At 44.0% G+C, this 72,089-nt stretch overlaps 1 protein-coding gene across 2 annotated transcripts; it reads left to right on the plus strand.

The window, feature by feature from the left end:
- On the plus strand, positions 24,095-50,474 carry SLC34A2 (solute carrier family 34 member 2). 2 transcript variants are annotated; one of them, XM_005681484.3, is made up of 13 exons: positions 24,095-24,193; positions 35,463-35,577; positions 35,683-35,817; positions 36,776-36,904; positions 38,295-38,438; positions 39,610-39,721; positions 41,606-41,801; positions 42,693-42,788; positions 43,197-43,317; positions 44,470-44,637; positions 46,161-46,277; positions 46,374-46,498; positions 48,108-50,474. In XM_005681484.3, the coding sequence occupies exons 2-13, from the start codon at positions 35,466-35,468 to the stop codon at positions 48,732-48,734; spliced, it is 2,082 nt and encodes a 693-aa protein (XP_005681541.2). In that variant the 5' UTR covers positions 24,095-24,193; positions 35,463-35,465; the 3' UTR covers positions 48,735-50,474. The 2 variants fall into 2 exon arrangements, with proteins under 2 accessions (XP_005681541.2, XP_013820023.2); XM_013964569.2 differs by lacking the exon at positions 24,095-24,193 and adding an exon at positions 24,675-24,873.

A 72,089-nucleotide genomic window follows, 5' to 3' on the forward strand; every position in this document is an offset into this window, starting at 1 on the left:
TCTGTGGAATCAGCCCGGCATGGATGGAAGTCTGTGCAGCTCTAACACAGGCCCAGTCCTGCCTCCCCCGTCCATATGAAAGAGGAAGGTGTCTTCATTGGTGGCACACAGACCCAGGCAAAAATTAAAAACCAACAAAAAACCTCTGGGTGTGAGAAAACAAAACAACTAGAGTGAAATGCACCCAAACTTGTCATAGTGACTATTCATTGACAGTAACTTCCCTTCTGTTTTGGAAATGTCACAATTTTCACAACAGCCATAGATTCCTTTTATAATAGAAATCTTCAATAAATGTATTTTTCTTCTTTTTTTTCTGAGTATGAGGACTGATTCAGTTTTGCAGGCCGCAACTCAGAAATCCCAGGGGTTTCACAGAGCTCCCTCCCAATCTGCACCCCTATCCCCACCCCACCCCCAGAGCCCCGACCCAGGTTATAAAGGCTGGAAGGGAGATTGGGAGGTGGAAAGAGCATGGGAGGCTGGGGGATCAGATCATTCAATTCTGCTTTTATCTGTTTTATCTGTTTGCACAGAAAGAAAAAAAAATCACTGGAACGGATGATTTCTAAGGTTTGTTCCAGCTTAAACATTCTGTGTTCTGTGTTACCTGTAAATTGTTGAGATGATTGCAGTACTGCAATTTTATCTGAGCAAAGGTTTCCACAGAGTGATACACAGGATGATGCCTTAGACCCTGGCAGAGTGGAAAGTGCTTTGACAGGTTTCCTGTGTAAGAGCCCAGCGGGTACCACAGTGCCTAGATCAGAAGGGTTACTCTGGAGGTTTCTGGAAAGAATTGAAATTTGGTCAAACTTACCATTCAGGGCAAAGACTGTGTAACTTGCGCAGTGACCCCAAATCAGAAGAGGCTCATTTCCTGAAACAAGGTGAGACTAGGTTGTGCTTGCTGCACTGTTTCTACCCACTGCTTTTTTCTGAGTCACATTCAAGGGTCCCCCCCTCCTATCCCCCACAGATCAGAAAGAAAGAAATAACAGCTAACAGTAGTAGTTAAAAATGGCAAACCTCTTGCCCTTTCTCAGGAGTTACAAAGCTTCTAGCAAGAGGGGGGAAGGATTTTCATTTTGTTGAGTTTCTATAAGGACAAAGAGGCTTCATTGTTCTTGGTACGTAGCAGCTGCTCCCAGGATGAAATCCTCTGGACACCTGCCCAGTGCAAACATGGACACCTCACAGGGACAAGGAGGCCCTCTTCACCTTCTTCATTCTGTGATGGGAGAGAGCCAAAGGGGCAACCACATCAACATTAGCGATGGCAGAGCACTGGCGTTTTAAAGAGTTGGGACAGGAATGCGATGCCTGCAATCAGGTGGTTTCTTAGGAGCCTTCTTTCCTGAGATGAGGCTGATTCTGATAAACGGAGAACTGACACAGAGGCAGGCCACGATGCTGATGACATAGGCCTGTTCTCTGTGACACTCATTCACTCCACAAATGTCAGTTGAGTTCTACTCTGAGCCAGGTGCCCCTCCAGGTTTGGGGATCACAGCAATGAGTAAGAGATAAATCCCTGCCTCCAAGCAGGGTATATTCTATTGTCATCTAGAACTTAGTTCTAGAAAGAACTAAACAGTGATGCCATTCAGAGGTAGTGAGCTAGCCAGCAGCTAGTATGCTGCATTTGGCCTGAGATATATTTTCTTCAGCTCCCCGAGATAGGTTTTTGAAGGTTTTTATGATTTAAAAATTTTGAGCCAACCTCAAAAATTCTGAAATTTTATTCTTTTAACTTATTTTTTTTAATCTTATTTATTTATTTGGCTGCGCTGGGTCTTAGTTGTGGCATGTGGGATCTAGTTCCCTGACCGGAGATGGAACCTAGGCCCCCTGCATTGGGTGCATAGAGTCTTAGCCACTGGACCCTCAGGGAAGTGCCCAAATTCTGAAGTTTTTGCTAAAGGCCTTAATTTTTTGAGCTGTGAGAGACGTAGCGACAGAGGTCCTCATGCCAAATAGCAACAATCAACTGAAGGTGAGTATTGGCCGCTGCTGCTTTTTTATTTTTATTTTATTTTATTTTTTTTGTTACTCAGCTGGCGGGATCTTAGCTTCCTCACCAGGAGTGGAACCTGTGCCCCCTGCAGTAGAAGCACAGAGTCCTAACCACTGGAGGTCAGGGAGCTCTGGGACCTTCTGTTACACTGGGCTATTTCACTGAAGACTCGCTTGACTGTGGCACTGGCCACTGGCCAGAGGTCCAGCTCACGGAGGTGTTGCACTTCAGTGGAAACTACCCTGAGCCCCCCTTTCTCATGTCTGCTTTGATTTTATTACTATTCAACAAATACTCACTGGGAACCAGATTCTGTGCTGGGAGCCAGGGACACAAAGATTAAGAAGTTACAGTGTTGGCTCTTCCTTGGGAAGGCTTCCTGGAGGAGGTGACACAAGGGAAGAAAAGAGATGAGGGTAGATGTATAGGCAGAGCCATGGAGAGACTGCCAGAGCAGACTTTGGGTTCTATCTTATCAGTTTTTAAAATTAGGTGCACACCAGGATCACCCATGTGACTGCTGGGCCACATCTCCAGGCTTCCCCATCAGAAACTCTGGGTTGGAGATAAGAAACTACATTGCCAAAAAGGCCCCAGTGCTGCTGGTCTGGGAACCACACTTGAGGATCTAGTGTTTAGAGGATGAGGAGCTGTTGTGAGTTCTCGGGCCTCTCTTGCCAGCTGGCTGACTCTTGCTTTAACGCCTTGAAGACTATAAAACATCCTTGGCCTTTGGAGTTGCATCTGTTCCGGCTGTTAGACCACCACCCTGTAATTCAGAATTAAGTGAGCCCAGTGCATGGAGCCGGAGAAGGCAATGGCACCCCACCCCAGTACTCTTGCCTGGGAAATCCCATGGGTGGAGGAGCCTGGTAGGCTGCGGTCCATGGGGTCACAAGAGTCAGACACAACTGAGCGACTTCACTTTCACTTTTCACTTTCATGCACTGGAGAAGGAAATGGCAACCCACTCCAGTGTTCTTGCCTGGAGAATCCCAGGGACAGAGGAGCCTGGTGGGCTTCCGTCTGTGGGGTCGCACAGAGTCGGACATGACTGACGCGACTTAGCAGCAGCAGCAGCAGTGCATGGAGCAGCCTTTCTCCTTAGAAACCACTGGTCCTGAGATTTGTGCTTCTGGAAAACCAGGGATGGAGAGGCCGGCCTACTTGCTATGGTTTTAGAGCAGAACAGAGGTCAACTCTGAGTTGGGTCAGACAAAAGAAAGGGTGGGGGGATGGAGGGAAGAAAGAAGGAGGAAAGGAAGAAAGGAAAGAATGGAGGAAGGAGAAGGGAAAAGGAGGGGAGGAAGAGAAAGGGAGGGAAGAAGTCTACATGCAGAGAAAGAACATGTTAATTTCACTGTGATTCAAACCACAGAGATGTGAATCTCACCAGGTGTGAGGTGATGCAAACATTAGTAAATTTTGGGGTCTTGAAGGGAATGGAAATGCCTGCACTTGAACCTGAGCGTGAGTCCGTCCTTGAGTTCTGTGCTTGAAGTGCCTCTTGCCTCTCATGTGCCAGGTCCTGGACAGACGTATACGCTTTGGAGTTAGGCAGACGTGACTGAATCTCAACAGATGGGAAAGTAATGAACCTCTTGGTCTGGATTTCTCATCTCTAGCATGTAAATAATTAATAATTCAGTCACTCAATGGGCTTCCCTGGTGGCTCAGTGACAAAGAATCTGCCTCCACTGTGAGAGACCTGGGTTTGATCCCTGGGTCAGGAAGATCCCCTGGAGAAGGGAATGACAACCCACTCCAGTATTCTTGCGTGGAGATTCCCATGGACAGAGGAGCCTGGTGGGCTATAGTCTATGGGGTCACAAAGAGTTGGACATGACTGAGCGACTAACACACAACTGAGGATGTGAGATAATGCATGAGGAGCTAGATTTGGGGTTTGGAACATAGAGGCTCCCCATATAGAATTAAGACAAAAATCACAGTGGAGTCCTACTGTGTGCCAAGCTGTATATTTGGTATTGTACATGCCTCTGTTAAACTAGTCTTGATGACAACCTGCTTCTGTAAGCACTATATGTGCAGGGACCAGGCCTCCACATAGAGCCTGACACATAGTAGGTGCTCCATAAAGGCTTCCTGACTAACTGCTGTGGAAGGGTCAGGGGAGACCTCAGATTCCAGAGGAAAAGAAATGTAAGAATGGTGTATCCCCATAGGAAAGATGAGAGAAGAAACTGGTTATGATAAATTCAGTAGCAGTGAGACAAAAGAGGGTAGCAGAGGAACCATTTATAAGGAACCATTTATAATAAATAATAATAATGATTCAAGGTAAAAAAAAAAAGCTCAAGGTACTGAAGCCTTCTCATTAAATTGATCATTATACATCATACCTTCTATATGTTCAAACTGTGTGATAAGAAGGATTTGAGAACCAGAGAGACCAAGGTTTGAGAGCCTAACTTTGCTTCTAGTTGTTACAGACCTTCAGCAAGAAATAAATGGAATAATAGCTTTTTCCTGAGTCCCTGCTGTGTACTAGGCACTAAAAAAATACTTGATATTCATTAATTTACTAAACAACTTATGAAATATGGAAAGTTCTATAAACTTTTAGGACCTATTAGTTATGACTAAGACAGAACATTCCTATCTCTTAGAAGTACCAACAGTCATTACTGGGGTTGATCTCCTGTGTGTCAGACATCATGCAAGGCACTTTGCGGACAAACATCTACATTTATCAGTTTCATAGGCATGACTTTGTTACATCTGTGACTATAACTCTCCAGGACTTATTTGTCACTAGACACCAGCACAGTACCTGACTATAGCAAGCACTTAATAAATGGTGCCATTACTATTCTCTGCAAGGCCTCTAGATGAACTCTACATCTTATTGAACATCATCTTGTTTGAATACTCAAAAGTGAGTGTGTATTTGGAGTGAGTTGAGTAGATACAATCTTACTGGGAAATGGAGTGACTGCTTCAAATCTGAGAATTCAGGAATGGACAGCTCAGGTCCAGCACCGATTTCTTTAAAAAGCATTTACCTTAAGAATTTCTGGTTAAGAAAGGAAAATATGGTCTTGAAAAATATTTTAGTAGAAGGAAAGTCTTGAGCATCTAGTTTTTGTTTTTTTTTAATCTAATGGACACCATAGGTTTTTAACTAGCGTTATTTCCCCCTTCCAGTTGGTGACTAGAAAACTGAGAGCCAAAGTTGCCTGACCTGCAGCGAGTATAGATCTGCATTTTATATTAAGTTAGGCCACATGAGATTGGGGAAGATTTTTGATCTGCAAAAAATGGCAATTTCATTTGGTTCCACTTAACATATAGCACCTGCCTCTTTCCTGCCCCAATCTTACTTCCCCATCTTTCTCTTTGCCTCTTGTTTCTCACTTACTTTTGAATCAATTTATTTTGTGTCTTTGTAGATTTCCTAAAATCCTCGTTGGTGGTTTAGTTGCTAAGTCGTGTCTGACTCTTGTGACCACATGGACTGTAGCCTGCCAAGCTCCTCTGTCCATGGGATTCTCTAGGCAAGAATACTGGAGTGGGTTTCCATTTCCTTCTCCAAGGGATCTTCCCGACCCAGGAATCGAACCTGAGTCTCCTGAACTGTAGGAAGGTTTTTTATTGACTGAGCTACAACAGAAGTAGCAGTACGCAAATAGGAAAAAAAAAAAAAAAAAACACCTCACACATTTCCACTACCAGATATAGCCACTGTGAACCTTTCTGTGCATTGCTTTCCAGAATTTTTCTCTGCATATTTATACACATATTTAAGCAAAGTGGAAAACAGCCTATAGTTATGTCAGTCTGTCTTCCATTTCTTTAAACTTTCCCCATTTAAACCTGATTCTTTGAAGTCTAGTGCTGTCTGACAACTGTGCAGCATACTCTTTGACATTTCCTGAATTCTGGCTGCACTGAAGAGTGGGCCTGGCTGAACAGTCTGAAATTATCAATGCTGCCACAGCCCCTGAAGAAGCTCCTAATGGATGCAAAAGGTTCTAAGTGGTTTTGTTCAGGTGTTATTTTTGGAGCCATTTCCTCAGGCTATTATGGTACAATCCACTTTATGCCTTTTATTACAGGGGCTGTGGCCTTGACAGCACCAAGCTGCTTGCCCACTGCCCTCCAGGATGGGTGCCTGAGCAGACAAGTGCTCTGGGCCCAGTTCTCATGGCTGAGACCTAAACAGGAATATTTGCCATCCCCTTCTTTTCTTGTTTCAGTCACTGGCAGCTTCGCACTGCTGAGGAACTGGGGATGAACTGGGCAAGGCCAAGGGTTGGTTCTCCTGTCTGTCTGAATGCCTTGGTTTTCTCAGGCCTGGTGACTCAGAAGGCAGGGCACTGAGCTGAGGAAGAGAAATGAAAGTGTCTGGCTCCTGGGTGCCCATCTCTCAGGGCACAACCATCTCCCAGGCAAGAGAGCCATCATCTCCTTTTGAGAGCTTCTCACTACCACTTTAAAGAACACCAGCCCCACTGAGTGGGTTAGGAGACCAGCAGGAAGAAGCACCCGGCCCCAGAGGACAAGCCATATATTAATACACAGCTGGAGGAAAGGGCCAGGGTCTGAACACTTGAGGACAGATTCTGGCATCGCATGAACACTGAACTGGTGGTCCACAGACCTGCTTTGGGGCTTTCTCAGTGTTCCAGAGGTAAAGAATCCACCTGCAAATCGGGAGACATAGTTGACACGGGTGTGATCCCTGGGTCAGGAAGATTCCCTGGAGGAGGAAATGGCTACCCAATCCAGTATTCTTGCCTGGAGAGTCCCATGGACAGATGAGCCTGGTGGGCTACATGGGTCTCAAAGGGTCAGACACAGCTGAGCATGCGTACAGACCTGCTTTGTTTGGTCTGCCATTTTTTTTTTCCTAGTGGTAAATTTTACATGAAAAACTGACTTCTTCAGAAAAGTCCAAATATCTGGCAGCATCCCGTCCTGTCTGTCCTGCAACATCTGGAGCTAAGCCCTGGCCTGGGCGTTGCCTGTTCAGATTAGCACAGAACACACCTGTCTTCTCTTGCCTGGGGCCTGCCCCTGAGGGAGTAATTCCTGCCTCAATCTGTGCTCAGGCACTTTATCTGTGTCATCAGCTAAGGCTGATGAGTTTAAAGATAAGATATCTGATTCCAGCCTTCTCCAAAGTCTTCCTTCTCCAAAGGCAGGAACATTGGGGTGGGAGGGGCTTGCTGGAAAGCAGGGACATTTGGGGAGTCTCAGCCTGCTTGATTTCCCCAGGTGGCCCTAGTGGTAAAGATCCCGCCTGCCAATTCAGGAGACAAAAGAGACATGGGTTTAATCCCTGGGTTAGGAAGATCCTCTGGAGGAGGAAATGGCAGCCCATTCCAGTATCCTTGCCCATGGACAGAGAAGCCTGATGGGCTTTGGTCCATATGGTTGCAAAGAGTCAGACAGAAGTAACTTAGCAGCAGTAGTAGCAAAGCTTTCAAGAAGGAACAGTGGGAGAGGACACTCAGTTCAGTTCAGTTCAGTGGCTCAGTCGTGTCCGACTCTTTGCCACCCCATGAACCGCAGCACGCCAGGCCTCCCTGTCTATCACCAACTCTCAGAGTTCACTAAGACTCACGTTGAGTCAGTGATGCCATCCAGCCAAAAGTCCGAAAGCCTTCCCCTGTTGACTGGTAAACAGTGTAAAGCAGATAACAGGGTGGGTGAGAGCAGGATGCGTTTCAGGAGGAAGAGATAGGACAGGAGTGTCCTGACACAGGCCAGGCCTCCCCTCCACCTAATCCTGGGTTGGGTTGTTACATGCATGAGTGTAGGTGTCCCAAAGAGCTAGAATTTGTGTTATAACTTATTATGCATTTCATCAGCTTTTCAGGTAAAACCAAGGACAAATAAGTGATATAAATATTCTAAATGGAATTCCAATCCTTGTCAATGCACAAATGCACATTTGGTAGAGGTTATTGGGAATGTGGAAGGACTACCCTGCTTCTCCCTACTGAACACAACAATATTTGTGTATGTGTATATAGATTGTTGAAACTATCCAACTATCAGACATTTGTGTAACTCTTTAGAGTTACAAAGCCCTTTTCTTGTGCTGTCTTAATCATCTGTGAGATTGTTGTTTTTCAGTCGCTAAGTCATTTCTGACCGTTTGTGATCCCAGGGAGTGCAGTGTATCAGGCTTCCTGTCCTTTACCATCTCCCAGAGTTTGCTCAAACTCATGTCCATGGAGTGAGTTGGTGATGCCATCCAACCATCTCATCCTCCCTGTTGCCCTCTTCTCCTCCTGGTCTCAATCTTCCCCAGCATCAAGGTCTTTTATAATGAGTTGGCTCTTCCTGCTTGACCACCTCCAATTTGCCTTGATTCATGGACCTATATTCCAGGTTCCTAGGCAATATTGTTCTTTACAGGACTTTACTTTCTCCACCAGATACAACTGAGCGTTATTTCTGCTCAGACCCAGACTCTTCATTCTCTTTGGAGCTATTTCTCTAGTCTTCTCCAGTAGCATATTGGACACATTCTGACCTGGGGGATTCATCTTCCATATCTTTTTGCATTTACATACTGTTTATGGGGTTCTCAAGGAAAGAATACTGGAGTCGTTTGCCATTCCTTGCTCCAGGGGACCATGCTTTGCCAGAACTCTTCACTATGACCTGTCCTGTCCATCTTGAGTGGACTTGCACAGTATGGCTCATAGCTTCACTGAGTTATGCAAACCCCTTCCCCACACCAAGGCTGTGATCCATGAAGGCGATGAGTTAGGTAAAGCAGGTCTAAACATTGCCCCCATATAACAAGTAAGAAAACTGAGGTTCAATTAGATGACTTGTCCATGTCAGTCAGTGACAGAATAAATCATTATTCTTTTCAGATCCACTGTCCACCCTTCTTTCCAAGCTCTCTGCTCCATGAGACCTGTATGAACTCTATCGAAGGGCTCGCATTTTGCCGGCCTCTAGGTTGGGAACCCAGGAATGGTTGGTCAGTCGTGTCTGATTTTTAGTGATCCCATGGACCATAACCAGCATGGACTGTAGCCCAACAGGTTCCTCTGTCCATGAAATTTTCCAGGCAAGAATACTGGAATAGGTTGCCATTGCCTCCTTCAGAGGATCCTCCCAACCCAGGGATGGAAACTGTGCCTCTTGCATCCCTTGAATTGGCAGGCAGAGTCTTTACCTCTGTGCCACCTGGGCTTTTAGCAATAAAGGGATGGAAAATGGATAAAAATTAAATTTTTATTTCTTGAGAACTTCCTGGCAGTCCAGTAGTTAGGACTTGGTGCTTTCACTGCCAAGGACCTGGGTTTAATCCCTGGTCAGGGAACTAAGATCCCGCAGCTGTGTGACATCACCAGTAAATAAATAAATGAATTTCTGTTTCTGATTCCAAAATAAGTGTATATAGATACATACATGTATATGTAAGAATAAATCCTCAGATTGTCCCTGTTAAGACTAGTATATACCTTCTAATCTTTTTCTCTCTGTATCTATGCTGTGCCATCTCAGTGGTACCCCAGTGGCTCAATGGTTGTCTGGATGTAAGGATTTTGTTATGTATATATGAAACAGTAATCATTGTGTCTAGCCTCTACTATAGCATCACATAAAATTGATGTCAATGTGGGAAAGATTGTGAGGTTTGAAGTTGTTATACACTCATTTAAGTGATTTCCAATTGTTTGGCACCATAAGTATTACCGCTGCTGCTGCTGCTGCTGCTGCTGCTGCTGCTGCTGCTGCTGCTGCTGCGTCGCTTCAGTCGTGTCCGGCTCTGTGCGATCCCATAGCCGGCAGCCCTTAGGAACATCTAAATACATAATGCTTTGAGAGGGAGAGTAGAAGCTGAGGCTGAAGCAGAATAGGTGCTGAAGCAAAGTAGAAGACTTTTTATTTGGAGGTGGGGGATGGTGGGTTGTGGGATTTTAGTGTCCTGACCAGGGATTTAACCTAGACCCTTGGCAGCAAGAGGCCTGAGTCCTAACCACTGGACTGCCAGGGAGGTCCCCAGAAGATCATAGTTAAGCCCTGCTGTCACTGCCAGCATTGCCTCCTGAGAGAATACACACACCCTCTTCTTTTCCCACCTTGGGTTCTAAAACTTCCATTTGTGGGGGAGGTGTGATTGCACATGATAGGAATATGAGATGCCCTAAAAGGCTGTTAGGAGATCTTTCTGTGTGGGTGTGGTGCTTGGGAATCACTCACATCTCTTTGGTGTCTTCAACCAGGCCTGCTGGACCCAGAGACACCAGAGAGTAGAAGGGTGATGCGGGCCTCCTGGATGGCATTCAGACTGAAGTTCAGAGCTGTGAGTTCCTCTTGAACTTCAAGTTAGTATTAAAATCTTTTTATTTTAATTAATAATTAATTTAAAATAATATGATAAAAAATTGTATGTTCTAAACTCTAAATCCCCTTGGTTAAGAAATGCTAAAGTCAATTGGAAAACAAACTTATGGTTGCCAGGGGTAAGTTTGGGATGGTCATGTACACACTGCTATATTTTAAATGGACAATCAACAAGGACAGGAAACTATGCTCCATGGTATATGGCAACCTGGATGAGGCGGGTGGTGTAGGGGAGAATGGATACATGTGTATATGGCTCAGTCCTGTCACTGTTCACCTGAAACTGTCATAACATTGCTAATTAGCTATAGTAGTAGAAGTGAAGTCGCTCAGTCGTGTCCGACTCTTTGTGACCCCATGGATTGTAGCCTACCAGGCTCCTCTGTCCATGGGATTTTCCAGGCAAGAGCACTGGAGGGGGTTGCCATTTCCTTCTCCAAGGGATCTTCCTGACCCAGGGATTGAACCTGGGTCTCCAGCATTGCAGACAGACACTTTACCGTCTGAGCCACCAGGGAAGCCCCGATGGGGGCTATACCCTAATATAAAAAATTAACTATACCCTAATACAAAATTAAAAGTTTAAAAGAAAAAGTCTTGAGTTGAAAGTGAAATATTTATGGTGCAATCGAAGCCTCAAACCCCAATCCCTCAGCCCAGGAAGAAGTCATCTCTTTGGAGGTCTGTTGTTGAAAAATACAAAACAAAAAAAGCCATACAACAATCTGTGAAGGAGATAAAAATAGGGTGAGGATGGTGGGCCAGGAAAATGCACAGCGAGGGTCTGAGATCTGAATGATATGGAGGTGTGTCCTCGTGAAGGCCCGGGCGAATGTTTCCTTCAGAGAATGGCAAGAGCAAAGGCCCTGGGGTGGGAATGAGGGTCTCCACACAGGACCCCTGGCTGCCACCCAGACTGTGTATCTGAGGCTCAGATACACACATATACACATATACACACATACATACTGGTCCACATTGAACCCAGCTTGTTAGGCTTATTCCTATGATGGTATGTCCTTTTAAAATAGATATTTAGTGGCAATGGCCTCAAATATTTAGAATCTAGCCTAGTAAGTAAGGAAACATTTTCTGATTATCCTAAGTAAATGTCATTAAGTCTAGGTAGCACAAGATGCATATAAACAGATTCAGGCTTACTTCCTCTTGCTTGACACACAGTTTCAATGACTGTTAATTGAACAGATAAATGAATGAGATGGGCAATTTTCTTAATCCACAACTGGTTAGAAATAACAATATAATAATAATAATGAATGATGATGATAAAGTATATACACATGGGGAAAATTTAAAGGTGTGTTAGTAATCTGGACCTACTTAGATTATTAAAAACAGCTCTGAAGTGCTTAAGGAACTTTGGGATTGTCTTTGGATTTTGTAAAATGATCCAAGTCAATAAGCCATCGGGAGGTGGTTATATTCAGTTTACTCCCACTAGGAAAGTCTGTATGTTCTATTTAAAAAATTTATCATGAGGTTGGAGGGAAAGATGGCGGAGGAATAGGACGGGAAGACCACTTTCTCCCTCACAAATTCCTCAAAAGAACATTTCAACGCCGAGCAAACTCCACAAAACAACTTCTGTAGGCTGGCAGAGGACATCAGGCAACCAGAAAAGCAGACCATTGTCTTCAAAAACAGATTTTTAATCTTTGCTCTTAGGTTTTTGTTGTCAATTTTGTACATTTAAAAACCCAAACTTCACTACCCAAGTTTACCTGAGAGCGAGATTACTGGCTTGACCACTCTCTCCTCCTCTGGACTCTCCTTTTTCTCCACCAGGTGGCCTCTGTCTCTTTTCTCCCCCATCTCTTCTCTATCCAACTCTGTGAATCTCTGTGTGTTCCAGACGGTGGAGAACACCTAAGGAACTGGTTACTGGCAGGATTTGTCTCTCTCCTATTCATTCCTCTCTCTTATCCTCCTGGTCACCTCTGTCTACTTCCTCCCTCTCCTCTTCCCCGTATAACTCTGTAAATACCTCTGAGCGGTCCAGACTATAGAGCGCACATAAGGAAGTGACTACTGGCTAGCTTGCTCTCTCCTCTTTTGATCTCACTGCATCTCATTCCAGTTACCTCTAACTACCCCCTCCCTCTTCTCTTCTCCTTGTAACTCAGTGAACCTCTCTGAGTGTCCCTCAATGTGGAGAAACTTTTCATCTTTAACCTAGATGTTTTATCATCGGTGCTGTATAGATGGAGAAGTCTAGAGGCTACCGTAAAAATAAAACTGAAAACCAGAAGCAGGAGGCTTAAATCCAAAGCCTGAAAACATTAGAGAACTCTTGAATTCAGGGAACATTAAGCAATAGGAGCTCATCAAATGCCTTCATACCTACACTGAAACCAAGCTCCACCCAAGGGCCAACAAGTTCCAAAACAAGACATACCATGCAAATTCTCCAGCAACGCAGGAACACTCCCCTGAGCTTCAACATACAGGCAGCTCAAAATTATCCCAAAACCTTTGATGTCTCATAACCCATTACGGGTCACTCCACTGCACTCCAGAGAGAAGAAACCCAGCTCCACCCACCAAAACTCCAACACAAGCCTCCCTAACCAGGAAACCTTGACAAGCCACTGATAGAACCCCACCCAAAGTGAGGAAGCTCCATAATAAAGAGAACTCCACAAATTACCAGAATATAAAAAGGCCACCCCAAACGCAGCAATATAACCAAGATGAAGAGACAGAGGAATACTCAGCAGGTAAAGGAACAGGAGAGTTGCCCACCAAACCAAACAAAAGAGGAAGAAGTAGGGAATCTACCGGAGAAGGAATTCCGAATATTGATAGTGAAAATGATCCAAAATCTTGAAATCAAAATGGAATCACAGATAAATAGGCTAGAGACAAGGATTGAGAAGATGCAAGAAAGGTTTAACAAGGACCTAGAAGAAATAAAAAAGAGCCAAAATATAATGAATAACGCAATAAATGAGATCAGAAACACTCTGGAGGCAACAAATAGTAGAATAATGGACGCAGAAGATAGGATTAGTGAAATAGAAGATAGAATGGTAGAAATAAATGAATCAGAGAGGAAACAAGAAAAACGAATTAAAAGAAACGAGGACAATCTCAGAGACCTCCAGGACAATATGAAACGCTCCAACATTCGAATTATAGGAATCCCAGAAGAAGAAGACAGAAAGAAAGATCATGAGAAAATCCTTGAGGAGATAATAGTTGAAAACTTCCCTAAAATGGGGAAGGAAATAATCACCCAAGTCCAAGAAACACAGAGAGTTCCAAATAGGATAAACCCAAGGCGAAACACCCCAAGACACATATTAATCAAATTAACAAAGATCAAACACAAAGAACAAATATTAAAAGCAGCAAGGGAAAAACAACAAATAACACACAAGGGGATTCCCATAAGGATAACAGCTGATCTTTCAATAGAAACTCTTCAGGCCAGGAGGGAATGGCAAGACATACTTAAAGTGATGAAAGACAATAACCTACAGCCCAGATTACTGTACCCAGCAAGGATCTCATTCAAATACGAAGGAGAAACCAAAAGCTTTACAGACAAGCAAAAGCTGAGAGAATTCAGCACCACCAAACCAGCTCTCCAACAAATTCTAAAGGATATTCTCTAGACAGGAAACACGAAAAGGGTGTATAAACCCGAACCCAAAACAATAAAGTAAATGGTAATGGGATCATACTTATCAATAATTACCTTAAACGTAAATGGGTTGAACGCCCCAACCAAAAGACAAAGACTGGCCGAATGGATACAAAAACAAGACCCCTCTATATGCTGCTTACAAGAGACCCACCTCAAAACAAGGGACACATACAGACTGAAAGTGAAGGGCTGGAAAAAGATATACCACGCAAATAGAGACCAAAAGAAAGCAGGAGTGGCAATACTCATATCCGATAAAATAGACTTTAAAACAAAGGCTGTGAAAAGAGACAAAGAAGGCCACTACATAATGATCAAAGGAACAATCCAAGAAGAAGAGATAACAATTATAAATATATATGCACCCAATATAGGAGCACCACAATATGTAAGACAAATGCTAACAAGTATGAAAGGGGAAATCAACAATAACACAATAATAGTGGGAGACTTTAATACCCCACTCACACCTATGGACAGATCAACTAAACAGAAAATTAACAAAGAAACGCAAACTTTAAATGATACATTAGATCAGTTAGACCTAATTGATATCTATAGGACATTTCACCCCAAAACAATGAATTTCACCTTTTTTTCAAGTGCTCATGGAACCTTCTCCAGGATAGATCACATCCTGGGCCATAAATCTAAACTTGATAAATTCAAAAAAATCGAAATCATTCCAAGCATCTTTTCTGACCATAATGCATTAAGATTAGATCTCAATTACAGGAGAAAAACTATTAAAAATTCCAACATATGGAGGTTGAACAACACACTTCTGAATAACCAACAAATCACAGAAGAAATCAAAAAAGAAATCAAAATATGCATAGAAACTAATGAAAATGAAAACACAACAACCCAAAACCTGTGGGACACTATAAAAGCAGTGCTAAGAGGAAAGTTCATAGCAATACAGGCATACCTCAAGAAACAAGAAAAAAGTCAAATAAATAACCTAACTCTACAACTAAAGCAACTAGAAAAGGAAGAATTGGAGAACCCCAGAGTTAGTAGAAGGAAAGAAATCTTAAAAATTAGGGCAGAAATAAATGCAAAAGAAACAAAAGAGACCATAGCAAAAATCAACAAAGCCAAAAGCTGGTTCTTTGAAAGGATAAATAAAATTGACAAACCATTAGCCAGACTCATCAAGAAGCAAAGAGAGAAAAATCAAATCAACAAAATTAGAAATGAAAATGGAGAGATCACAACAGACAACACAGAAATACAAAGGATCATAAGAGACTACTATCAGCAGTTGTATGCCAATAAAATGGACAACGTGGAAGAAACGGACAAATTCTTAGAGAAGTACAATTTTCCAAAACTGAACCAGGAAGAAATAGAAAATCTTAACAGACCCATCACAAGCACGGAAATTGAAACTGTAATCAGAAATCTTCCAGCAAACAAAAGCCCAGGTCCAGACGGCTTCACAGCTGAATTCTACCAAAAAATTTCGAGAAGAGCTAACACCTATCCTCCTCAAACTCTTCCAGAAAATTGCAGAGGAAGGTAAACTTCCAAACTCATTCTATGAGGCCACCATCACCCTAATACCAAAACCTGACAAAGATGTCACAGAAAAAGAAAACTACAGGCCAACGTCACTGATGAACATAGATGCAAAAATCCTCAACAAAATTCTAGCAATCAGAATCCAACAACACATTAAAAAGATCATACACCATGACCAAGTGGGCTTTATCCCAGGGATGCAAGGATTCTTCAATATCCGCAAATCAATCAATGTAATTCACCACATTAACAAATTGAAAAATAAAAACCATATGATTATCTCAATAGATGCAGAGAAGGCCTTTGACAAAATTCAACATCCATTTATGATAAAAACTCTCCAGAAAGCAGGAATAGAAGGAACATACCTCAACATAATAAAAGCTATATATGACCAACCCACAGCAAACATTATCCTCAATGGTGAAAAATTGAAAGCATTTCCCCTAAAGTCAGGAACAAGACAAGGGTGTCCACTTTCACCGCTACTATTCAACATAGTTCTGGAAGTTTTGGCCACAGCAATCAGAGAAGAAAAAGAAATAAAAGGAATCCAAGTTGGAAAAGAAGAAGTAAAACTCTCACTCTTTGCAGATGACATGATCCTCTACATGGAAAACCCTAAAGACTCCACCAGAAAATTACTAGAGCTAATCAATGAATATAGTAAAGTTGCAGGATATAAAATCAACACACAGAAATCCCTTGCATTCCTATACACGAATAATGAGAAAGTAGAAAAAGAAATTAAGGAAACAATCCCATTCACCATTGCAACGAAAAGAATAAAATACTTAGGAATATATCTACCTAAAGAAACTAAAGACCTATATATAGAAAACTATAAAACACTGATGAAAGAAATCAAAGAGGACACTAATAGATGGAGAAATATACCATGTTCATGGATCGGAAGAATCAATATAGTGAAAATGAGTATACTACCCAAAGCAATCCACCTCCCAGAATTCTGGAAATAAAAGCAAAAATAAACAAATGGGATCTAATTAAAATTAAAAGCTGCACAACAAAGGAAAATATAAGCAAGGTGAAAAGACAGCCTTCTGAATGGGAGAAAATAGTAGCAAGTGAAGCAACTGACAAACAACTAATCTCAAAAATATACAAGCAACTTCTTCAGCTCAATTCCAGAAAAATAAATGACCCAATCAAAAAATGGGCCAAAGAACTAAATAGACATTTCTCCAAAGAAGACATACAGATGGCTAACAAACACATGAAAAGATGCTCAACATCACTCATTATTAGAGAAATGCAAATCAAAACCACAATGAGGTACCACTTCACACCAGTCAGAATGTCTGCGATCCAAAAATCTGCAAGCAATAAATGCTGGAGAGGGTGTGGAGAAAAGGGAACCCTCCTACACTGTTGGTGGGAATGCAAACTAGTACAGCCACTATGGAGAACAGTGTGGAGATTCCTTAAAAAATTGCAAATAGAACTACCTTATGACCCAGCAATCCCACTGCTGGGCATACACACCGAGGAAACCAGAATTGAAAGAGACACGTGTACCCCAATGTTCATCGCAGCACTGTTTATAATAGCCAGGACATGGAAACAACCTAGATGTCCATCAGCAGATGAATGGATAAGAAAGCTGTGGTACATATACACAATGGAGTATTACTCAGCCGTTAAAAAGAATTCATTTGAATCAGTTCTGATGAGATGGATTAAACTGGAGCCGATTATACAGAGTGAAGTAAGCCAGAAAGAAAAACACCAATACAGTATACTAACACATATATATGGAATTTAGGAAGATGGCAATGACGACCCTGTATGCAAGACAGGAAAAAAGACACAGATGTGTATAACGGACTTTTGGACTTAGAGGGAGAGGGAGTGGGTGGGATGATTTGGGAGAATGGCATTCTAACATGTATATTATCATGTAAGAATTGAATCGCCAGTCTATGTCTTACGCAGGGTGCAGCATGCTTGGGGCTGGTGCATGGGGATGACCCAGAGAGATGTTGTGGGGAGGGAGGTGGGAGGGGGGTTCATGTTTGGGAACGCATGTAAGAATTAAAGATTTTAAAATTTTAAAAATGAAAAACTAAAAAAAAAACAAATTTATCACATAATTGGTGTTGGAGGAGGTAACAGAGAGGATGTGATCGCTGGCTGACCCTGGAGCTAGACCCAGGCAATTGTAGGTTCCTCACTCCCTCCCCTGTTCTTGGAATGTACATTCTCCCAGCTGTTTCAAGGACACAGCCTTGGGAGAGTATGGTGTTGTTGAGACCATCTGGGTGATATGTGTGACTGAGCCCAGTTAAGGCTTCCATAGAAACTTTAAAAATTCTGGCAGGCAGGTGCACAAATCTACTTGTTTTGCGGCTGCCCAAGACAAGCCTCATATGTGAGTTTCCCAGCTTACTAAACCTGCCACCTTCCAATCTAAAGTGGTTGCCTCTTTCTAGGGTCTCTGCCTGCCTTCTGTGTGTGGGGCCAATTAATGAACGAACAATTGATTAAGCATCCTAGACAGAGCAAGACATATAGAAGGGCGAGCTCTGCTACTGATGGAACATTCGTGTGACAAAGCTAGTAAGTGGCTCAAACTTACTGGCTTTAAAAGAATTCCAACTCAGTGAAATAAACCCAGAACCTATCTTCTTCCCTGAATTCTTGCCTAACACTGATAAAGTTTTAAAAAAATCTTTTAACTGTGAGACATTCATAGAAAGAAAAAATACAGAGGATTAGTGTAACTCAAAGATTTGTCACAAGTCAAACAGTCACGACCAAGAAGGAGACTGCCACCACCTCGGAGATCTCCTCATGTTCCCTCAATCTTACTCCCTCCTTCCCACCAAAGTGACCTGCACCAGACTTTTCCTTTTTTTTTTTTTTGGCCATACTGCATGGCTTGTGGGACCAGGAATGGAACCCAGTCCCTCTGCAGTGGAAGCACGGAGTCCTAACGCTGAACTGCCAGGAAGTCAGACTTTGCTTCTTTTCTTCAGTTACCACTTAAGTGCACATTCCTGATGACTAAAATTTCATTTTGGCTGGCTTGGAACTTTTCTACAAGTATTAGAATCAAACAGTATGAAAGTTTCGGTCTGGCTTCTTTAACTTAAATTATGTTTGTGAAATGAGGCTTATCCATTTTGTTCCATGGGATAATAAATAAATTGTTCATTATCATTAATGCATATTATTTGACAAATTTTTACTACAAAAATGGCAATTGTATAGTAGTATTTCATTGTAGGAGTGTTTCACAGTTAATATTCCATTCTATGAATGGAAATGGACATACAAGCCATTTTGTGGGCATTTTTGTGTATGCTTTTTGGTGAACATAGGGGTGCATTTCTCTTGGGTGGTGGCGTGAGAGTGGACCTACATACACTGGGTTTAAATCTCACTGTGGTTTAAACTGCATTCCCCTCAACTGTGATAAATAAACCTTTCAATGTGTTTATTAACTACTTCCATTTGTGAAGTCCCTGTTCTGGTCTCAAGCATGTTTCTTCTTTTGGCTGTGCCCCTCAGCACGTGGGGTCCTCGTTCTCCAACCAGGGATTGAACCGTGCCCCCTGCGGTGGAAGCGTGGAGTCCTAGCCACTGGCCTGCAAGGGAATTCACAAACATTTTTCAATTGGATTCTTTCTTCTTTATGTACAGACATTCTCTACAAATTCTGGAATAAGCTCTTAGTCAATTATATGTGCTCCAGATCTTTCCCTTGATTCTGGTTGTCCTTTTCTCCCTGTCAAAAGCATCTTTTTCTTTATGGTTAATGTATCTTGTATCCTATTGAAGAAGTCTTTCCTACCTTGAGTTCATTAATATTTGTCTATTTTGTCTTCTAGAAGTCCTATTGTTTTGCCTTTTGCCTCTAGATAAATTCTCAGGGCCGGGGAGGGGGGTGGCGAGGGAATAGGTGGAGCGTGAAGTTTCATTTGTTTCCATCTGGATATCCTTTATTGCAGATTTTCTGTACCTACTGTCTGCAGTGATATTGTTGTAAAGCAAGTGTCCATATGTGTTTCTGGGTTGTCCATTTTATTTCATCCTCCTCATCATACAAGTCCTCTGGGCAACAAATATCCTTATAAGGAAAAGGAGGTAAGAAAGTAGCAGAAAACTGCTGATTATGTGGTTGAAATTCTGCCACCTACTAGTCTTGTAACATTGGGGGACATTGTTTGACTTCTCTGGGGCCCCATTTCCCAATCTTTATATTTAGCTCATTGTGTTACAAGGATTAATGACTATATATATATATATATATAATGTTTACAACAGTACTTGTACACAGTAAGCACTCAATAAAGGACCTTAAAAGTCTTTATTACAAGAAAAACATTTTTGTAACTATGTATGGGGACAGGTGTTAACTAGACATACTGTAGTGATCCTTTTAACTGTATATGCAAATAGTGAACAATTATGTTGTACACCTGAAACTAATATAATATTATATGTCAATGATACCTCAATTAAAAAAGTAAAAATGCTACTGATATACACCACATTAGTTTAAGTGAATCACATCTGTCACAAGAGAGCACATACTATACATTTCCCTTTATATGGAGTTTGAGAACAGGAAAAGCTAATCTTTGGTGGAAAACAATTGTGTAAAAGTCATGCCTTTGAGGGAAGGTGAGTTTAGAGTTATTGGGAAGAGGTATGAAGGAATTTCTTAGGGTGATAGAAATATTCTGTATTTTAATAAAGAGTTTGAGTTTCACAAGCTTACATATTTGTCAAAATGTGTCAAAAGATACATTTACAATTTGCATTCACTTTTGTAAATATTACTTAGAAAATAAACCAGAAAAAAATATTGAACTCTGGTTACCAATATGCATGCTGAAGAATTTATAGCTGAAGTGAACTGACGTAAAAATTAGGCAAAATAGTGGATTAACAGGAGAATTGATAGAAGGATAGATACATAATAAAAGCAAGTAGTATAGTAAAATGTTTATTACAAAATCTAGGTAGAATGTATACACATATGCAGTGTAAAAATATTTCCACTTTTCTGCATGTTTAAAAATGTTTATAGGGTGCTTGCTTCGGCAGTACACATACTAAAACTGGAACAATACAGAGAAGATTAACATGGTCCCTGTGCAAGGATGACATGCAAATTCATGAAGCGTTTAAAAAATGTTTATAGGGAATTCTCTGGTGGTCCAGTGGTTAGGACTCCAAGCTGCAGGGGGCATGGGTTTGACCCCTGGTCTACTGAGCGTGCGTGTGCGCACACACACGAAGAACTAAGATCCTGCACAGCCAAAATCAAACAAAAAATTAATAAAAATAAAAATGTTTATAGTAAAAGTATAGATAAATGGAAAACATGTATATATAATGTAAAATACCCTACACAAGTAAAATATTATAAATAAATATAAAATACTTGGCTGTGGCAAAAAAAAAAAGTAGTCATGATCTCTAATCTGCCATTTAAAAACTCATTCCATGCCCTAGCCTGATGTATAAAATCAAATTTATTCCACTTAATACCAATATGTATACATTTTTACAGTAAAAATATCAATGAGTTTGATCACAGGGTACTGCCCAAGTCCCATTGGAGTATCTGCATCTTACTTTCTAAAAATATAAATTTTTATATTCTGATCTACATCTGGCCCCAGGGACTCAATAAGGAATGTGGACATGGATTAGCACAGAGACTGTAACTTTGGACAAGATATTGTGTGGCCTCTAGGCAGGCCTATCTAAATCAGTCAGTTCTACCTTGTAGGACAATAGTATGCAGATCAAGTTTGCTGAAGGAAAGCAGTTTAGAAGTTTATGGGTAAGCATAGACTGTGCTTTATAGGGCTGAGTGATGATAGCCTTCTGTATTAGGACTGGAATGAAGATAGGAAAGTATGTTCCCCTAAAGGGACAGATTATAGACTTTATATGCACACACCCTCTCCACCCTCTCCACCCTTTTGCTAGTGGTAAAGAACTCACCTGCCAATGCAGGAGACATAAGAGATTCAGGTTTGATCCCTGGATCAGGAAGATCCCCTGGAGGAGGGCATGGCAACACACTCCAGGATTTTTGCCTGGAGAGTCCCATGGACACAGGAGCCTGGCGGGCTACAGTTCATGAGGTTGCAAAGAGTTGGATAAGACTAAAGTGACTTAGCACACACAAAGTAATACAAAACCCTACAATCCAAAAGCAGAATCAAACAGATATCATCTCTGACCTGTAAATGAAACCCATTTCCATTAAAAAAAAAAAAAAAGCCTCCTGACTGAACCAGTATTTTTCCTTTTTCATTGGACCGTAAAAGGGAGACGTGAGACTTTCACTAGGTTTTCTGAAATGTCCATTTGTCAGCTCCTTTTTAAGAGTTTTAGCTTCCCTTGTGGCTCAGACAGTAAAGCGTCTGCCTACAGTGCAGGAGACCCGGGTTCAATCCCTGGGTCAGGAAGTTCCCCTGGAGAAGGAAATGGCAACCCACTCCAGTATTCTTGCCTGGAAAATCCCATGGATGGAGGAGCCCGGTAGGCTACAGTCCATGGGGTTGCAAAGAGTCGGACACAACTGAGTGCAGTTCACTTCACTTCGTTAGGAGTTTTAGGAAGGCATCGTGAATACAGTTAGATCCATATCTCGTACAGAGTCCATACCTACTGCGGGAGGCTCAGCAGGACCAATGTGCAATTAAGGCCCGCCCTGGGAGTCCCTGAGATGAATCTGCCGCCTGCCCAGGGCCAGAGATAGAGCTGAGCTCAGTGAACGCATGCCAGCAGATCCTTATCACTGGTGGACTCTGCTGTAGAAGTCGCTCCCAGGAGAGGTGCTGCTTGTTCTCTGTCTCCAGGGACTGGATTTTAAGACCAGCACCCACTGGCAAAATCGTTCTCTCTCTAATGATAAGAACAGGCCCACTGGATTTGATTTCTTGTGCCCACTCTCAAGCAATATGTGTCAGCCCTTGGACTAAAATGACCAGCATTTGAAACTGTGGAGTAAAGACCTCAGACTCCCGAGGTTCCAGATGAGTCTAATCAAATCTTCCCACTCATCTCGCAACACCAGAGGCTTCCAGTGAAGCTCTAACAGTTAACATGTACTCCTAATGTGCCAGGTACTGCGTTATATATATTTTAGCTCACTTTAACAGACAGAGACTATTATTCCCATTTTACACACAGCAGACAAAGGCAGGGGAAAAGCAAGGGGCAAGACAGGACACTGGTCTCAGGCAGTTGGACCCAGGAGTTAGTGTGAGTGACCAACTAACTTTTCAGCCCCAGAGAGCCTGGCTCTGGTTTCCTGGAAGCAGCACTCCTGAGTTTTTCCCCCTATGGCCAGAAAAGGAAACCACCCTAGTTTCAATGGGGCACTTCCACTATTAGTCGCTGGCAGCTGAGCAACAAATTAATTTGCTAAGCCTTTTCCTCAGCTGTAAAACCAGGGCCATCTGACTGAGGGAAAGGGCCTGTGTATTGGAATAAAACCCAAGTTTGGTCCCAGCTCAGCAACTCTAAGGAATCTTATGTCCGCTAACCTCTCTAACCTCCACTGGAAAGGGAGCTTGCTCTTTCCCCAAGGAAATGAAAGTGTTAGTGGCTCAGCTGTGATCAACTTTTTGCAGCCCCAATGGATTGTAGCCTGCCAGGCTCCTCTGGCCATGGGATTCTCCAGGGAAGAATACTGGAATGGGTTGCCATTTCCTCCTTCAGGGGCTCTTCCCCATTAGGATGGAACCCAGGTCTTCTGCATTGCAGTCAGATTCTCTATGGTCTGAGCCACCAGGGATGCCCTTCTGGAGGAAACGTTTGCTCCACACATAACTGGACTGTTACTTCCATCAGCGTCATGATGGGGTCTCCCTGGGACAGGTCTTCTCAAAGCCAGGATGGAAAAACATGTGGCCACACCTGGAATACAGGGCAGAGCAAAAGAAATAAGGTCAAGTTTTGCCCAAGCCGGGACAGGCAAGTGGGAGGTTCTGGTGGTGAGCAGCTAAGCGTTTTTCTCAGCCTGTCGCAGATCCAGGGCTCCAGCTGGCCAAGTGTCTGACTGTCCAAGCTACCAGGACAGAAGGCATCTCCGAGCCTGATAGGACCAAACAATCCTGGCTTTGTTTTGGAAGGATTTGTCCCTGAGTTTCCAGTTGGCTTCTACTTAAGTCTCAGCGTCACTGACCTTTTCGGTCTCAGAGGAGCTAAACTAGACGATTCAGGTTCTTGGGGAGGAGAAAGCTGGGGAAGACGAGGAGCCCCGCTAGGCCGCCCTGGCTGGGATCTTGGGGCCGGTGATAAGGCGGGGCGGGCGCGCGGCGGCACGGCCGGGGCTCAGGGCGCAAGGGCCTCTTGCCTACCGGGCGCGGGGGCATTCGCCGCGGATCCCGCGCAGGGGGCGCCGTCTGAGATCTCGCCCCCAAGCCCGGCCGCTTCTTTCCTCGGTGTAGCCGGCTAGGTCACGATGGGCTCATTAAGCCGGCAGGTAGGCAGTGCCCCGGCGGCGGCAGCAGGCGGTCCTGGAATGTGCGAGGGGCGTGATGACTGCCGCCGGCCTTTTTGCGCAATACCTTCCCTATATATACCAGAGCGCCGGGCTCCACCTGGGTGCCTGCTCCGGTTCATTACCTGCGTAGAGAGCGCCAGTGAGTACCGCCGCTGGGGTCTGGGCGCTTCTTCCTCTCTCCTGCCTCTTGAAAGAAACTTAATTCACTTTTAATTTACTTAATTCTTTTAGATCTCCCTCGATCCTGATCTCAAGGAACTTGGCTGTCTGTGGGCTACAGAAGAGGGAAAAAAGTAACTTTCTCCACACTTTCAGATTTTTCTTTTTCTTCTTAATGTCATTACTGTTGCTGTTATTTCAATTCCAGTGACTACACTATTAGTGGTGGCATACTTGGGGATTCTAAAATTAAAGATGTGGGGGGATTCCTGCCACATAGGAATCAGGACAGCTAGGCTATCTTTTTGGTCACTAACTAGCTGTGTGATCTGAGGCAGGTCCCTGTGAGCCTCGAGGCCTCAGTCCCCCCACCCCCACCCCACCCCCCCTCCCCCGCCCCGTCCCACCTCTTTCCAAGAAGGGAAACAAAAAAGTCTGTCTTTTCTGCAAAAATTCCAGGTTTCGGTGGCTGTCCAGTGATGTAGTGTGACTTCCACACGCTGCTGTTCTAGTTGGCAGGGTTATTTATCCAAAGTGGCTGCAAGACACAGTCCTAGTCTGCTAGTCCCATCACCACAGGCAGCATCAGCAAAGGGCCCAGCCTTCCGCTTGTCTTGGGAGAACGGAGCCTCCAGTTTTCCAGTGTTTTTGGAGATAGAGGTACCAGGGTGGGGGGCTAGGGAGATGTGGGCAACGTGCAGTTGTGTTGGGGAGATCAAACATCTCCAGATCAGGAAGAGGGAGGCATGTGGAGTGGAGTTAATTCAGTCTTCAGATTCTCTGGGTTGCTGGCACTGAGGTTGAGTGTCTCTCCTATTCCCTTAATGAAGAGGCAGCTTTCTCAAACTTGATCTCATGGAGGCAGCTTGTGGATTTCATCATTTAGAATCCTCTCTTCCTCCCTATTTGGGTTCATCATGAGATCTGGGTTAACTCTGCTTGCTCCAGCCCTGTTGGACTTTTTCTTCTCCACACCACTCTCCTCCTGGGCTGGAACCCTCTAATCTGTTCTGCATTGGGTATTCTTAAAAAAAGGTGTGCCTCATGGCAGTGACCATTGTTTCAGATTGTTGAGCATGTTTGAATCTCTAGCCCCTGCCAGCCAGTTAGCTGATAATGATCTCTATTTTTGTAACTTTGGGAACTGGTGGCTAGAAGTGCATGCTTTGTAAAGACTCAGTGCTAAACTGCCCCCACCAAAATCCACCCTAAGTCAACTCAACAATTTCATTGAAATAAGTTCCCGGTTTTGGGAGGATGAATGTCTGGTTTATTGCTGTTAGACACTAAGTGGGCATATGTACTGCTTGAATTCACTTTAATGAAGACAGTAGCTTCTCAGGATCAGTGATTTGAAATAAACTTACTTCTTAGCCACCTTCCACCCTGCCTTTGTCCTGCCCTCCCCCCAGCTCCACCCTGGGAACAGAAAGGCAGTGTCAGCAGGGAGTAATCAGGACATCCCAGTGGAATTAATTCTAGTGAATTTAAAGATGCAAAAGTGTTTGGAAAGAAGGTGGCAAAAAGATGACAATGCATTTTAAGATGTTTGTCTTTTATAAATTAGCTCTTTTAACACCCTCCATACAATGCAAAAATAATATGGTTATAAGTTAATTATAGGATTTATTTTAAAATAAATTGGAAGTGCAGATGAGGGCAAGTGTGCTTGGTGAAAAGGGTCTTAGTTTAAAGTGATAGTGTAAATGTCTTTTAAAAATCCTATTAGTTCATGCCTTCAAAAGTCTAAAAGCCATTCATCGAGGTAAAACCGAGCTGCTTTGTCTCTCACACCTTCCTCCCCCATTCTGTTCTCCAGGGATTATCTTTGTGACGTTTAGAGGAAGTTGAAGGAAAGTAACCACCATCCTTGGGAATCTTTGAATTCTTGGTCATTCTTTCAAAGTATAGGAAAATGTATCTCAAGCATATTGAGACCACTGGAGTCTAAATACTCAAGTTGGAATTGTCTCTACAGGCTTGGTGTGACTTAAAGTGATTTAATTCTTTGGGCCTCAATTTCCTTTCCTGTAGAATGGGGGATAGCATTGATACTAAGGTAAAAAGTGTTAGTCACTTAGTTGTTTCGACTCTTTGTGATCCCATGGACTATAGTCCACCAGGCTCCTCTGTCCATGAAATTCTCCAGGCAAGAATACTGGAGTGGGTTGCCATTTCCTTTCCAGGGGATCTTCCCGACCCAGGGATCGAGCCTAGGTCTCTTACATTGCAGGCAGATTCTTTACTGTCTGAGCCACCTCAAGCAAATTGACAGGAATGCATAAAGTGCTTGTGAGACTAAATAGATTAATTTGTTAACAGGGCTTACTGCAGGGCCTGGCACAAAACCCTCTGGAAATATTTGGCTGGCAGACACTGTCCAGCATGCTGGGGAATGGGGTCATTCCCCCTGTGCTTGCGGAGGTCACAACCCGGTGGGAAAACACCTGTGTGTCTCAGTCTCTCAGTAGGACGATGCCCCTTGCCTCCTTCCTCCTCTCCCCACTTCTTCAGATAGCCTTGAGCTACTGCTGTTCTGAGCGGAGGTGGCCCCAGAACAGGTCCTGGTTGGAGAGGCTCAAACAATGGAAAGCGTAGGGGCTGGGTGACTGCCAGGTGCCTTACATTTCCCCACTGCCCAGGTCTGAGAAGGGCTGAGCAATTTTTGTTGTTGATTTTTTTCCCCTTGGCCCTCAAGAGTTCCTCTTGGCATCGTATACACATGTGAATGCAGGAAGTTGAGCCAAAAGAGTTATCAGTACAGTCAGCTCAATTGTAGAGAGGAGCCCAGGGTGGGGGAAAGGGAGCAGATGTGTAGTCAGAGTCACTAATCTTGTACCTGGGCAATAAAAAACATTTTTCTGAGTATTAGCACCAAATTGCCAAAAGGGATGACTTAATCCTTCTCTGCTTCTGGCAGGTAGTAGGAGAGCACAGCCTTGGGCGAAGGTGGGGAGAGGGAACAGCTGAATCAGAGGGAGGGGGATGGGAGAAAGCCTTTGGAGGGGACCACAAGCTCACTAGTGTCTGCCACACCCCTGGGAGCAGTGGCCTCAGATTCAGTCTACATCTTCCATCAGGCTCATTCAGTGCCTACTGTTCTGCTCAGCTGAGCCTCCTAAAATTTGGACATAAACACCGAATCCAGGCCCTTAGTATGCCTGAGCCTTTGTGGGGAGTCAGCAGCCTGCCCTTAGAGTATGTTGACTGGCATTTCCAGCTGTCTGAATGACTAGGTAAGCCTGACCCCTGCAGAGGCGTCAGGCAGCTAGCTATCCCAGACACCTTCAGAGCCCCACTGAGCCTGGACCCGAGGTAGGTGCTCTGATGGGGCCTGGAGGATATCTAACACCTTCCTCCATCTCAACACTTGGTGGGGTTCTGTGGAAAGGCCATCTAGCTTTGGAACCAGCAGTCCTGGCTTCAAATTAGACTCTTGTCCTTGGGCTTCCCAGGTGGCACTAGTGGTAAAGTACCTGCCTGCCAATGCAGGATACATAATGCAGGTTTGATCCCTGGGTGAGGAAGATCCCCTGGAGGAGGGCACGGCAACCCACTCCAGTATTCGTGCCTGGAGAATCCCAAGGACAGAAGAGCCTGGCGTGCTACAGTCCACCGGGTCCCAAAGAGCTGGACACGACTGAAGCAACTTAGCATGATCCTTGGGTAGCTGTGAGACTTTCTCAGTTTCTCTGTGCCTCAGTTTCTTCGTAAACTGGAAAGAAGATCTCCTTATCCCAAGATTTAATGAGGTCACAAATCATATAGAACACTCCCGCATCACAGAACAAACAGTAGATCCTTTTTTCTTACGTCCTTCGAATTCAGTGGCCGCACAAACATTTACCGGGATTCACTCAGCTGTGCACCGAGATGAACTTATGGGCTGGGGCGAAGTGGAGTTGAGTCTATTTGTTGTTTGTGATGCAGTTCATTTCACAAAGTGCTGAGTGTTTACTCTGCCAGGCACTCTGTTCGGGGCCTCAACTACGCTCATTAATCAGTTAGTCTAATAACAGCTATTTAGGGAGGGAGACACATTGTCCCTAATTTTTGAAAAGATGAAACTGAGGCTCAGAGTCTCACACAGTAAGTGGCAGGGCTCTGCAGAGCCAGCCCTCCCCTGCCGCATGGTTCTCTTTCCGGGTGGTATGCCAGGCACTGTGATAGCAGCAGGCTGAACAGCTCTCTAGTCTCAGGGCTAATCATGGTGCGTTTGCTCCAAGTCCCCCTTTACTTGGAATCTGCAGGGTCAGCCTGCTCAGGGCGCTGAGGCTTTGGTGACTGGGAAGGCTGTGGGAGTAGGGACTCTGCGGCCACACTGCCAAGTGCAATGGGTGGGTACCTGGTGGCCTGCATTTCCCCACTTTCTAGGTGCTGAGAAGAACATCTTGAGCTGTGGGGTGGGGAGGACAGGGAGGGGCTGTCCAGCTGCTTCGGCATGCCCTGGGCTGGGTCAGATGGCTCCTGGCTGCCTGCCCCTCCGGGGGCCGTGCATATGTGGACCTGCGCATTCTCTTCTTTCCTGCAAGTGGCTAGCACCGTGAACACCCAGTGAGTGACGGTAGAGTAGATGAATGTACTGGACAGTGAAGTACAGTGGTCCCCAAGTGTCTGCTAGGTTTGGTTCCAGGACTTACCACAGATCCTGAGATCTGCAGAGTCCCATGTATAAAATAGTGTAATTCCATATAGCCCATGCGGTCCTCCCATATACTTTAAATCATCTCTAGATAGATTATTTACAATACCTAACGGTGTAAATGCTATGGAAATAGTTGTAAATACGATGTAAACGCTATGGAAATAGTTGCCTGTGCGCTGCGTATTCAGCTGTTGCTTTGTGGAACTAACTGGAATAATTTTTTCCCCTGAATGTTTTCCATCTGTGGTTGGTTGAAACTGCAGATGCAGAAGCCAAGGACAAGGAGGACTACTGAACTGGATGTAGGAAAATGATTGTTTCATCAGGAATGTGTCTGGAAAGGGGATTTGGGCGTGGGACAGATGGCTGAACTTGGAGTAGGGGAAGCAAGATTTCTAGGAAGGAAGAGTAGAGACTTCCGTTAGAATGTTGCCTTTGCTTCTTGGTGATGCTGATTAATAGGAAATGAGGACCCAGAGAGGAATGAAGCCAGCACAGGCCTCACACAGAGGAAGTATTCAAGGCACTATAGTTTGTTGAATCCCTTGTGGCCATATGCTACTCTCCCTTCTGTCCAGTTCAGTGGAAATGAGTGTCTGCCCATTCCATTGCTTTTATTATTGTGAATTACTTGTATTTCAGGCCATGGAAGTGTCTGGTTCTGAATTCGCTACTTTGTATGCCCCTTAAAAGAAAATGATTCTGATTAGTCAAATCCAGTCACTGGGAATAGTTTAAATAATACCTACTGCTGATGAGAATTTCCCAAGCTGGGCTGCTATGACATCCAGATTGTAGCTTCTTGAGACAGCTGCTCCATCCAACAGATCTTGGCCAAACAGGCTTGCATATGGTGATGAGGAGCAAGCACTCATCATAAGATTCAGGCATGATTTGTTTCCTAGCCATGATCAGTGTGGATCTAAGGTGTTCCTTCAGTAGACCCTGGATGTTGACTTCTCCATTCACAGATGTACGGTACCTACTATGTGTGGTCTGCTGAGCTCTGGGAGAAAAACGTGTAACAAGGTTCCAGCTCTCCAAAGCTTAAATTCTAGTTGAGAAGGCAGTGTAAATGTCCGTAAGAGAAGAATAGCTCTAGAGTGAATTCAGATTATAACAGAAAGAGGTGATAGAATTACCAAATTTTCCCTTCAAAATGCCCCTATATACATTTTGCATTCTATAATATGCCCATGCTTTTAGTATGATCATTGATAATCACATAAGTTTACAATATGTTGGCATGGTTCTGAGGGCTTGATCACACACTTGATCATCACAATAATCCTTCATAGGTTAATCAAATATACATCATTTAGCAGTAATAGTGTAAGTCATTTAACATTCCCTTGCCCCTTTATGTGTGTAAAAGTAGTGCTCTGTGAAGATATGTCTATGTCCCAACCAAGGATATGTTTGATCAGAGCCCCAACCTCCCTGACAGGTAGAGCTGTGTTTAAAAACTGGCTCCATCACTCACCTACTGGGTGACTTTGAACAAGTTGCTTGGATGTCTTGGAATCACAGATTTTTCCCGTTTGCAAATGTCAGTGTTCATGATGAAATGTGTACCTTGGCTCAGTGGTAAAGAATCCGCCTGCAAAGCAGGTGACCCAGTCAATCCCTGGATCAGGAAGATCCCCTGGAGGAGGGCATGGAAACCCGTTCTGGTATTCTTGCCTGGAGAATCCCATGGACAGAGGAGGACTGGTGGGCTACAATCCATAGGATCGCACAGAGTCGGACACGACTGAAGCAGCTGAGCACAGCACGTTCATGACTCCTTTTCTGCCTAAAGATTTTAGTGACATATCTGTCAAGCACCAGCATAGCACCTGGCACCTCTTTGTCACTCTTTGAAATGGGAGTTGTTGTTATCAGAAATCAAGTAAAGATATCACAGTGGTGTGTGATAGTGGTGAGTGCCAGATGAGTCCCATGGACAGGACACACCCTTAGAGAAGGGCAAGACTAGAGAGGCCTGGGGAACTCAGGTGGAGGAGGGAGCGAGAGGGCTTGCGTTGAGCCTAAACAGGTGGAGAGAAAGATGGGGGGAGGGTCTTCTGTTTGCCAGGGGGGATGCCTGGGCAGAAGCAGAGGAGAGGGTTCAGGGTCCCAGTTTTAGGCTGGTGTGACCAAGGCCAGGGATCATTTGGGGAGCTGCTGCTGCTGCTAAGTCGCTTCAGTCGTGTCCGACTCTGTGCGACCCCATAGACGACAGCCCACCAGGCTCCCCCGTCCCTGGGATTCTCCAGGCAAGAACACTGGAGTGAGTTGCCAGTTCCTTCTCCAATGCGTGAAAGTGAAATCGCTCAGTTGTGTCCGACTTTTAGCGACTCCATGGACTGCAGCCTACCAGGCTCCTCCATCCATGGGATTTTATAGGCAAGAGTACTGGAGTGGGGTGCCATTGCCTTCTCTGATCTGGGGAGCAGTAAGCCATAAAGAGGTGACTGCACACGATCACAGCTGTGTGTTGGGAAAGTTAAGCTGTAGAGAGAGACTGGGGCCCAAATCAGTTCAACAGGCTGCTGTGTCCCTCTAGGCAGGAGATACAGAGGCTCAGCATGAGGAGGTGGCCCCAAGGAAGCAGACACCAGAAACCAAGTTGCTCCAAGGTAAAATGCACAGTCCTGGTGCTGGCTGGGTTTGGGAGCTGTCAGAGCTGACTTGGAGATTCTTGGCTGATGGTGACAGGAGTCACATAAACAGCAGAGTTCCACCAAGGGGAACTTTGGGAATGATGGGGAAATGAGTTGGACTTAAGTTAAGGTAATGTCTAAGTGTTGACCACATAAATGGTCCATGAACAGTGTAGTTAGGTGGTTTGGATGCAGGCTAAGTGCTTTTGTACAGATATCTGGGGTGGGAGATGCTTGGAGACTGTGGGAAACTCACTTCCTCCCTTGAATCTTTTTTTAATTTTTTTTATTTTTGGCCGTGTTGGGTCTCTGTTGCTGCGTGGGCTTTTCCCTAGTTGTGGAGCTGGCGTTACTCTCTAGTTGTGGTGTGCAGGCTTCCCATTGCAGGGGTTTCTCTTGCTGTAGAGCATGGGTTCTAGGTGCCCAGACTTCAGCAGCTGTGGCTCCCAGGCTCCAGAGCACAGGCTCAGTAGTTGTGGCACACAGGCGTCTAAGGCATGTGGGATCTTCCTGGATCAGGGATTGAACTCAGTCTCTCGCAGTCTTTCGCACAGGCAGGTGGATTCTTTACCTCTGAGCTACCAGAAAAGGTCCCCTCCCTGGATTCTGTGTGGAGTAAGTGGGATGCTGACTTCCACTAGAACGTGAAAGCAAGCATCTTTTCCATTTGTCTAGATTTGGGCTTTTAATCAGATAGATATCACTTTTGATGCTATTAATGCATAACTCACTCCTTCCGGGAGAGTTCCAGATCATACAGTCATTGAGAGGCAAGCATGTGGACTCTGGAGTCAGAGAAACTCTCAAATCATGCCTGTGACCTTGGGCCAAGTGATTTCATCTGTCTGGGTGCTTTGGTTTTCTCATCTATAAAATGGGAAAAACATGAACCCCTTGCAGTGTTGATAAGAGGAGTTAAGAGGATCCATTTATTGAACAGATTACTGTACAGAAATTAACTCATTGAAGCTGCCTAGTAACCCAGTGGTTTATAAACATAAACCACATTCCAATGTATGGGAAACAGAGGCACAGAGCAGTCGAGTGACTTGCCCAAAGTCTCAGTGTATCTGGGGCAGAGCTGGGGTTTGGTTCTAAACCTCTGTGCTATATAATACCTAACCTAGAGCCAGCCCTGTATTTTCTTTTTAACCTCAGAGCTATTTCAAATCCACATTTCAGATGTGGCAGCCTTGAGCTGAGGTTGAAGTTCTCCCAGATCAGCCTTGGTCTCTCCTCCCCAGCCACCCAGCTTCACCCCACTTCCCCTGCCCAGGCCGAGCCTTGTAAGCTGCCTCTCAGCACACCCCGGATGGTGCCCCATCAGCAGGCCTGGAGAGCAGTGGGCTTTGCCCCACGTAGGATGGTCAGCTGTACTGCAGGACACTGGATGGAAACTCACCTGGGTTCAAGGCTCTGCCATGTGGGACCTTAGGCAAGTCACAGATCTCCGTGTACCTGAGTTTTTCTTTTTTTAATTGGGTATAATTGCTTTGGGGGCTTCCCTGATGGCTTAGTAGTAGAATCTGCCTGCCAGTGCAAGAGATTCAGGAGATATGAGTTCGATCCCTGGGTTGAGAAGATCCCTGGAGGAGGAAATGGCAACTGACTCCTGGAAAATTCCATCGACAGAGGAGCCTGGCAGGCTACAGTCCATGGGGACACAAAGAGGCGGCCACGACTGAGCAGAAATGCACGTGCAATTCTTTTACCGTGTTGCGCTAGTTTCTGCTGTACAACAAGTGAATCAGCTATTTGTACACATATGTCTTGGACCTCCTTGCCCACCCCATCCCAACCCTCTAGGTCACCACAGGGCACTGAGCTGAGCTCCTTGTGCTATAAAGCCGGTTCTTCATCTTGGGAAGCCATATAATGGCAGAATAATCACAACACTTCTCCGAATGGGCGGTGGTGAGGTTGAGCACAGCTACTGGCTCTTGCTGGCTAGGCAGGTCCCAGCATCCTGTTCAGAAAGCACATGAAGCCTAGGTGCCAGGCCCGGTGCTGGGTGCTTATGAAGCTGAAAGACCTGGTCTGCGCCTTCCTGGAAGCCAGTGACTGCAGGATGTTGGCTTTGATCACAGGAGTATGTGCCATGGTCTACAGTCACACAGGGAAAGTTCCTTGGGCCAAACAAATGCATGAAATCCTCTCATGATGGGAATTCACAGAATCAGCTTCTTTTAACTCCTGGCTTTATCGGTATGAGTGACAGTAACCATACAAGTGCTCCTGAATCACTTAACTTCTGTGAGTTTGGGGATGGGGCTGCATCTCTTGAAGAAAATAAAAATTGCAGACAATCCTACCACCCCTTGTGTACCCCATGGAACATTTCTGGATCCTTATCGCAATCATGCTATGAATGGGACATAAATATGCCTTCTATTCACAATTTTTCTAAAACATTTTCCTGAGGTTGTATTTAGTTTGTTTTGCTGGTTCTTTATAATAGCATGCTCTTTGCTGCGTGGATGCACCATAGTCAATACAGTAGTTTTCCGGTTTTTGTTTTTGACCCTGTAAATAAGAGTGCATTTTGGTTTGCATCACGTTCATCCATCAGTCAGTGTTTACTGGGCCTCGTCAACGTCCCAGGCAGAGCTCTAGACCTTGAGGATGCAAGGTCTAGAGCAAGACAAAGGCCCCTTTTTTGGTAGACCTTACCTTCTGACAAGCAGAAATTATTTCTGTTGAAGAAAAATGGAAGGAAACAGCCAGATTCTGGGAAACCCTCTCCAAAGAGGTGATCAGAGCAAGGCAGTACTTTTGATTTTCTGAGAGAAAAAAAAAAAAACTGTCCCTAGATTTTTAATTTCTACAGGTGAAATTACTGGGTCAGAGATGTATGAAATATGTATAGGGTTTAGACATTTGCCAACTTCTTTCCAGAACTTTGGCAGTGCTCATTTCACTGGATTGTCTCCAGAATGGTACATTATACTTAAATTTTTATTTTTTGCTAATTTGATAGTTGAAACTTACCTCACTGTTTTGCATATCTTGGGTCATTAATGAGGCCAAACTCTTACTTTGTAATAAGTGTTTGAGCCACTAGTACTTCCTCTTCTGTGAATTGTTTATTCCAGTCCTTTGGGTTGCGTTGTCTGAAGTGTGTCAAGACAAGAACTGCAAGTAGTGGATGTCCCAGCGTGTAGGGAGCCAGGTTTCCTCTCTGTGGAGCTGAGAAAGGCTTTGTTGAGAAAATGGGTTGTGAAGAAGTCTCTATCAGAGGCTGGGAAGAATGTGATTCCGACAAAGGGTTGTTAATCCAGGCAGCATAGCCTAGTAATCATTGCTACTATTTGCCAGGCACTTTCTGGACATAACCATTAATCTCATAACCCTACAAAGCAGGGAGCATTGTCCCCATTTTATAGATGGCTCAGAGGCCTAAAGGGACTCTCCTAGACATATGCCCACTGATAAGGAGCACCTGTGGGCTTTAAACCAGGTCTAATATATCATGCTTCCAGGGGACCCAGCGGCAGGTGAAGCAGGTAGAGTGTATTTGAGCATTGACACAGACCAGAAGTCCACGAGGTGAGGTCTGTTGCAGATCTGCAGGTGAGCTTGCCCTTTCATGAGAAGCAGATGGGGAGCCCATTGGATGATTGTGAGGGCTTAGTGGTATCACGAGTTGATGAAGATGAATGGGTTCGTGTTCCCTTTCTGACTAAAGGAGAGAGTCGGGACAGACCAAGGCAGAGCAACCAAAGGAGGCTCGGCTGGTGTACGGAGTTGAGGCTAGGATGGAAACATAGAAAACAGTGGTTTGGTTTAGTGACAGCCTGGGTGAGCGAGGGAGGGAGGCCTCCAGAGGCATGAAATACGATGCTTAAGGGTCCACACTTAGGACGTACAAGCATGAATCTTTGCAACCACTGTCTCTTCTTATGGAAACTGAGTGGGCTTCCTTTCAGTGGCTGCTTCTTTAAGCTGTTTTCCTATCACAGACCATGGCTCCTTGGCCTGAGTTGGAAAATGCCCAGCCTACCTCGGAGAAACACACTGTGAAGGCCGATGGTGACCAGTCTGCCAAGCCTGAGAAAGGCAAGGAGACTGAAAAAGGTAAGTGCCCCTCTCCAGCCCTGGGCTGGTCCCCCTTGGGAAGGCCCCAGGAGACCCAGGCCTGGTTCCTCATTCCTCATGGCCTTTCTCTGCTTGTTTGGGCAGATGACACCGGCGCCCCTATCACCAAGATAGAACTTGTGCCGTCTCATTCCACTGCGGCACTGATCGAGGAGCCCACCGAGGTGGAAGACCCCTGGGACCTGCCCGAGCTTAAGGACACGGGGATCAAGTGGTCAGGTAAATGAGGACAGCTGAGGCATGTGGGAGGGGACTGCCCTTTGGCAAGAGATTGAGATCACTATCTTTACAGTGTCACCTTGGTGTCATTGTTCAAGCAAAGGTCCTGGCTTTAAGAGTCAAGCCTCCTGTGATGACTGGGGGCTGCTTTATCCTTTCATTCATTCATTCAACAAATGAACCGAGGTTATAACCAGACCAGACCCTGGGCAGCTCCTTGTGTGCTGAACCAGGTCCCAGGCACTGCCCAGTGCCGTGGATGCAGCAGGAAATAGACAAGGCCCCGTCTCTGAGACCCCTGGGGATTGGGGAAGAGGGGTCCCCAGACCTCAATGTGGGCGTCAGAGAGAGATTATAGAAAGTAGTCTGCACAGACAAAACAGCAGGGATGCAAGCAGATGCCGCGCTTCTGTTCCAGACAGTGAGGTCAGTCTGCAGGTCAGGTAGGAGAGGAGAGCTGGGAGGGAGGACGTGAGAATCACTTTAAAAGTGAGTGGAGAAAGCGACAGCCCAGGATGTAGCCCTCCAGGACATACGAGGGCCCAGACCCTCCCCAGATGGAGGCTGTGATTGCTACCTTGCAGCCACTTTGTTGAAAATATTCTGTATGGTTCTGAAGGTGCTTAGAAAAGCCTTTATCTCTGACCTCGCACTTAGCAGGGAGCAAGTGCTCTTAAGTGGCTCATCAGTGACGCTTGCTCTTGCCCGTGTGTGCCCCAGACCTCACCAACCCCCTCCTCCCAAGAGCCCAATCCTTTAGACATTTCACCACAGGTTTCAACTGAACGGGCTCCAGTGGTAATTAATTTGAAAACTAGAGCCAGCCATGAATGCATCCCATTGCTAGGTCTTGCTAGATTTAAGACTATAGCTGCCTGGCTAGGAGGGGAGTTGGGGGAGTTCTGAGCTCATCGTCAAACTTCTCAGTATTTCAGCCATGCCTTTTCCCCTCCTCCAGAGAGAGACACCAAAGGGAAGATTCTCTGCATCTTCCAAGGGATTGGGAAATTTATTTTACTTCTGGTGTTTCTCTACTTCTTCGTGTGCTCCTTGGATGTCCTGAGCAGTGCCTTCCAGCTGGTTGGAGGTATGGATGGAAGAAGTCAAAGGTCCGGGGTGGTGGTGGTGGTGTTTTGGTGAATTTATTTCAGAAAGCCATAGCTCAGCAAGCCCTATGCAGTTGCAGTCTAACCGAGTGTTCTGGAAATGGAAGTCACCTGAGATGATCTGAAGTCATGCCCCCAATTTACAGAAGAGAAAACCAATGGTCATGAGAGGGTTATGATAGGCTGGCTGAAGTGGCTTAGGCCAAGCCAGAGCCAATGCCAAGGGCAAGCCGTCAGCTCCTTGTGTTTGTCTGTGATCCCTGGACAGGAAGTTGTTTGACCTGAAGGCTTATGTGAGGGTTTCTGGCTGTCTTGGGGCCTCCCCACTGGAGGGGACTATTGACTAAGAGTGTTCTTAGGCTAAAGCAACTACTAAAAATCAAAGTTGGTCCTTTGCTGGAGAAGGACAGGGGTCCCTTGGGGTATCTGCTTTCACTGCAGTTGCCTAAACACCTCCCAGGACTGAGCATGGAAGTGAGGGGTGAGGAGATCCAGAAGTGAAATTACTGTGTGCTTGGTCACCTGCCTATCCCTGATGGGCAACAGTAGTATGAGCCAGCCCTTTAAGTGCCTGCTGACATAGGGGCATTGTCTTAAACATTCCTTCCCAAAGTCCTTCCTACCTACAGAGGAATGGGCCAAGGCTCTAGAAGCTTTTCACCCAGCACTGAGTTTCACCGCCCGTAATTGGCATAGTGGGATTCAAGCTGAGATCTGGTGACATGGAAGACCATAGGTTTCTGTATCTCTTGGTTCTGTTCTTGAGAACTCATCTTTGTGGTCTAGGAGAACTGCGGGAGCATGAGGGGCAGACTGACTTGCTGAATGCCACTCTGGTCTGCCCCTATCCCACGCAGCATCAGCAAGGGGCCTTGCTGTCTCTCAGACAAGGCATCCCACTCTTTTAAACATTAACTGGGGGGATGGATTGATGGTCTCAGAGCACACTCTCAAGTGATGCTCCTAGTGTTCAGTTATGGAATGGGGCTAGGGGCTTGAATCAAAGGGGTTGGATAGAGAAGAATGAGAAGATCTACATGGATAAATCTTGTGAGTTGGGAATACATCCCTAACCAGAACAAGGCCATCAGGAGAGGCACTGGCATTCATCAAACAAAGTACAGAGCTGAGGCCAGATTCGCAATCAAAGAGGAGGGCTTGCTGATGAAAGTGGTTGAAGTAGATAGGAAGGCGCAGGGTGAAGGGACAAGAGGAACAGGGGTGGGTGGGATTAGAGCAGCACTGGGGAGAAGCCTGAGATACCACCAGCAAGTCTGCAGGCTGGTACCTACAGCCGCCGGCCAGTAACTTGAGGCTGGTCACTCAGCGCCCACCTAACGTCCATCACATGGTTATGGGTTTGTTTTTCAGGAAAGGTAGCTGGGAAATTCTTCAACAACAACTCCATCATGTCCAACCCCTTGGCGGGGATGGTGATTGGGGTGCTGGTGACTGTCCTGGTGCAGAGTTCCAGCACCTCCACGTCCATCGTCGTCAGTATGGTGGCCTCCTCACGTGAGTCTAGGCACCTGTGAGCCCAGACACATTTCAGGCATTTCCCTGGTCAGCTAGGGAGGCTGGGATTTACTCTGAATATGTCCAGGCTTGTTGCCGTTACCTTCCTAACTTGTCCAATTATGATGTGCTCTGCTTTGACTGTGGGCAGCCTCCTATTTCCCTTCCCAGGCAGGGCTGAGCCTTATAATTGGCCCCAACACTTGAAGACTCAGTTCCGAATTCTCTAGAACTGTGTTGTCTAGTCTAGTAGCCACTAGCTACATGTGGCTGTTTCATTTAACCTTAAATTCAGCTGCTCAGCTGCAAGACCTGTATTTCAAAGGATCACATGTGGTTAATGGCTGCCATATTGAACCACATATATTTAGAACATGTCCATCATTGCTCTCAGGGCTAAGAATAAAACCTCATGTAATCACATCACATGTTGGCCTTGAGGCATCTGAGCTTGGGGACCTGACTTACAAACTTGAACCCACTCAACGTTTGCCCTGACTATGTTGAGACAAACCCTCTGAGGGGAGCCAGTTTGAACTGATTAATTTCCAACCCAAACCAGTATTTTTATCTAAAATTTAGTAGAACAACTTTTCGAGGACAAAATTAGAAAAATATCCTTTACTTCCACAAAGTACTTTTATACTTTTATAACTTATATTTTTTATACTTAATACTTTTATAACATACTTTTATTTGTACTTTTATACTTTTATACATTAGAATGTATGGCAATGTATTAATTTTGTGAGAAAAAGATATTACCATAAATTTTCCATAATAAATACACAAGTCCTTATACATTGTTTCCTAGTCTCCTTTAAGCTACCGTGCCATCTGGAATGGGGGGACAGAGGGACTTAGAATGGAACTTTTAGACTTTTAAACTGAAACTTTTAAACAGGAGGGCTTTGTGGAGTCTCTGAATTCCCTGCAATTAAGTGCTGTAATTTTTTAATCTTCTTTGGCATACATGGCTATTTCTATAGAGAGATGCCCAAGTTTTTTTCAGATTCACAGTGAGGTGCAGACCCTAAAGAGATTAAGACTGGTGTTTTAGAGGATTACCAGCCTGAATGAAGTCAGTTTGCCTTGGGCCACATCAGGAACGCAGCCAATATGCCTTCCTCGCCTTGGCTAACTTGCTGACTTACTCTTTTCCACCCTCCAGTGCTGCCCGTGAATGCTGCCATCCCCATTATCATGGGGGCCAACATTGGGACTTCAATCACCAACACCATCGTGGCGCTCATGCAGGCAGGGGACCGGAAAGAGTTCAGAAGGTAGGAGGCTTGGAGCCAGCCTTGGCCACCACCAGGCCCATATAGGGGTGGCCGAGGTTTCCTAACTGTCATTGACAAGAGAGCATGTTTGTTATCCCTGGACCTCTACAGCGGAGCAGGGCTGAAGGCTGGGATCACATACTTATCAGTTGGTAACTCAGCTCCCTGATTTGCAGAGCTCGGATAACAGAATCTATCAACCTCCATGTTGCCTAAAGAAATTAACACAATCATATAGATAAATACTTAGCAAGGTGCCTGGCACCTAGTCAGGGCTGCCTGAATACAAGTTTTAGCCAGAAGCTTGACCTGTGGCATAGTTAAAACAAGGCCAGTTAGAATAGCATTTACTATCTCACTTGGAAATAATTATAACTTCCTAAAGCTTCCGTTAAACACAATTTCCCAGCCTCTCTTCTGACTGGTTATGGGTTTTTCCAGAGCTTGTTATAATAGTAAAACGGTCCCCATCCAACAAAGCCAAAAACACCTATTTAAAAAGGTACAATGCACCCCCAATGATCATAGCAGCATTATTTAGAATTGCCAGGATATGGAAGCAACCTAAGTGTCCATCAACAGATGAATGAAAGACGTGATCCATCTACACAAACGCACACACACGCGCGCATATACATACAATGGAATACTACTCAGCCACAAAAAAGAACAGATTTGTGTCATTTGAAGCAATATGGATGAACTTGGAGGGCATTATGCTAAGTGAAATAAGTCATACAGGGAAAGACAAGAATTGCATGATATCACTGATATGTATAATCTAAAAAATACAACAAACTAATGAATGAAACAAAGAAGCAGGCTCACAGATATGAGAACAAACTAGTGGTTACCATTCAGGAGACGAAAGGGGGATGAGTAAGATAGGAGTAGGGAAATAAGAGGTACAAACTATTAGGTATAAAATACGCTACAGCATACAGCTAAATGGACTATTAACATGGCCAATATTTGTCCTATGATAACAGACACATAACATGAGACATTCAGTAAACACTCTTTATAAAATTGTTGTATGTCACCATGTTCTAATTGATCTTAAAAATGATAGAGTTCTACACTTATAATAGACAAAGTAGTGAGACATAGTGACAGTCTATGATCTGTCTCACCCTCCCTCTGTATAAGATAATGTGTACACATAGAATATAATTGATCTATCTCACCCCCCCCTGAGATATTTAAATAGATTGCTTTCAATAACATTTTTGGAGATGTGTATTCTTTTCTGGTCATTTTTTCCTGGATAGATTCCTGAAACAACAACTATATCAAACACCTATAAGGCTTTTTTTAAACAGTTTTCCAAACTACAAAGAAATATTTGTAACACTTTGAGTCAGCAGTGTATGAAAATGTCTTAAATCACCCTCTCCAGGAAGCATAAGTAAAAATTTGTACTTGCAAATTTCTAAAGGAAGAATTGTGTTCAGTATGCATGATTCAGAAGTAGTTTTGATGAAGTTTTTTCAAACAGCCACTTGCTAAGTTAATAATTGCAGCCAAAATAACCTCTATTGATAGTTCCCTTTCCCCTACACAGAGCAAACTGTCTACTGTCTAATCTGGTGGGAAATGTTCTGCCAGGCAGTAGGAGATGAGATTCCTGGACCCAGCACTGCTGCAGTGATCTTCAGTTCCTCTGTTTGCTGGTCCTCAATTTCTTCATCTGATGAATGGCGGTGGGGCGGGGAGAGGGTAGTATTAATACCACTCACTTTGGGGATTGCTGTAAGAAGAAAAGTGGGATTGTATACCTACATGCATATAGGTAGGTGACACCTGGCAGATAATACGAGTGATGACTTGCCTAGATGGTACCCAGCCACTGATCTGTCTTGGGGTGGGGTTCTCTTCCTGCAGGGCCTTTGCGGGGGCCACCGTCCATGACTTCTTCAACTGGCTCTCCGTGCTGGTGCTCTTGCCTCTGGAGGCTGCCACCGGTTACCTGGAGCGCCTGACCAACTTAGTAGTGGAGAGCTTCCACTTCAAGAATGGAGAGGAAGCCCCAGAACTTCTGAAAGTTATCACAGATCCCTTCACAAAGCTCATTATCCAGGTAACCTGGCTTTCTGCAAAGAGATAAGTGGGATGGAAGAGATGGATGAGGGTCTGTAATCACTGCCCTTTAGCTGCCTCTGAAAAAAACCAAGGGAGGCAGAACTTCAGGAACACCAGATGGGGTGGAGTTCTTGTTGTTCAGTTGCTCAGTCATGTCAGAATTTTTGTGACCCCATGGACTGCAGCACACCAGGCTCCCCTGTCCTTCACTATCTCCTGGAGTTTGCTCAAATTCATGTTTGTTGAGTTGGTGATGTTATCTAACCATCTCGTCCTCTGCCATCCCCTTCTCCTGGAGTAACTGGCATTTATTATCTCTGTAACTTCAGCACGTGTGTGTCATCTTTATTAGCGTGGGAGTGGTGGGTGGTAGTGAGTGCTTCTCGAGACTCAAGGACTGTCCACTGGACACTTCATTCCCACCTCTGACCTTGGCACCCCTGGCCTCCCTGATTAAAGTCACATCCTACTCACAGCCAGAGAGGAAGAGTTGACTGCCTTTCCTCCCATCTTATTCGTCTGCTCACTAGGGTCTGTCCATATTGTTGAAGTAAATGAAAGAACGCTTTGTAGATGTTGCCTTGGGGAGAAGGGGCCAGCTTGGACCTTGCTCGTTCACTCTTAGCTTCATTTTTTTTCTCTTATTTGATTATCCAATGAATCTTTTACTGCACGCTTCCTAGATACAGGTCCATTGTTCATACCAGCCCTTCATTATTGAGCACCCACTGACATCAAGGTGCTATGCTCTGCCCTGAGAGTGCAGATAGGGTGAGTCTCACCGCTGCAATCTGGCTCATGTCCTCAGAGCCCCTCTTACCAGCTTAACATCTGTCCCACATCAGTTTTGACAATGGGCTGACTCTCTTCTGTCTGTTGCTCTCCTCAGCTGGATAAAAGTATTCTCAACCAAATTGCAATGAATGATGAGTCGGTCCAAAACAAAAGTATGATCAAGATTTGGTGCAAAACTTTTACCAACGTGGTAAGTTTCTGGTAATTGCTGGCTGGGTTAGCTCTTTTGTCTGTACTGGATAAAGCAAGATCTTGCCTTCAGATTGGGCATATAAAAGGTCAGGAGAAAGAAAAATTGAGGGTTCCTGAAAAGTCAAAACTAGCCAGTGAGAATCCTCAAGTCGCTGATTTCTAGACGGAAAAACATGCTGTAGGACAGACAGGACGAACCCACATCGTGGACATGTCATTCCTGGCTAACTATGTGCATGTCTCTGGGCTTATCTCTGGCTGCCACCTTGCTTCCATTTATAGAGGGACTTGTGAAAGCAGTACCCCACATTTAGGAGTCTCCCCTGATGCCCCGAATTTCCCTCCATGCCCCACCAGAAGTGAGGGTTGTAGACTATGCATAGTATTTCTCATGTTTGCCACCCAGACTGAGAGAAATGTCACCGTCCCCTCGCCTGAGAACTGCACCTCCCCTTCTCTCTGTTGGACGGATGGTTTGTACACCTGGACCATCAAGAACGTGACCTACAAGGAGAACATTGCCAAGTGTGAGTGGAACTCACAGAGCATCAGCCACTGGGACAGGCTGTCTGGGGTGATGATGGTTATTTCCTATCTGTCTGGAGCCCCAGTAAGTGAAGGAAAGAAGGGCAGTGAGGTTCACTGAACACCAATCCTACATGGGACAGTGAGCTGTGAGCTTTCATGGCAGAAAAAACTAAGGCTGGGGACCGGGGGCAGGCTCAAGGTCCCCCTGTAAAGGGAAGAGCTAGGACCTGAAACTAAGTTCTGGCCATTCCAGGCCAATTCAGAACTCATCAACAGATTCCAGAGCACTCCCTCCATGGGCTTTGGTATCTGGCAGTAACTGTAGGGAGATGATAGCCTGACAGAACAGATACCATCACCCTTGAGTCAGGAGTCCCTGTTGTACAGGAGGCCCCATTTGAGGCACTGGGGCTATAGTAGTGAACAAAGCAGTGAGCTTGCTGCTCCAGATGGAGCATTGATGCTCCGATTCCTTAAGAAGCTGTACTGTTGCCTCTGGACTTTTATGGCCCTGATGCTAGTTCTTCTAATCATTTACTCCTTATGTGCCCACTTGCATATCTCTGCCTCTCCTCCTCTCCGTGCATCCCCACATTAATTCTGAGCCGTACACCTTACTACTCCAGTTGTGGTTTACCTCACAGAACCATGTGAATGTATCACCTCTTGTATTGTCGCTGTTGTACATCCATTAAAATAACCATGTTTTTTCTGGAATCATCATGGGGACACACAGGGATTTTAAAAAGGAAAAAACACAAGCAGTTTTATAATTAACAATTGCTCCCACTCTGACTTGCCCGTCCTGCCCCAATCTGCTCCTTGAATACTTGTAGGTATCCTCGTTATCATGAGTAAAATGTGGAATGGGATTTAGAGGCAGAAGAATGGAGTTGGAGGTTTGAGTCTGCCCCTGGATTTTACTACATCTTCACCCTCATGAGATCCCATTGGCCTAAGCATAACCTCAGGGTTTTACTTAGCTGCAAGGGAGGCTTGAAAGAGCGGTCTTTATTCTGGGCTGCCCTGTGTCAAGCTGACAACCAAGATTCTGTTACTTTGAGACAGAAGGATGTTGGGGAATAAATAACAATCTGTGGCCGTCAGGGGCTCCATGCCCTCCTAACAAGGGCTGTCTGTGGTCTCTCCAGGCCGACACATCTTCGTGAATTTCAACCTCTCAGATGCTATTGTTGGCGTCATCCTGCTGATAACCTCCCTGCTGATCCTCTGTACCTGCCTGATCCTAATTGTCAAGCTCCTGGGCTCTGTGCTCAGGGGGCAGGTGGCTGCTGTCATCAAGAAGACAATCAACACTGGTAAGCTTGCCGCCTCTCACTCTGGACCTTCTAGGGGTGGTGTCACTGGAGCTCCTGTTGATTCTCTAGCAACAGCCTCTACATGGAGTTTCTGTCTTGGCTTTGAGAAGCTGTGAAAGTTACAATGCCACTTGCCTTTGAAATCCTCCTTTTGAGTGGAGCCTGAGGAGCACTTGTTTGCAAGGTCTTGAAAAAGAGCCAGCTTAAGTTGAAATCGCTGTAGGTTAGGCCTTCCTTCCTACCAGGTTCCCTGTTTGCCCAGGACTTTACTGAGTCTGTCAGGATCCCTTAGGTAATAAAGGGTACCAGAAGTCCACTGTGACCCTTATTTCCCTTCAGCTCTTGGGAAGAAAATGTGGTTCTGGAGAAATTTCAGCATTTTGAAACAGCCAGTGAGACTCTATTGCTGAGAATGGCATCCTGGCCAATGAAAACATACCCCATGAACTCTGCCTGTGAAATGGGGCTGAGGATGTCTACCTCCCAAGGTTGTCATGAGGGTGAACTGAGTGACTCTTCTCTGGGTGCTTGTTGGCTATGCGGGGCATGGTCCTGGACTGGTGGTGCCAAGAACAGGGTCTCTGGGGCTTCCAAGCTGCTTCACATCCTCAGTGCTCCTTTAAGCGGAGGGTATGAAGCACTGGGAGACCAAGACAGGAGGAAAGCTAGAGTCTGAATGCTCAGAGTGTTTTGTTGTTATTTGGGTGACATCTTAGTGTGGCTCAGAGGGTAAAGTGTCCGCCTGCAATGCGGAGACCTGGGTTTGATCCTTGGGTTGGCAAGATCCCCTGAAGAAGGAAATGGCAACCACTCCAGTACTCTTGCCTGGAGAATCACACGGACAGAGGAGCCTGGTAGGCTACAGTCCATGGAGTCGCAAAGAGTCGGACATGACTGAATAACTTCACTTAGTCCAACCACTGTAACAAATTCTCATAGACTGGATGGTTTAAACAACAGGAATTTATTTCACATAGTCTTGGAGACTGGGAGGCCCAAGGTCAGGGCACCAGCACAGTTGGGTTCTGGTGAGGACCCACTTTCTGGTTTATAGATGGCTGCTTTTTCACCATGTCCTCACGTGGACAAGCTCTCCCTTCTATAAGGGCACTAATCCACTCTTGAGGACTCCAACCTCATGACCTAGTCATCTCTCAAAGGCCTCACTTCCTAATACAATCACATTAGGGGTTAGGGTTTCAACACATGGATTTGGGGTGGGGGAAATGACACAAACATTCCATGCATAACAGATGGGTTCAGCATTCAGAACTCCAGTGAATATGTGTTTTTGTCTTGGCAACACATCCTTACTTCTACTGTTCGAATATGCAAGGTGAAAAAATGCTAAAAAAATCCAATTTGCAGCTTCAGACTTCTGTGTGGGTATGGAGAGGCGTTTACACAACTCAAACCTCTGGCCCAGTTTTGCTGCCTGGGTCCTAGTGAGATGCCAGCTGGGCCTCCCAACCCACGCCTCCTCCGGAAGGATTGTGATGCATCTCTTATCCTCTGTCTTCCAGATTTCCCTTACCCCTTTGGCTGGGTGACTGGCTACCTGGCCATCCTTGTGGGGGCAGGCATGACCTTCATCGTTCAGAGCAGCTCTGTGTTCACGTCTGCAATGACCCCACTGATCGGTGAGTCTCTCCCCTGAGTCTCCCTCTGTCTGCTGATACCGTCTCCTGCCATCCTCTGGGGCTGATGCCACGGGCTTTGTATTTTCATCCCCCCAGGTATTGGTGTGATATCCGTTGAAAGAGCATATCCACTAACGCTAGGTGCCAACATTGGCACCACCACCACTGCCATCTTGGCCGCCTTAGCCAGCCCAGGAAATACTTTGAAAAGCTCACTCCAGGTAAGGAAATACTTCATGGAACAGGGGCTCTGGGTGGGATCCAAACCCATCCATGGTCTTGTAAGCACATGGTTTCTAAACAAGTAACCAAGTCAAGCTTTTCTCTGTTGTGTCCAAAACTGTGATGTGGAGATGCCTCAGGGAGACAGATTTAAGAACAACCAAAGGCACCTGCTCCCTAGGGTGGTAATCAGACTCCCATCACCAGAGGTTGTTTAAACAAAGGTGAGGTGGTTGTTTTGCTGGAGGAGGAAAGGGTATTCCAGAAACATAGATACCACTTCTTGTCTCCTTGCCCTCCTCTTGGCAAACTCTGCCTGGACAATGGGAGGTCACTTGTGTCCTAAGCCTGGCATTGAAGAATCAGGGGGATCTGCCTTGCCTGGATCAGCTAGGTGACCTTGGGCAAGATGACCTTTGATGTCTGAATCACTGTCCCCCATTTACACACCCAGTGCCCTTGGACAGGTGGCCTAACCTTTGAGCATCAATTCCCTCATCTGAAAAACAGGAACCATAATCTCTAGCTCTGTAGGATTATTTTAAAGATCTGATGAGGCTCTGTCTAAAGCCATGCTGTTGATCAAAGTATAGAATGAATATAGAATATGTGAATCACTCATGAAATCTGAAACTTTTAGGACTGCAGTTTTAAAAGTCAAAAAGGAACAGGGAGATTAATTTTAATAATGTGTTTGATTGAACCATTATCGTTTCAACATGTAATATTAAAAATGGTGAGATTTTATATTCCTTTATTAAAAATTAATTTATTAATCCATTTATTAATTTGCTTTTGGCTGCACTGGGTCTTTGTTACTGCACATGGGCTTTATCTAGTTGCAGTGAGTGGGAGCTATCTTTGTTGCCTTGAGTGGGCTTCTCATTGTGGTAGCTTCCCTTGTTGTGGAGTGCGGCCTCAGTAATTGTTGTACACAAGCTTGCTTAGTTGGTCCATAGCATGTGGAATCTTCCTGGACCAGGGATCGAACCCATGTCCCCAGCATTGGCTGGTGGATTCTTAACCACTGGACTACCAGGAAAGTCATTTACAATTGTTTTGGACTAAGTCTTGGAAATTCAGCGAGTATTTTACATTTAGGCCACATCGCAGTGGATAGTGACTAATGCATTGGATAGGGCTGGTCCAAAGCCCCTAACATCATGCACGGTTCCTAGTGGAACATATAAGAAAGTACAAAGTGTATGGCCTCTGGAGCCAGGCTATCTGGGTTTGAATTCCATCTCCCATCTGTGTGATTTGAGGAAAATAGCTTAACCTCATAGTGCCTCAATTTCTCAAAGTTCACTGTTAGATTTTGCCTAACGGAAACTTCAGGCCCTGAAAACTAAACTGTGATTCAGGTGGTCACTTCCCTTGCCTTCCCCTCTCCCCACCTGGCCTGCTCCCCCCCCACCCACCCCCGTCCCACTCCCCCCACCCACCCCCCGCCCCCCAGCGACACACATTAGGCCCTCAGCTAATGTAATCCCTCCCACTCTGGGCTGAGCTACTAAGGTGAGGAAGACCCATGACTCTACTTCTAGATGACGCCCTGTTCTCTCCGTGAGGCAAACCCATTCACCTCTCCAACCCCTTGCTTTTCAGATCGCCCTGTGCCACTTTTTCTTCAACATCTCAGGCATCATCCTGTGGTACCCAATCCCGTTCACTCGCCTGCCTATCCGCCTGGCCAAAGGGCTGGGCAGCGTCTCAGCTAAGTACCGCTGGTTCGCCATCGTCTACTTGATCATCTTCTTCCTCCTGATCCCTCTGGGGGTGTTCGGCCTCTCCCTGCTTGGCTGGCCAGTGCTGGTAGGCGTGGCGTCGCCCATCGTCCTTGTGATCTTACTGGTGGTGGTCCTCAAGATCCTGCAGTCCTGCTGCCCTGGCTTCTTGCCCCAGAAGCTCCGAAGCTGGGACTTCCTGCCCTTGTGGATGCGCTCCCTGGAGCCCTGGGACAAGCTCATCACCTCCCTCACCAGCTGCTTCCAGAGGCGCTGCTGCTGCTGCTGCCGCGTCTGCTGCCGCGTCTGCTGCGGGCTGTGCGGCTGCTCCAGGTGCTGCCGTTGCAGCAAGTGCTGCGAAGACCTGGAGGAGGTGAAGGACGAGCCGGTCAAGTCCCCTGAGGCATTCGACAACTTGGCCATGGACAAAGAGGCCCAGGATGGGGTCACTAAGTCTGAAGTGGAGGCCTCAGGCACCAAAATCGTTTCCAGCGTCACAGCCTTGTAGGTAGGGGCTGCCCGGAGACAGGAGGAGGGCCCCATAGTCCACACGCTCCCTCTTGGTTCTTCCTCCATTTCAGGGGAATTCCTTCCCCATTGAGAAATGACATCCATCCCAGCTCTCATTCCCTTGGCCCAGTGTATCAAGCCCACACAGTAGTTCCATCCCAGCCCCACGCTCCCTGGGCCTTCGAGGCTCGGGAAGGCACAAAACGACACTGAAAGAGAATTAGTGAAACCTGGCCGGAGAGATGATCGCAATTTCCCCAGCACACAGCTGGGTTGGTCAATAGGGCTTTTTACCCCCTGACCATCCTCTTCCAAAGGAAAAGCCCCAAGGGAGGAATTTAAGGAAGGTTCTCAGAGGTGCATATTCATGTACACTTTTCTTTATTATGATCCAGCTCAGGCATCTCTCTTTTATCAAAGACCTGCTTCAGTCAAGAGCAGCTGCTCCCATACAGTCCAAGGGCAGCCCAATTCACGGGAAATGGTGTAACTGTCTGGGACTTGGAGAATACCATCGGTGTGGCCTTTTCCCCTTCTTAGTGCTCCTCACATCCCCTGGCAGGGTTTTCGTAAAAGAGCAGTCCTGTTCCTGAGCTGGCAGGTGGAGGATGAGTGCTGGGAATTGGGGGACATTTGAGGGAGATGGTTCATCTCTGCCACAAGAGCCTTGGGTGCTTCTTAACCCAGCTAACCCAGCATATGTTCTGGCTAAAGCCTAGTGCTGATAAAAATCACCCCTGCTGAGTCTTCTGGAGTAAGATATGCCGGCCGGTTCTGAGTCCCCTCCATTCTGCCCCCTGAATCATAAAGCGCCTGAGCGTAGGACAGCTCTACAGCTCTCTGTGCCCCTTGGCTCCTTGTACAAAATGACTATCTGGGTCAGCTTCCGCCCATACTTGCACCCACCCCTCCTTCCCTCAAAGCCAGAACCTCTTTCCAGACATTGTCTCATAGTCCCATCCATAAATGAACTTTGCTCATGTGCCCTCTCTCCACGTCTGCAAAGCTTCAAATTTTTCACTGAGGGTAGAAACCAGGGCATGGCTGGACTGCCCACAGAACCATGATCAAGTGGCAGTGGGGTGCGTGCATGTCTGTGGATCCAAGAAGTGTGCTCCTTCTTGGTCCAGATGCCTTCTCTGTGCCTTTGAGAGCCCCCGTTGTATTATTATTTGCACCTCTTGCCATTGCTTCTTACCCTCAACAAACCTAGTTCTCCCTGGAGAGTGAGTGAGCTTCAATCAAGCCTGGGAAAGGGGATCAATGCAGCCGTGCTCCCAGACCCTGTCCTTCCCCATTCTAGCTTCTCAATCACTTTAGCAGGTTGGGATACCAAACTGAGCCTTCCCCTGACCTTCCCTGTGTAGATACAGATTCCCAAACAGAGCCATTTATACTCTCTATTTATACTCCTGCAACTGTACAGCATTTTTGTAAGTTATATAGTAAGTAGTACTGTGATTTGTGTTATGTAGCGCTCTCATTTGGAAACCAGGCCAGGTTCTACTAAGAAAGACCACCTTTGTATATTTTGTAATACAGCCTTTTAAACGTGCTTCCGCAGCCACACCCACACCACACACCTCTCCAAATATGTAAATATGTAAGTTAAATCTGGGCAGGGCTGTGGTCCTCTTTGTACTCTGATTTTAAAAAATTGGATCCTTGTACCTGCGTTTCTTTTTTAAAAAAACTGGTTGTGGGAAGTGAGAGAAATAAAAAAAGATAAAACCCCAAAGGAGCGAGTTGTTTTCAATCATAGGGAAATAAGGACCTCCTAGATCTATTTCCAAAAAATTTGAGGTCGTTCCCTCATTTAATGTCACTACTCAGCAACAGCACCAGCTACGTAATTTGTGGAGTCCCTCATTCGAAATGCAGGAAAAATGCCAAGTTTTCCTCTCGACCATGGTCCCTCTTTTTGACTTTAAAAAAATTACTATTCAATGCCAAGTTGACATTTTAAAATTATTAGTGTGAATTTTATGGTTCCTCTTTATATTGTGATGCCAGCTTTAAACGCAAGCAGGACTTCCCTGGTGGCTCAGATGGTAAAGAATCCGTCTGCAGTGCAGGAGACCCAGGTTCGATTCTTGGGTTGAGAAGATCCCCTGGAGAAGGGAATGGCAACCCACTCCAGCATTCTTGCCTGGAAAATTCCATGGACACACCATGGAGTCGCAAAGAGTCAGACACGACTGAGCGACTTCGCTTCACTTCAAATAAAGCAAGAACTTTTAAACTCAAATGCAGTATTCCTAGAAGTACACAATTCGTGTCTGTTAGCTCGGACACGTATTTTGTGTCCACCAGAACAGCAGGGACACTGCACAGAATTCACTCAACTGTTTTCATTTCTCTTCTTGTTTGTGCACATTCTGTTGACGTTCCCTACCTTACTGATGAGTAAGGAGGCAATGAAAGGGAGAAGTCGAGGTTACCCTTTCCTTCTGTGTCAGCATTTTCAGCCTTGAGTGGATGGCTAACACAGGAAAGTAAGTGGTGAGGAAAGAGCTGATATGGCTTCTCAGTTATTTCTTGTGTTGTATTTGGACAAAGCTCTGGTTTGAATGGGAAGCATGGCCTCTTGGGGGCCCTTGCTTGATCAGTTATAGATGTGGCACCTACACTTTGAGTCTCGCTGTACTCCCACTTGTGATCTGGAGTTTTGTACTCATGCATGTGTGATTTAGTCGTGACTGATTCTTTGTGGGACCCTATGGACTGAGGCCACCAGGCTTCTCTGTCCGTGGGATTCTCCACTGCATTGCATGTGGGTGGATTCTTTACTATCTGACCCACCAGGGCATTGCGCATGCTCTGTGTGAGTCGGGGTAGGAGAGAACTGCAGGCATGCACATTGCCCATCTGCTTCTGCTCCATTGCCCCATGGCACTTAACTTACAAAGTTAAAAGAAAAAATTGTTAAGAATTTCAGGACCCTGACAACAGAGCATTTCAGCTAAAGAATGAGGCCCAAAAATGGGGGTTGCGATCATTTGAAGAGTTGGGTTCCATCCCTGACTCTGTCATTTACTAACAAGCCTAGTAACCTTTCCTGATGTCAATTTTCTTATCTGGAATATGGGACAGAAACACTTGGCTTCCTATGGTTATTAAAACAAAGTAATGTATGTAAGTTTCCCAGGTGGCTCAGTGGTAAAGAATCTGCCTGCCAAACAGGAGACATAAGAGATACAGCTTTGATCCTTGGGTCAGGAAGATCACCTGGAGAAGGAAATGGCAACTTACTCCAGTATTCTTGCCTGGAAAATCCCATGGACAGAGAAGCCTGGCAGGCTACAATCTGTTGGGTCACAGAGTCAGACACAACTTAGCGACTAAACAACAACAATGTATGTAAACATTTAGCCCCAGAACTGGTTTACTCCAAGTGCTAGGTATACAGTTATGCCTCAAAATATATTGGACTAACATACGTGGTACATGATACACTTCCCACACTTCTTTGCATTTTTGTTTCCTTGAGTATTTCTAAAGTGAAGTACCAAGTCAAGAAAGCTACTATCAAACCCAAGCCACAGAGGTCAGAACTAGCCTTGGACTCATTATTAGAATGAGCTGTACTAGGGTCACATGGTACAGCTCCAAGTGGATCTGGGGTCAGCTGAGGGACAGGGTGAGGAGCAAGTGGGGAACAGGATGCAAAGAATCACTGGAAACAGACTGGCGTTGTCCTCTAACAAGTGACTTGCTTTCTAGCCCCAGTCTAGAACGTGGCATTGTTTTACAGGATTTGTACATTATTTGTGTCAAGGTTAAAAATCCAATAGTTGGAGAGAGTTTACAACTGTCAGCATCGTCATTTGCCTCACCCAGTGGTTAGGACCTGGTGCTCTCACTGCCAGGGCCCACGTTGGACCCAGGTTGGACCCAGGTTCAATCCCTGGTGGAGAAACTAAGATCCCACAATTTTGGCAAAAATATAAATAGAATAAAATAGTGCTTCCTCTCTTGGCCCAAGTTCATTACAAAGACTGCAGAGGGGTTCTAGGGTCTGCCTGTTAGTGCTGAGTATTTACATTTTCCACTGGAATCTTAGAAGTCCAAAAATAAGGTCCCTTTTTTGCCTTATAGAATTTGGAATCAAGTGAAAAATAAGGCAGAATATAGACTTATGGAGATGAAAATATCCATTGTATTACTGAGGAAGCTGATTGTTAAGACATGGCTTTCTTTTAGCTCTGCAGAGAGGGGAAAAGCTTGCCAACATTCCACCTTGGAATGAAACCAGTTTACTAACCCAGCTACAGGCAGATGTGAATGCCACAGGTGTCCCCCATGGGGCATCATCAACCCCCAAGGCCAGCTCCCTTGCCCTCACAGGCGCCCTGGTCCTTGAGTGAAGCACGTGAGGGACATGTCTTGAGTCAAGGCAGCAAGTCACTTCCCAAACACCCAGCCGAGGTGAGAAAGGGGGCGTTTTTCTTCCCCCTGGAGTTTTAGTCCCAAGTAAGACAACAGGCAAGCTTTGCTCAGGGAAGCGAACATTCCCTGACCTTATCCTACTCCTAGCTCTCCTCATTCTTTCTGCAAACAATCAAGGAATCATATTCCTTCTTTGTTCCTCTTAACAGTCATTTTTGCTCCTCAAGGAAGGAAGGCATTAAGAACTTAAGTGTGGTAGTGAAAAGATATTATCAGGAGACTGATTTTGGATAGAGCAGGAAGTTAGGGTAGAAACAGGTCTGGTAGTTGGTAGGCGTGACCATTAACTCCTGCTCCCGACTCCCTCACAGGTTTCTGTATGAATGCCAGTCCAGACAGGCATGCTGCCTCGCGCTCAGGTCTGGTGAGATGACTTCAGTGGAACCGTCAGAGAGTGAGGTAGGAGTGTCCCACAACTGGGGACCCATCTTATGTCAGAAAAAAGGGCTGTGTCTGAGAAATAGCTGCAGTCCTATCTGACAGGCAGTTGAATGATGTCCAGTATGGCTCACTCACACCAATACACATAAAAATTAGAGAATGTAATGAGACAAAAAATAACCTGTCTACACACTGCCTACTTTTAGGGCTGGGGATATTCAAGGAATGAAGAAATGGATAAAGGCTGCCACATTTGGATAAACACTACAATGGAAATGTTTGCATAACTAGAAACAAAATATATGATAAATAAACAGTCTTAGGATCACTTAAGTCACAAATTCAAGCTGGCTGGGAGCCCAGCTGAGGCTGTCAACCAGAGTGCCGTGGGTCTCTTTCATGTGACCTCTCTGTGGCTTGGGCTTCACAAAGTGTGGTGACTGACTCAAAATGGGATCGGACCAAGACTGGGGAAGAAGCAGCTCTGGACCTCTTACATATGGCCTTTCCTCAGAAGTTCTATAGCATCACTCTTCCCACATTTTATGTTCAAAGCAATGACAATCCCAGTTAAAGGGGAAGAGACTCCACCATTCCATAGGAAGAATGGCAAAGAATTTGCTGCCATTTTTAACCCACCCCCATTAGATTTGTGAGTTAAGTGATACTAGGACTATTTATTTAGTATTTTATTTCTAGTTATGCAGATATCTTCATTGTATCATTTATCCAAATCTGGAAGCCTTGATTCATTTCTTCACTCTTTGAATAACTACCGCACTAAAAGTGGGCACTGCGTAGGGAGATTTCTTTTTGTCCCACTACATTCTCTAATTTTTATGTGTATTTAGACTTTTCATCTTCATGATAAACATCTAGAGACCTTCTGGGACTCACAGAAATGCTCACTGGTGGATCAGTTACATACTGAAATTGCTCTGAAGGGGATCTTTTGTTTGGATTTTTTCTGTTTTCCTGCACTGTGTGACATATAGAATCTGAATTTCCTGACTAGGAGTCAAACGCATGCTCTCTGCCCTCTTGGAAGTGTAGAGTCTTAGCCACTGAGCCATTAGGAAAGTTCCTGATTTTTCTAATCTCAGTATTCAAACACTGCAAGCAATTTTTTGGATATAATTTAGGCAGCAGTGAAGTTCACCTTTGTTAGAAAGTCCCTCCTTCCTAATGCAGGTTAATCATTCCAACAGTATCGCAGGGGAGAACGTTCAGTACCTGAGAACAATGCAAGTTTCCCCAAGGATGCCCCAAGTTCTCTTGTTTCATGGTTGACAAGTCAGCACAGCTCACTTAATAGGGAGAAAAAAATCAGGAGTTTTTTCTTACAAAAATTTTTGGAACACTTTGAAATCTTCCTTTTTTGCATGCTTTTGATAAGAAATATCTTACTGAATTTTCTCTTTATCTACAAAAACAGCATAGAGTCAGTACTCCCAAGCAAATAACATAGAGACATTAAAGGAAAAACTGAAGACAAGAACTCATGCTTGCCCCCTCCAAGATAACTGGTACCAATATTTTTGAAGTATTATTTCAGGTTTTTTTCTTTTCTGATGCTCAAACTTATCAAAAACATGTTTATTCACATATAGTTTTGCTTTCTGCTTTGTTTTCTTTTAACATTTAGTGGTTAATTTAAATTTCTTATTTTTTTAACTAATTTTTTCTTTTACACTAAGTCCTTGTTTTTTATCTATTTTAAATGCAGCAGTGTGTACATGTCAATCCCAAATTCCCAATCTATCCCTCCCTCTCACTTGTCCCTCCTGATAACCATAAGTTCATTTTCAAAGATTTTTTTTAAAAATTGAAGTATTGTTGATTTATAATTCTGTGATAGTTTCTGGTGTACAGCAAAGCAATTCAGTTATCTGTAGTCTTTTTCATATTATTTTCTGTTATCATTTATATCATAGAATGTTGAATATAGCTCTCTGTGCTATACAGTAGGACCTTGTTTATTCACTCTGTGTGTAATAGTTGGCATCTCCTAGTCCCAGCTCCTCAGTCTATCCCTGCCCCAGAAGCCTCCCTCCTTGACAACCATAAGTCTGCTTTCTTTATCTGGGAGTCTGTTTCTGTTTCATAGATAAGTTCATTTGTGTCATATTTCATTTTATTACTTTTTGGTCACACCCATGGCATGTGGGATCTTAGTTCCCCAACCAGGGATTGAACTCATGCCCCCCGCACTGGAAGTGCAGAGTCTCAGCCAGGGAAGTCCTTCATTTGTGTTATATTTTAGATTCCAAACCAAGGGGTATCATACAGCATTTGTCTTTTCTTTCTGACTTACTTCACATAGTATGATAATCTCCAGATCCATCCATGTTGCTGCAAATGGCATTATTTCATCCTTTTTTATGGCTAATATTCGTTGTGTGTGTATATATATATATACATATAATATATATATATATATATATATATATATAACATCTTCTTTATCCATTCATCCATCGTTGAACATCAGGTTGTTTCCAAGTTAAGACTTTCTCTTAACCTAACAAGGACTAGAAAAATAGTGATTTATGAGGAAGTAAAGAAAGAACTTTCTATTAAACAATTTTTAAAGATCAGAAATACAGCACTGAAATACATAAAACAAAATGCAGGGAATATTTAATAGAAAAAGATTCATAAAGGGAAAATGTTTGGTTTACTCCAAAATGTTTTTTTAAAGCTTTCTTTTTTCAGTCACATAAAAAACTAAACAGAAAAGTATAATGAATTCCTACATGCCTTTCACTAAGCTTCACTAATTATCAACTCAGAGGCAGTAATTTTTCACCTATACCCCAACCCATTTTCTCCCTTCCCACGTTGTTTCAAAACCAAGCTCAAAGATCATATAATTTCATTCATAAACATTCAACATGCATTTTTAAAAGATAAGAATACTTTAAATAAAATTGTCACACAATGATATATGTTAACTAGACATTGTGATTGCTTTATAATATATAAATACAATGAATCATTGTGTTGTGTACTTGAAACTAATAAAATGTTATATGTCAATTATAGCTCAATAAAAATCTTAAAAAGTACAATACCATTAGCATATCTTAAAAATTAACAATAATTTCTTTAAAGTAGTTGGACATTTTAATATACAACTATTTAGTGGATCTTGCAGTAAAAAATAAGTAAAATAAAGGATATAGTTCTTCACTGTCCAATACAATATGTTGTAGTCACAAGTGTTGAGTACTTGTGCTTACTGTAACTGGGAAATTAAATTTTAAATTAATTTTAATATAATTTTTAAAATGATACTTGATTCAGTATTGATGATTTTTAAAGAATGTTTAGAACAATGTGGATATGTGAATCTACTTTCGAAACTAAATTTTATAGAATCTAAATACTGAGCAATAATTGATGACAATTTAGCATCTGAATTGAGATACACTATAAAGGTAAAGCACATCTTGGAATTTATGAAAGAACTTTGAGGAATAAATAATTCCCATAATAAAGAAATTATTGCAGGACAAGGGATAGAAGAAACTATGGGTTGTATCACAACTCAGTTTTAAAGCTAACGCAGACACAAAGTTTAAAAAAAAAGATAAATGATGTACATGCTGTTTACTTATACAGAGACAAGAATTTTAAACAAAACTCCGGTAAATAAGTCAAGCAGCACATAAAATAACAAATTATGTCATGGCAGAAATTTAAGAAAGGTTTATTATAAAACTTCTACTCATAAAAATCACATCAATTCTCTGCCAAATAGTTTTGAAAAAAATTAATAAACTCCAATATCCACTTCCAATTTATCTAAAAAGTAAACTTTGATTTAAAAAAAAACATGCTTTCTCTTCATGATATAGAACATCCATCTCAACATCCAATCTCTAACATGTATAAATAAGAATTAACATCAGGGCTTCCCTAGTGGTCCAATGGTTAAGAATCTGCCTTGCGATGCAAGAGACACCATTCGATCCCTAGCCTGGGAAGATCCTACACGCCATGGAGCAGCTAAGCCCGGACACCACAAATACTGAAGCTGGGGCACCTAGAACCCGTGCTCGGCAACAAGAGAAGCTACTGCAGTGAGAGGCCTGAGCACCACAGTAGAGAGTAGCCCCTACTTGCCACAACTAGAGAAAGGCCTCGTGCAGCAACAGACCCACCATCGCCAAAAAATAAAATAAATCTTAAAAAAAAAATAGTATCACGCTTAAAAGTTAAACACCAAAAGGATTCTCAGTAAAATTAGGAACAAGACAAAGATTCGTATTACCATCACAACTAAATACCATGACTCCCAAAGTCTTAACCATTTCTAAAATAAAGTGCAAAGAAATGTCACTCACAATAGTAATAATGCCATTAGCTACCCAGAAATAAGCCTAGAAAGAAATGTAGAAAAAGGAGGAATCAAAATCACATATGCAATGTAATATTTATTAAAGAAAAAAGCACATAATTAATAGGTAATTTTTTATTATACCTTCCTAAACTTTCCATTAACATAGGCATAAATTGTATGATCATTAAAAGATAAACAGCAACAACAAAATAAAAAAATCCAGAGAGAGAGAGAGTTGTAGTTGACAAGCTGATGAGTGTGAAGCATCAGGAGGGGGAAGGTGGGAAGGGATCACCTGGGAAGCCAGGTGCTTGCCCTCCTTTCCCCAGGACACCTTAGGAGATACCACTTCCTGGAATATGTCTCTATTCTTCCAAAGCTGAGTGTGACATTCAGGGATGCACCACTGGGGTTCAAATTCCTCAGTGAGTCAAAGCTGAAACTTGCCAATAATTAGATGGCTGTAAAAGTCACGAGAGGGCAAGCAGGCCGTGCGATAAAATTTTTCCATCTGGCTAAAGTCCTCTAATCCCAGATAGTGTGCAGATTGGGCCCCTGGGGCAGTTGGCCGCCTAAGGGCCCACCTCTTCCCAATGAGTGAAAGGCCCCGGCCTAGGGCAGAATTGAGTCTTTGGAAGCCAACTTTATCTTTCACTTCCATGCTCCAAGGGCCCACCTGGAGAGAGGCAGAAGTAAGGGGTCTGTGTGTGTGGGTGTCACCCTCAGTCTAGCCACTATATTCTCGACATCTCCTTTAAAAATCGCCCTCAGTCTAGGATAACAGGAATTCTGGCTCATTGCTGGTAACTTCTGAGGCTGGCGCGGAGTGCTCACGCCTTCGGTTGTGACTGTCGCCTTTAGTTCCAAGCTGCACTGTCTTCTGCTCAGAGCTGGACTCATTGCTTGCTACCTGCTCACTTGGTGTTTCTTCGCCCTTTCCATTCCACTCCCAAAGCACCAAAACTGCGTTAAAGCTACAGGCTTTCCTAAAACCCTGAAAATGTCACGGGGCAGACAAGGCAAGAAGCAAAATTTCCATCTCAGCTCCATCTGTCAGCTTCCTGTGCTCACCTGGCCGGTTGGTTCCCTGGCCTAGCTCCCTGTGCTCAGCAAGTTCCTTCCTCTCAGATCACAGCCTCCTTTCAATTTCCCTTGGCCCATGCCCAGGGACTTCCAAACTCCCTCTCTGTTTCCCGGGTGTCCACAGGAGAATTCCCAAGTCAGTGAGCATTATGGTAAGCGAGGCAGGCACCCTGATCCTGGGCTCTGTGGAATGGTGGGGCTCTTCCTTCTAAACCGCAGGTGTGCTGGTTAGGCCCTGGTGTGAGCACTGGAGTGGTTTCCTACACCTAAAGCAGCTCCTCCATTGCCTGTCTCCAGGATGACTTCTGTGGGTCCCTTGTTACTGGAGTGTTGCCGCTTCACAGAACCTGTTAAAATGCAGAACCCCAAGCCCCATCTCAGACTCAGTAGGTGGAGGGCCAGGAATGTTCATTTCTCAAGTAATCCTGACGCTGCTAATCTTCAAATCATACCCGGAGAGACTCTGTCCTCAGCAGAGGGCAAAAATGATAATGCTTTTTCATATAGTTTGCCAAGCCTTTTCTTTTTCTCTCCTTTTCTCCCTCTGTCTCTCCATTCTTCCTTCCTTCCTCCTCCTCCATTTTTCTTATACTTTCAAAAATGTTCACAGTTATTCCTGGGTAGTAATAAACATTTATAAAAAAAATTATATATAAATATATCTCCATATCCATTGGACTTCTCTGGTGGTTCAGTGATGAAGAATCCAGCTGTCAATGCAGGAGACTCGGGTTCAATCCCTGGGTTAGGAAGATCCCCTGGAGAAGGAAATGGCAACCCACTCCAGTGTTCTTACCTGGAGAATTCCACTAACAGAGGAGTCTGATGGGCTACCATCCCTAGAGTCGCAAAATAGTCAGATACGACTTAGTGACTAAACAACAGCAACAATATATTCATTATATATGGATTTATAAAAAGATAGAAATGCTTGTATTTATGTCTTTTGGCCCTTTTTCCAATTTTTTGAATTTATTTTGTCACTAGGAAAAAAATAAAATAAAGAAAATAAAAACTTGAACAACTTTTAGCAAGTATGTCAATTGTGAAACCGGATTTGACCGGAATGTCTCCTTGCTCAAGAACAAGTCTTTGTCTCCTAATATCAGTGAGAGACTATTTTTTTGGACTCCAAAATCACTGCAGATGGTGACTGCAGCCATAAAATTAAAAGATGCTTGCTCCTTGGAAGAAAAACTATGACCAACCTAGACAGCATATTAAAAAGCAGAGACATTACTTTGCCAACAAAGGTCTGTCTAGTCAAAACTGGTTTTCCAGTAGTTATGTATGGATGTGAGAGTTGGACTATAAAGAAAGCTGAGTGCAGAAGAATTGATGCTTTTGAACTGTGGTGTTGGAGAAGACTCTTGAGAATGAGTCCCTTGGTCTGCAAGGAGATCCAACCAGTCCATCCTAAAAGAAATCAGTCCTGAATATTCATTGGAAGGATTGATGCTGAAGCTGAAACTCCAATATCTGATGCTACGTGAAGAACTGACTCACTGAAAAAGACCCTGATGCTGGGAAAGACTGAAGGTGGGAGGAGACGGGGACGACAGGATGAGATAGTTGAATGGCATCACTGACTCGATGGACATGAGTTTGAGTAAGCTCCGGGAGTTGGTAATGGACAAGGAAGTTGTCCAAGGGAGTTGGAATGGACAATGGCATGGTGCAGTCCATGGGGTCACAAAGAGTCGGACCCTACTGAGCAACTGAACTGAGCTGAGCTGAACTAAACTGAGGGAACCAGGGGGTTGTTCCTGTGACTGCAAAGAAACCTCCCAAGTGACCATGTGTGGTGTCCCAGCAGGAAGTTCCTTTGGCCTGGGCCTGCTGAGCTCCGTAGTGTGCCTCTCCTCTCCCCACCCCATCCTCTCCTCTGCCTCACACCACAAGAGGCTTGGGAGAATCAAATGCAGATGCTTGTGAAAGTGCTTTGCAAACTGTGCCCAGCAGTCACTCCTGCAGCCTTCAGGGCTTTCCACAAACCCTTAGGAAGTTCTACGGTGCTTCAGGGTGCAGTGGGCATGGGCTATACCCTAAGGGAAGGCACTTTCCTGCTTTCAAGGTGCTTCAGCTGTCCAGAGAAAGAAACTGACACTTAGACAAAGTTGAGTTTTGCTAGGGCAGGAGGAATCAAGCCAATCTGGAGCAAATTCTAGTCCTTCAGTGACCTGAGGCAACTTACGTTTGGGCGCTGTTATCTCAGAAATGTGAAGATAGCTAGCTATTTCACAGGTGGTTGTAAGGATTGAAAAGAGATTGTCCCAAACCTCAGGAATTATTATTATCTCTCCTTTAAAATCTTTTCTCCACCTCCCTGTAACCTCCACCATTATTTCATTAATACCATCCCCAACTTTTGCTTCCTGAGTAAGAAAGCTAAGCTGCTTCAGTTTGCAATCCCATGGTCTGTAGCCTGCCAGGCCTCTCTCTCTATAGAATTCTCCAGGCAAGAAAACTGGAGTGGGTTGCCATTTACTTCTCCAGAGAGTCTCCCCAGGGGCCTTTGCTTCCTAAGCAGCAATATTCGTGAAATCCTGGTTTTGATGCAGGAATCCTATCTTTTCTTCTAATGAACATTAAAACAAATGCATAGCTGTAAAAATTCAAGTTCCCCTAGAAACACCTCATGTACCACCCCCCCCCCCACCAGGGCATAAATACTATAGTTAAGCAGGGAAATATGGATTTTTTTTAATATTCTTAATTATATTGTTTCAGATGAGACTTAAATACACGCAATTTTGTTGATTCTGAGAAATAAGCACAGAGTAAGTAAGAGGATCCGATGCCTTGGGGCTGGGTTGGGGGGTGGAAATTACCCAGAAGGGGTGACATGAACACAACACTGAAGCTTGACCTATGGTGGGTCATCAGACAGGTGAGAAAAAACTTGGGGGGTGGCATGGCCAAGGGAGGCACTTTCCAAGAGAAGGGGGACAAAGGCTAGGAGTAGGACAGGACATTTGAACATTTTCGAGGAATTGCCTACAGGGTAGGCAGGTTGGGCTGTAAATGGAAGCCTGTGAGAGATGAGCTTGGAAGGGAGGATAAGCCGACTCAGATACAAATAAAGAAGGGAGTGCATGCTCTTTGAGGAATTTGGACTTGATCCTGGCAGTCAGAGTGAAGCCCTGAGGAGTCATAGGTTTCCATTCACAGCCTAAGAAGATGTCAGAATTATTTAGGGTAGTTCAAGATGGGAGGTGCACAAGGCTGCCTGACAGATCTGTAAAAGCAGCTCCCATACTTCCCGGTTCTCATCCCTTCGTTCACTAACTGGGGCTTCCACATCAATCACATAGAACTATTCATTTCAGCAGAAATGAGCCTTTTTTGTGATGTCAGCTTCTACTGTCCCAGAAAGCCATGAATGTTGGAACTGTCAGAGCTATCTTTGTTTCCTTCCTCTGCTTTGCCCGCTGCACAGGCTGAGCAACTTGTCAATTTCCACTTTCTGATAACTGATCAAATCCTGTGCCCTGTCTGGCTCCCATTGCCGCTGCAGTTTACACCCTCTTCATCTCTCACTTCTGTGCTTTGTCATGGTCTCCAAACCATCTCAATGCTGGTTGTATCTGTATGCCTCCACATAGGTAGTGATAAGATCCTAAGCAAATCCCTTCATCTTCAGGGTCCCAGTTTCTTCATCTATCAAATGGGGATGATGTGTTTATATATCTATCTGTCTCATAGGATTGCTTTGGGGATTATGTGAGCTACTGAGTATCAAGCATTTCCTATATTGCTTGGTACATAGTAGAAGTTCAGTGAGGATTTGGCATTATATTATATCCCCCTTCCATTCTGTAGGGTTTCCCTGGTGGCTCAGATAGTAAAGTGAAACATGAAAGTGTTAGTTGCTCAGTCATGTCTGACTCTTTGCGACCCCATGGACTATAGCCAAACAAGCTCTTTTGTCCGTGGAATTCTCCAGGCAAGAATACTGGAGTGGATTGCCATTCCCTTCTCCAGGGGATCTTCCCAACCCAGGAATTGAAGACAGGTCTCCTGCACTGTAGGCAAATTCTTCACCAACTGAGCTACCAAGGAATACCTCAGATGGTAAAGTATTTGCCTGCGACGTGGGAGACCTGGGTTCAATCTCCGGGATGGGGGATCAACCGGGACGAGGCTGGGATGCAGTGAGAGAGGCACCGGGGGCACAAAATTGTAGGAGGCGCTGCCTCTCAGGGTCATACAAGTGCTCCCTCAAGCCCTGTGCCCTAGCTCCAAATGTGGGCTTCAGTTCAGTTCAGTCACTCAGTCGTGTTCAACTCTGCAACCCCATGCATTGCAGCACGTCAGGCCTCCCTGTCCTTCACCAACTCCTAGAGTTCACTCAAATTCATGTCCATCGAGTTGGTGATGCCATCCAGCCATCGCATCCTCCATCATCCCCTTCTCTTCCTGCCCCCAATCCCTCCCAGCATCAGAGTCTTTTCCAATGAGTCAGCTCTTCGCATGAGGTGGCCAAAGTACTGGAGTTTCAGCTTTAGCATCAGTCCTTCCAATGAACACCCAGGACTGATCTCCTTCAGAATGGACTGGTTGGATCTCCTTGCAGTCCAAGGGACTCTCAAGAGTCTTCTCCAACACCACAGTTCAAAAGCATCAATTCTTCAGCGCTCAGCTTTCTTCACAGTCCACCTCTCACATCCATACATGACTACTGGAAAAACCATAGCCTCCACTATACCCTACTTTGTTTTCCTCTAGTTGAGTGATCCTCTGTGCAGAGTACCAAACTCTCCAGCTGTGGGTAAAATGCAAGCAAAGCTCCAGTGCAGCCTTCCAGGTACCCTTCAACCGAAGGGAATAAAAGGAAGAGGGGGAGCCCAGGGGAAGTTTAGGGTTACCGTGACCCAGGGGAGGGAAGTGCCAAGGATTAGACGAGTGTCAGTGTCCCAGGCATCAAGACCGCCCACGGTAGGGGTCTGCCGCCACCAGCCTTGAGTCATCACAGGCTGCCTAGTATGTTTCAGTATCAAAATGTGGATCTGTAGTTTCTCCCACTCCCAGCTCAGTCTTCCATCAAGGGAGCAATGCCCCTGCCTCCCTTTTGGTTGACACTGGTCCCAAGCAACTAAAGTGTGTGCTGATTAGCTGAGGTCATTCTTCCATGCCCTGACCAGCTTTATATTGCTGATTGATTACCTGGGCAACTCTGGATCCATTGGGATTTTGGAGGGTGGCTGAGGTTAGGGATCAGGTATCATCTATCATCCTATGAAGAGGTGACCCAGGCAGACACGTCAGTCTTGACCGCTCACACCCTGGGTGAGGTGATGGGCATGGGGCAGGGATGAGGTGGAAGTAGAGGACAGGGAGAAGTCTCAAATTTTCTGTGCATCTGTCCTGCCCAATATTTTAGAACACCTTTCAAATCAGCAAGTAAATGTAGAGAGGTGAGACCACATCAGGCTGGTCCCAATCTGGGGCTTGTGATTAATGTATCATGAAAGAAATTGAGGATGTTGCTGAAGCCAATTAGAAAGTCAGTGGTGCTGGGAATACCAGTCAGCAGGGTGTGCACCCCCCACCCCAGGAAGGCTTTCCCTTTGCCCTAAGGTTCATTCTCGCTCATCTTCCTTCTCCTCTCATCCTGGTCCCCTCCAATGGGCTTGACCCAGAAGAAGACTGTGCATTTAGGTCAATGTCAGGTGGCTGTGAACTCTGCACTTCCAACTGACCATCGCTGAGGTCAAGTTTCCCAATCTCTTTGAGTCCCAGTTTCCCTGGCTGCAGGATGGAAACTGTATATCTGCCCAGAAGATGGACGAACAAATGTGGTAGTGTTTGCTGAGCCCTTGCTCAGTTTCCACTGATGCTAGTTACCCAGGTTCCTCAGGTTAGTTCTGTCCCACCTTTCTTTTCAAATGCAGAAGAGTTGGGTTTTTTACAACTTTAACATAAGTGAAGGAAGGAATGGTTGAGTTAAGACTTTTGAGGAAGCTTTCTAGTGGGTCCCTTGGGCAAGAATTATTAATAATAGTGATTTTAAAAATGTATGGAGTATTTTCCGTGAGCCCCTCTCTGTTCTCAGTACTTTACAAGGATTAGCTCATTTATTCCCCCACCAGATCTGCGAAGCAGGAACTACTGTCATCCTTATTTTACAAATGAAGAGAAATACTCTCATCCCCTAGAGAGCAGGCTCACCTATCTACTCCTGCTACATTGTTTGTTAAAGAATGGCTTTGGACCTCTCATGATTTAAAATAATAATTTGTTGAGGACAAATTCCTATAACACAAAATTAAGCACTTTAAAATGAACAATTCAGTTGCATTTAGTACATTCCAAAATATTTTCATTCTCCCCTAGCCCCTGGCTACCACCGAGCTGTGTTCTCTCTCTATGGATTTATCTATTCTGAATATTTATATAAATAGATCCTATAATATGTGACTTTGTTGTTTCTGTTTTTTTTTTTTTTTTTCATAAAGCATCATGTTTTCAAGGTTCATGGACATCGTAGCATGGATCAGTGCCTTTTTGTGGCTTAACAATTCTTCATTTGGGGCACCATGATTTGCTTATTCACTTAATCCTTGATGGACATTTGGACTGGTTCCACCTCTTGGTTATTGTAAGTCCTGTTGCTATGAATATGCTTGTACATTATTCATTAGAATCCCTGCTTTTAATTTTTTAGTTATATGCTAAGGGGTGGAATTGTGGGATCATGCGGTGATTCTACGTTTAAATTTGGAGGAACTACCAAACTGTTCTCTACAGCACTGCGCTATCTGACATTCCCACCAACAGTGTATGAGAGTTCCAATTCTTCCACATACTTGCTGTCTCTCTTTGTTACTTTCCATTTTTAAAAAAGCTTCCAGTGAGTGTAAGCAAAGTGGTAACTCATTGTGGCTTTGACTTGCATCCTTTGAAGGATGTTGATGCCTTTTCATGTGCATTGTAGGCTCTTTGTATATCTTCCTTGGGGATAAGAAAGTCTGTTCAAGTACTTTGCATATCTTTTAAATTGAGTTGTTTGTCTTTTTATTGAGTTATTATTTATATAAAATGAATACAAAACCCTTATTAGATGTATGAGTTGCAAATATTTTCTCTCATTCATAAGTTGTCTTTTCACTTCCCTGATGATGTTAGACACACAAAAGTTTCTAATTTTGATGAAGTCCAATTTATCTACTTTCGTTGTTGTTGTTCTTGGCTTGTCATCACATCAAAAAATCAATTGCCAAATTTATATTTATGAAAGTTTACTACAGATTTCTACTCAGAGTTTTACAGTTTTAGCTGTTACATTTATATCATTATCCATTTTGAGTTAGTTTTTCCATATAATGTGAGGTAGGTGTTGAAATTAATTCTTTTGCATGTGGAAATTCAGTTGTCCCAGTACCAACTGTTGAAGAGATGCTTCTTTCCCCCATTGAATTATTTTTTCCCCTTGTGATTTGAACCTCTGTGGAACAGGCATGAAGACAGTTAAGAAGAGCAGGCATCTCAAGCCCTGGTGTGGGAATGAGACCAGAGGAGCTATCGGGACAGGTTGCTTAGCGTGTCAAAAGAGGACTGGGAAAGACATTTCTAGAGCTGCAGCCCTGCGTGTCAGTAGGGGGCTGCTCGACATTTATGAATTCATCAAGCATGAGTTGAGTTACCACAACCACACTGATTTGATTTCTCCAATGCAATGGCAAGAATGAATGATGCAAACCACCCAAATGGTTATATCCAGATCCCCAATTAAGAACTCAGTGCAGCTGACATACCAGCAGGCCAGGCTCACCTTTGTACAAGGGAGGCTACGTGATTTCCATCACTTGAGTCATTTATTTCCTCTATTTGCTTCTCTACTATTCCCAACATTATTCAAACTGGTAATTATAATACCGTATTTTACAGTTTTCAAGAAGTATTCACATGCTATTGCAGTGAATTATTAACTGAAATAAGATCTCATGCTAATCTGAGAGAGTCAGTGAGCTTGAAATTGTAAATAAAACACTTAGGAAGGATTCCACATTTATAGTATAGAAACTACAACTGACTTGCTTTGAACTAAGAGAATAAGAAAAGAGGATTACTGTTTTCTAAGTATTTACCATACATTAAACACACAGACAAATGCACAACCTCTATTTTCTCACTTAATGCTTGCCATAGCCTGAGAAGCAGATATTCTGAGTCTCATTTTACAGATGTGAAAACTGAGGCACAAAGAAGTTGAGTCTCTTGACGCAGCCAGATCTCTAAGAAGTGTTAAAGCCAAGATTTTAGCTCAGATCACATGATCTCAGAGTCCACATGCTCTTTTAAAGACTGAAATATTGAAAACAAAGGTCAATCGTAATTTTAAAAAGTGAAAAAATAAAAAGCAAAATAAAAAACCCAAACCCAATTAATCTAATCTAATCTAGCTTCTCTTATCTATGTACATTTAAACTGCTCAAGGGCTTCTCTGACGGTGCAGTGGTAAAGAATCCGCCTTGCCAGTCAATACTGCGACCCACTCCAGTATCGTGTGTTAGTCATTCAGTTGTGTCCAACTCTTTGTGACCCTTAAGACTGTAGCCTGCCAGGCTCCTCTGTCCGTGGGATTTTCCAGGCAAGAATACTGGAGTGGTTAGCCATTCCCTTCTCCACAGGATCTTCCTGACACAGGGACTGAACCTGAGTGTCCTGCGTTGCAGGCAGAATCTTTACCATCTGAGCCACCAAGGAAGCCTCCAGTATTCTCGCCTGGAAAATTCTATGCACAGAGGGGCTTGGTGGGTTATATAGTCCATGGAGTCAGAAAGAGTTGGTCATGACTGAGCACAATAAAGCTGATCAAACAAAACACCTGTTTGAGAATAATTTGATTCCTTTATCTAAAGGTGACAACTTCAAGAGACAGTTTCATCTTCCTTTTTCCCTCACAGAGCTCCCCATCTTCAGAGCTGGTGCTAAACTGAACCTATCAGTTCTTCCTGAAGGTTAGCCAGGTTCTAGATTCTACCTAGTTCTAGGTTCTGAATCTCTAGAATTTATAGGGCAAGAGCAACATGTGTAGGAGTGTCTGGTTACCAAGGGTTGCAGAGCTGCAGGCCAGCTGGGCAAGCCAGCAGCTGAGCCCTCAAATATGCTTTCATCCCCAGAGGCCAACTAATTTTTTGACATAGAAAGTTGTTCAGTGAAAACAAGAGCTAAAAGACTTCAAGATTACAAACTATAAGTCAAAAAGATTATAAAGCAGTACTGTCAATCTATTATATCTAGGTCCAAAACCTGAAAATATAAACCCTACTAGCAATAGGAGACCTTGGCTATAGAAATTATGGAGATATGGAGGCTTTTCCATATTCTCCAGATTTTTCTATAATTTACTTGTAACTTTTGTAATTGGTAAAAAATATTATTTAGACAAAAATTAAAATAGCACCAGAATCTCAGCTGTGTTTGGAGAAGAATATAAAATTTGAGTGCTTCAATAGAATTTGTTTTCCAGAAAATGAGATTTGCAATTTTAAACTGATATTTAGTCCCTGAGTAGTTGAGAGCAGAGTGTGTCATGGTTGTGATCTTTTGGGGATTCTCTTTCCTCTTTGTCTCAGACCCCTGGCTCCTCTGTGATCAGGCAGGCCCCTGTGATTGGCAGATCCCTGAGTAGCTACAGAGCAGGTACTGACCAGCCTAAGAAGGGTGGGAAGGACTTACTGCCTTGCACACAATTCCAATTCATTACATGTTTGTTAGTTAATTGACAGAGCTCCTTGACTCCTTCAGAGGTCTTCCCAAGAGTCAGGAGGGAGGTCTAACTATAACCTCCCCACTTCTCATTCATTTATTCAAACAATGCATTGCAATAGATGAAGGATAAGCATTTGACAAAATTCAACATCTATTTATGAAAAAAAAAATTGACAAAGTTGGTATAGTGGGAACATAGCTCAGTGTAATAAAGGTAATATACAACAAGCCCAGAGCTAGCATTCATACTGAATGGTGAAAAGCTGAAAGCTTTTCCTCTAAGGTCAGGAACAAGACAAGGATGCTTACTGTCACCAATTTTATTCAACATAGTGTTGAAAGACCTAGCCACAACGGTCAGACAAGAATAAGGGGGGAAAAAAAGCATGTGCATTGGAAAGAAAGACGTAAAACTGTCACTATTTGCAGGTGACATGCTATTATATATAGAAAACTCTAATAACTCCATCAAAAAACACTTAGAACTAACAAACGTTCACTAACATTGTAGAAAAAAAATCCATTTTGTTTCTATACACTAATAATAAACTATTAGAAGAAAAATTAAGGAAATATGTTTTACAATTGTTTCAAAAAGAATAAAATACCAAAGAATACATTTAACCAAGGAGGTGAAAGATCTGTACTCCTCAAAAACTATAAGGCATTGGTGAAAGGAATTGAAGACAGCCAAATAAATGGAAAGATATTCCGCACTGATATTAAAATGTTTATATTACCCAAAGCAATCTACAGATTAAGTATAATCCCTATCAAAATATCCAGGACATTTACACTGAAATAAACAGTCTCTTCAATAGATGGTTCTAGGAAATCTAGACAGCCATATGAAAAATAATGAAACTAGACCAATTCTTATACCATCTATAATACAAAAACAAGCTTAAAATGGACTAAAGACTTAAATTAAGGCCTGAAACCATAAAACACTTAGTAGGAAACACAAGCAATGAGATCTTTGACACCAGTGTTAGCAATGTTTTTTGGATCTGTCTCCTCAGGTAAATGTTTCTTCTCGTGAAAACTATAACTCATTGATGAAAGAAACTGAAGAAGACAGACACAAGTAAATGGAAAGATATTCCGTGCTCAGCAATTGGAAGAATTAATATGTTAAAATGTCCATACTATTCAAAGACATCTGCAGAGTCAATGCAATTACTACCAGGAGTCCCATGGCATTTTTCACAGGGCTAGAGCTAATAGTCCTAAGATGTATACAGAACTATAATCGACCCTGAATAGTCAAAGCCATCTTGAGAATAAAGAACAAAGCTGGAGACACCACAAACCTTGATTTTAATGGATGAAGAGAAGAAATCGTGGTATATATATGGAATGTTATTCACCCATAAAAAAGAATGAAATCTGGTCATTTATAACAACATGGATTGACCTTAAGGGCCCTATGCTGAAATAAGTGAAATTAGCCAGACAGAGAAAGACAAAATACCATGTGATCTCACTTAATCTGTGGAACTTCAGAAACAAACAAAAACCAAGTTCATAGATAAAGAGAACAGACTGATGGTTTCAGAATCAGGAAAATGGGAGTACCGTGAAATACATTAAGGAGGTCGAAAGGTACAAAATTACAGTGATAAATAAGTCAAAGGAATATACTGTATAGTGGTGATGATAGTAATATTGTATTGTATTTTTGAAAACTGCTGAGTAAATCTTAAAAGTCCTTGTCACAAGGAAAAACGTTTTTGTAATTATGTATGGAGATGATTGTTAATTATACTCATTATGGTGATCATTTTGCCATACACACTAATACCAAATCATGCAAAAAAATTGGAAGACAACTACAACAGCAATAAAATATAAAGAGCATAAATTTTCTCATTTATGCTCTTTGTACTCATACTTGGCAGTATAGGACTGGAGTTGGTTGGGGGTTACTAAGCCTGGTACTCCTGAAAAGTTGTGCAGGAGAGTGACTCTACTGGCTCTGGGTACGAGAGGACAGCAACCACACAACACGGGGTCTAGAGGTGGGCAGGCACACACTGACATCACAGGGTGCATCCAGCCTGCAAGGTCATCCTGGGCAAATTGCTCATCTATCGAGTCTTGGATTCTGCATTTTGAAAACAAAGATAATAATTCCCGCTCTGCAGGGTTGCTGTGAGCCCTGAGTAAGATTGCAAACATGTGACGCAATCTGTATTCTGCAGGTGGCTCCTTCCCTCCTGGCCTTTCTTAGAGCTTTCAGAGTATCTAAAATAAACTACCATTGACTATCATGTGATTGGAAAATATTAAAAATTTTGACCATTCCAAATGTTGGTAAGGATACAAGATATGCAGAACTCTCAGGTCTGCTGGTGGGAGTGTAAATGGGTGTTAACACATTAGCCAGCTACATAGCTATACAGTAGAAAATATGCATATCTTTTGACACAACAATTGAACTTTTTGTTATGTATTATCAAAAACTTCTAGCACCTATGCATGAAAAATATGTTCAGAAAACAGCCATTGACATATTGTTAGTACTAAAAAAAAAAAACCAAACAGGAAAATGGATAACTAATAGTACAGTTGCAAACTGAAGTATTACATACCAGTAGTCCTGTTTAATGTTCCTGTATATATATCAACATATATATCAAACACACAGGGTAGAATGAACAGCTATATATATCAACATATATATCAAACACACAGGGTAGAATGAACAGCAAATTTTAGAAGGATACTATTCAAATATAATTTTAAAACATTCAAAACGATTCTATATAATGTTTGTCTTTATTTACATACACAGCAAAAGTCTTAAAAGTACACTGAAACTAGAAATTCTAAATTCAAATAGTGGATCCCGCTGGGCATAGAGGGCTTCCCAGGAGGCACTGCTGCTGCTGCTGCTAAGTAGCTTCAGTCGTGTCCGACTCTGTGCGACCCCATAGACAGCAGCCCACCAGGCTCCCCTGTCCCTGGGATTCTCCAAGGAGGCACTAGTGGTAAAGAATTCGCCTGCCGATACAGAAGATACAGATTCCATCCCTGGGTCAGGAAGATCCCCTGGAGGAGGGCATGGCAACCCACTTCAGCATTTTTGCCTGGAGAATCCCATGGACAGAAGAGTCTGGCGGGCTACAGTCTATGGGGTAGCAAAGAGTCGGACAGGACTGAAGCAACCTAACACTAGGCATACAGGGAGGGCACAGGTAGAAGGAGGGGTACCTGTGGGAAGGTTTCTGCATCTTCATATTGTTTTATTTATTCAAAAAAACTTTATCCCTACATGCAGGACCTTTGCTTGGGCCTTAGCTCCCCAACCAGGGATGGAAACTGGGCCCTCTGCAGTAGGAGTACAGAGTCTTCACCAAGCATTTTATAAAACTG

This window comes from Capra hircus, chromosome 6, assembly GCF_001704415.2.
Source record: "Capra hircus breed San Clemente chromosome 6, ASM170441v1, whole genome shotgun sequence".
Lineage (NCBI taxonomy): Eukaryota > Metazoa > Chordata > Mammalia > Artiodactyla > Bovidae > Capra > Capra hircus.

Bases quoted from the DNA above. Each gene is read 5' to 3' on its own strand.
- SLC34A2 (XM_005681484.3), top strand. From the start codon at position 35,466: ATGGCTCCTTGGCCTGAGTTGGAAAATGCCCAGCCTACCTCGGAGAAA. The intron at 39,722-41,605 runs GTAGGAGGCTTG...CTCTTCCTGCAG, and splicing joins GACCGGAAAGAGTTCAGAAG to GGCCTTTGCGGGGGCCACCG. The intron at 46,278-46,373 runs GTGAGTCTCTCC...TCATCCCCCCAG, and splicing joins TGCAATGACCCCACTGATCG to GTATTGGTGTGATATCCGTT.